Source organism: Lepidochelys kempii, chromosome 2 (genome assembly GCF_965140265.1).
Source record: "Lepidochelys kempii isolate rLepKem1 chromosome 2, rLepKem1.hap2, whole genome shotgun sequence".
Lineage (NCBI taxonomy): Eukaryota > Metazoa > Chordata > Testudines > Cheloniidae > Lepidochelys > Lepidochelys kempii.
The window spans coordinates 180164400-180236488 of record NC_133257.1 but is presented as its reverse complement, the minus strand read 5'-3'; the positions used below and the strand labels follow the sequence as shown (position 1 = coordinate 180236488).

The 72089-nt window shown below is 43.4% G+C and overlaps 2 protein-coding genes across 4 annotated transcripts; one reads left to right on the top strand and one right to left on the bottom strand.

The window, feature by feature from the left end:
- The first annotated feature begins 19275 nt into the window (after positions 1-19275).
- Positions 19276-60946, top strand: LOC140906003 (probable G-protein coupled receptor 141). Of its 3 annotated transcripts, XM_073329490.1 has the most exons (3): positions 19276-19366; positions 46944-47161; positions 57210-60946. In XM_073329490.1, exon 3 carries the CDS (start codon positions 57236-57238, stop codon positions 58166-58168), a length of 933 nt encoding a protein of 310 aa, XP_073185591.1. In that variant the 5' UTR covers positions 19276-19366; positions 46944-47161; positions 57210-57235; the 3' UTR covers positions 58169-60946. The 3 variants fall into 3 exon arrangements, 2 of the variants coding, with proteins under 2 accessions (XP_073185591.1, XP_073185590.1); XR_012157023.1 differs by lacking the exons at positions 19276-19366; positions 57210-60946 and adding an exon at positions 49658-49880 and having other exon boundaries at positions 46826-47161; XM_073329489.1 differs by lacking the exon at positions 19276-19366 and having other exon boundaries at positions 46826-47161.
- Positions 31468-37171, bottom strand: LOC140906002 (uncharacterized). The gene is made up of 2 exons (XM_073329488.1): positions 36769-37171; positions 31468-33852 (listed from the first exon to the last, which is right to left on the bottom strand). The coding sequence occupies exon 2, from the start codon at positions 33317-33319 to the stop codon at positions 31928-31930; it is 1392 nt and encodes a 463-aa protein (XP_073185589.1). The 5' UTR covers positions 33320-33852; positions 36769-37171; the 3' UTR covers positions 31468-31927.
- Positions 60947-72089: the final 11143 nt, after the last annotated feature.

Genomic DNA, 72089 nt, shown 5'->3' with positions numbered 1-72089 from the left:
GCCTAAAATCTTTTGAAACATATTTTTTAAAGGTGGTGAAATTTCATAAACTTGTCTATTGTTATGGAGATCACACAAAGTAAACTACTGTTCCCTTTTTCTAAAAGCTATGAACACATTAAACCTCTGTGACTGATTAATTTAAAATAATGTCTTTGTTTCAGTGAGTTAAATATATAGTAATCTGGAATGATTACTTTATGAAGGCTTAAGAGTACATTTAAAATATAAAATCAGCTTAGAAATACTGATTAAGAAAATGTAAAACCGAGAAGAGCTGTATCATGTATTCCATAATATTTAATGTTGTATTCAGCAGGACAGTTGACTTGCCCTTACTACAAAGTTTTTGGAAATAAATCTCTGACAAACTTCAGGGTATATCAAAAAACCCGTGACTGACATTTTTTATTCCAAAATTTAGTGCTTTTAATTAGGTACCTTCTGCATGTCCAGTCTTCACCTTCTGGCATGCAGTGGAAAACATGCTCCATTTTCTTTAGAAAGGAATTGCAGAAGAGCGGTTTTTTTCAAATGTCATTTGCTTCATTCGGGTTCAGGGATTTGGCTGGAAGGGGGTGATTAGGGAGTGGGAGGGAAGAGAGGAGGGAGATAGTGTGGAGAGGGTGGGACCTGGGCAGAGTCGGGGGAGGGCCTGGGGCACAGCAGGGGTGGAGTATGGGTGGGGCCACAGGCAGAAGAGGTGGGCTTGGGAGCTAGCCTCCCCAAGCGGCAGCTTCACCCACTGCCCATGACATCAGGTAAGAGCGGGTCGGCTCCTGCACACCCAATGCACGCTGCAGTCTCCTTGGGCAGGGGCCGTATTCACAGAGCCAAATGTGTCAGCACAGCGCATTCTGCGTGAGGGAGAGGGTACAGGGGTCTCCGCAGGGAACTGAGACTCTCTACCGGGCCAGATGGCTCAGTATCCTTTGCTGCCTCATCCCTAGTCCCCTCTGGGCTGCAAGCCCAGGCTGCCGTCGGGCATGGGAGCACCAGTTTAGTAATAGTGCATAGGGCCCCATAAGTCCTAAGGATGGCCCTGCCTGGGTTTATGTTTCATCTCAAACAAGTGCACCGCTAGAAGCAGAGTGTTCCTCGTCACCATGCTGGAGTTCTTATTCAGCACTGACTCAGAAGCCACCCAATGAATATCCAGCACTACTTTCTACGGTACCTTGGTGTTGGTCTGGAAGTCCGCATGCAAATACTGACCAGGCCTAATGTGGCTTAGGAGGTGAAATGCAATGTGATCCTATCCCACAGTGATATTGCTTCAGGCCCATCCATGTACTGCACTGATACATTAACAATATCGTGTATCGTGTATTATTTTCCCACTTGCCTTTAAGCGATTTATCCTCTCTGTACTTAGAAATCCTCCATGCTTATGAACCTTACATTCATGGAATTCAGAAATCTGCAATTTAAAACCAAATATTACCTTAAAGAACAAATAAGAAGAACCCTATTCTGGCCAGCAGAAACTTCCTGAGCCTCCAGGTCTGTGGCTCAAAATAAGAGAGGTTCCACATGAGGCCTGGAGATCTGAATCTGTGTACCATGGAAATGTAAAAATGCCTTCAAGACCTTTCTCTGTGGGGACACCCATTTTAATTATGCTCCTCAGCAAGGACATAATCTGATGGTGGAAAGCAGGACTGAAGGAATCAGTTTTGTCATTCTAGAGCACTGGAAAGTTGAGCATTTCCAGGTTGTTATGAGGTAAGTCTTAAAATAGCTAAAATTATTTTGGTCAGTTTGCTGGTTCGGTTTAATTGCTGTGAAGTTAACAGAAAATGCTATTAAAATATATTAAAAACTGGGATTTTTTTCCTGTTATCAGAGCACTCCAACTTTGCATCAACAAATTGTCAACATGGCAACTTCCTTTCTGATTATTCTTTATTCTTCATTACATTTTAGTTCTGTGTAATTAGCCGTAGTGATTAGAACTTCTTCTAGATTACATTGGAGTTCTCTTTAATTAAGCTGTCCAACACCTACAGAAATACTGCCGGTAAATATTAGTAATACCTTTTTTCCCATGGACAAACAATCAGAGAGTGAAATCCTGTCCCCATTAATGGGGAAAACTCCCACTGATTTCAATGCATCCAGGATTTAAAGAAGAGAATTTAAATTACTCTTCCCTAGTTACACAATGAATCAGTGGCAGAGACTGGAAAACAGCCCCTATTCCTTGACACCAGATACAGATATTGATGTCAGTGGAATTACACTAGAGTTAAAACAGTGTAAGTGAGGGAAGACTCAGGCTACACCCTCTGGACATAACTTTGCTTTTCCTTATGCTAACTTTTCTCACTGCAGCATTGAGGGAGTAGCTACACATCAGTGTTTCCCTTGCCCAATATAGTAACTCTATTCAGACTTCATTCTCCAACCTCTTCCACCTTCTGCCGCTCTAAATCTTGCAACTTCTTGACCTTGGTAAAGGTTGACTTCACCTCATCAATCTCTCCCACCACTCTTTTCCTAGGCACTGGAGAGCTCTGAAAACTGCAAGACACAATGACACAGCTAAGAGTACACGACCAGCTGCAGTTGGGAGATTGTGTCCTTGTTTCAGGAAAAATGTTAGGGCAAGAGAAAGAGGATTAAAAAAATGTTTGACTATGTAAGATCATATTTCACACTAGAGTTTCCTCTCCCCACTTCCAAAAGTCATTTATAAAGCTGGTTAGATAAAATTAATATAAATTAAAAACTGAAATAAGGACTTAACCTCCAAAAAGAAAATTTGAGAAACTGTGGTTAACTTTCGGAAATTTTTTTTTTCATAGTTGCCCATTTCTGCACTTTTCTATATTCTGACTTGGACCAAGAATTAGGCATAGCATAATACAACATGACTAGCCTTTCCCCACATTATTTCTAGGCCAGCCACAACCAGGAAGTATTTGTAATCTCAAGGTAGAAACTGCTGCATTATTTCCCAACTCAGGAGTCTGAAGTAGTATGAGAAGCATCTAAACTTTTTAAAAAAGAAAAGGAGTACTTGCGGCACCTTAGAGACTAACCAATTTATTTGAGCATAAGCTTTCGTGAGCTACAGCTCACTTCATCGGATGTGTAGCTCACGAAAGCTTATGCTCAAATAAATTGGTTAGTGTCTAAGGTGCCACAAGTACTCCTTTTCTTTTTGCGAATACAGACTAACCCGGCTGTTACTCTGAAACCTAAACTTTTTAGGTGCAGTTCATTAACACCACTCATTCCCCACCCCACAAAGTTGTTATACATGATATCTTTGAGAGTGTTTACACTTGTCAGATTAAAACCAAGCCAGTTCTCACAGGTAAATGCATGAAGTGGGAGCTACATTAGAAATAACAATGAGAAAACCTATCTACACTGCTTTTACCTTGTGATCTTTTCTCGGAAATGCCTGTTTTCACCCAAGAGCTTCTGGTTTTCTTCAACAAGTTTGGTAACCATTTTACTGAGGTACTTCTTCTCAGTTTTTAGCCTCTCAGTGGCTAGTATCAGGTCTGAAATCATTGTGCTCCTACAAAAACATTTGCATGTCACAATCTGCTGATCTAAACTAAACGCTAGGTCATGAGCTGTCTCCTAGAGAGTTGGAACGAGACATTTGGATGAAACATATAACTGCCATTTGAAAGCTCTTCATGCCCCACAGTCCTCACAATGGGCACTTTCTTTTGTGCCTAGGAGCAGCTCCTTCTTGACCTTGGGAAAACCACTCCACATATCAAGTTCTAGCAAAGATGTAGCACATTAAATGTCATGACAATGACAGAAACATGTTTGCACAAAGTCCTTTTGTTGTTTTCTTTTAAATTATCACAAATAATTTATTTTTACCTTTAGTACCATAATCTCTGAGGGACTAATACTAATGAAGTATTATTATCCTCATTTTCCAGATGGGGCACTAAGGCACAGAAAGGTCTGAGTGACTTGATACAGTCACACAGGAAGTCCATGACAGAGCCAGAAACAGAACCTAGAACTCCTGAGTCCCAGTCCTCTGCCTAACCCAAGAATATCCATCTTTTCAGTGGTTTATGGCTATCTAGAAGGAGCTGTGGTACTTAAGTTATCACCTACTGTTCATAGAGGACCTTGCTCAACTGAGCCTCACTAGTACTTCTTAGGGTCTTTCTTGATTCTTCCCTACTGCTCTGAACTTGGACAAGCTTTCCAGGACAAAAGAATCTGTATTCAGGGAGAACTTGGAGTGGTTTCCTAGGGGCATTTTTAAAACCCGTATGAGCTACAAAAATGTGTGGTCTCAACCTCCAATATTCATTGCAAGTACTGTCAGATATGAACTGATGAAAAGGATGAGTAAGGTGACCAATTGACCTTCTGAACTCCACTTCTGCCTGACCAAGCTAACTATACCTAAAGGGTGGATATCTTGGGCTGGGCTGGTGGTTGGTTGACACTAGGTTACACAATTCAAATAAACAAAGGGAAAACATACCCACTCCTCAATCCATAGAATTAATATTAAACTTACAGTTAATTATCAGGCTTTACTAATAATGAAATCTATTTTAAAAAGACATTAAGATCACTGCTTGTGACACAAATTTGAAATGGACAGTGATTTTCACTCAAAGTTACAAAATCAGATTTAAAAAATGTTACTCATTCCTTAAGCTCTTTTTTGTACCATACCTTACCATAGTGGGCTATAAAATTAAAAGCATGTGGACTCATGATATACTCAGAGTACAAAGAATGGCTGAGGGAAAAATCATATGAAGAAGCGAATTGTAAAGCTGCTCAGAGTCCGTGGTTATTGCTTGACATATGTATTAAGTGAAATAAAGCTGTGACTGCGTGTAACTTGAGGTCTCTGGTTATTCTGTAGCTCTGAGACAAAAACAGCTGTCAAATACAAGGCTAGCTGCATCTCTAGCCTCCCTCTGCATGTAGCTTGAGGGCTGCAGTTATTCTATAGTGCTGAGACAAAAACAGATGTCAAATAGCTGCATCTCTAGCCCCACTCTGCATGTATCTCTGAGTGCTCCCTCTCCAGGCCTGTAGCCTTCAGCCCCCCTAGGGTGCAACCTCATTATTTTCCCACTCTCAGACCAAGGTACTAGGCTACAGTCCCCTGCGTACCAACCATGACTGCTCAGTAGCCCCCACTGGATTGGTCTGCCCTGCAAGTCTTCCCTTTGGGAGCGGTGACCAGTCTGAACTGCAACATAAATTATCTTTTTCCAAACAAAATATCAACAGAAGGAACACAGCATAACAAGATCAAAGAGGTATTAATACAGTAAACATACATAAGGACATGCATAAGTGCCTCACCCAAAACTTAATAGGCCCAGCTTATGTAGACACCCCACTTCTGGGTCTGTGAGAGACAGTCTGTACCCCTATAGCCTGTGCTTCCCTCTCTCATCCCTCCTCTTCAAGGGTTGCTCTTTTTAACCTCTTTAAAGTTCCTATATCTGCCCTTGTGTCTCCTGAACTTAGCCAAACCAGTTTTGGTACCCCACCATGGGGAGTTGGGAAAAGACTTCACAACAGTTATTCTCAGAATTGTCTCTTATGTATTGGTACATGGGAGGCTATCAGATGTGTTTGTCTGCTTTCCTGTTTATGATCATATATCAATAAATAAATAATATGTGCATCCTCCACACCATCACACCTCTAAGGATCATTCACAGACATGTGCTCCAGCCTCACCCCGGCACCAAGCAAAAGGGAAAACAGTAAGATAATAAGGGAGGAATCAGTGTGGTAAGAGAAATTTACCAACAGCAGTGCACTTCCCCACACACAGAAGAGCAAAAGTCACGAGATCCTTTCTACACAAGGCTATAGTTAGGTTACATCTACCACAGATGCCATTTCCTTAGCTCCTGGTGCACTGGCCTTGTTTGTGAGGTGACATGAGATCATAATTTCTTAACTAAGATCAGTAAGCAGGGGATAGCTCATATTTTGCCTTAATCTTCCTACTTTAAGGCTCAGCCTTGCTCCCACTGAAGACAATGCTTTCCTGCTGACTTCAGTGGGAAAAGAGCAGCGAAGACAAGCTTTAGCTTTTTTTGGGCGATGCTCAAACAGTGCTCTCAACAGTAATCACAGAGAGATCCACCACCATTGCAGTCAGCAGCCCACTCTACAATCAATATATGGGGACAGAGCAATAACCAGATGCTGCTCTGTAGTGAGGGTGTAAGCCTGCTTCTCAGGGGAACAGAGGTCTGGGGTTCTTTTGGATCCAATGCTGCAGACGGACTCACTGGTATTTAAGTCAAGCAGTGTCTCACCCTGTTAGATATTACACACAGTTCACTAATCTTCCATACACAGGCTAGGATTCCTTCTTTCCTGCCTGGGACCACCTTCCCCAGTTCAGTCTTTGTTCTTAAGGTGTTTCCATGTGTTGTGTTGTAGGGGGAGTGAGGCCCAGTGGTGATGTCACTTCCCCCTTTTATAGCTTCTTCCATGTGGAGGGAACTTCTTTGTTCCAAGCAAAGTCCCCAGCACAGTTTGTAGAAAAGTACAGGCAAAAGATGGAGTCCAGTATCACATGATCTAGTCACATGCCCTTGCATGCTTCGATGAATCATAGCAGTCATTACTCATATACTGACTGAAGCATCCACAGAAAAGCCCATCAGGTGAGGATAAGCTTTTCCCATGGCCCATTGTGATCGCTGATGGGCCATTACCTTGAATAGTCCCTTCACAATGTACTGGCTAGACTGGATGTAAATTAACTTGTGGGAAGTTACCCAGAAGCAAGCACACATTTGAAATACAGATGCACAGTCAATATTCATAACTCCAGATACAAAAATGATACATGCATACAAATAGGATAATCATATTCAGCAAACAATAACTTTTCCATTGACACCTCACATGACATATTTTGTACAAGATGCATCATAATCATATCACTATGGTGAATATGAGGTGCGGAGTGTCACTTTGGGGCACAGAGTGTCACAATGATGTATGGAATTTATCTGTATTTCAGTTATTTTGTTAGAAAAGCATCTAAGTTTTGCAAAAGAAATTAATTTCATGAGATGGATAGGGGCTGTTGCACTTCCAGGTCCCAGGTCAGCAAAACATGTAAGCACGTGAATAATCACATTGACTTGTCTGGGATTTTTTGCTTAAATGCTTTCCTGGATTGGGGATTTATTTGAAAGCAAATCAGAAATCTACAAAATTACAAGCTCCAATAACGAATACATGCTACTATTTTATTTTATTGTGACTTTATTATTTGTGCTTATCTAAAAGATGAAGTTTAGAGCCCTGGAAAATCCATAAAAGTCCAAAGGCCAGTGCAGCAAAGAGCAAAATTGTGTTGGCTCACCATGTACTACCTCCTTGTTACGTGACCATCCCTTTTGCTAAATTAAGCCAACACTGAATGGATAAATAACACATTTAGCAAAACCCAAAATTCTACAAAGCAGAGAAGCTTTTACTGATGCAGGGACAGTTAAAAATGTGTAGCTTGGGAAAGAAGAACATTTTTTTTATCCCAAAGTAGTTTTAAGATGTCTATAATGCATCAAAATAGAACCAACCATCAGAACTACATCTGGGTGCCAAACAGTGGAAGTGGCGGCAAACCCTGTTGCTGTCTAAGCCTCCAGGGAGAGAGAGGGGTGGGAATAGGAAGGACATAGCACATACATATGGGTGTTGTCTCACTTCCCAGCCTAGACTGTTACCCAGGGGCATTAAAAAAAAATCAGGCTTGCTATTTAGCAGAAGGCATTTTACATTACAGCCATTTTACTGTGTATCTCTAGTTGGCAAAGATAAACACCCCTACCAAGTTGAACAAATAGACCCAAAGATCTAATAACCCAATTCTATGAGAAAGAACTGTGACTTGGGAACTGTAAAATGGTTAAACACAAAAAAGGCCTTTGTCGTGAAGCGTAGACTTACCTATTGCTGTGGCTGAGATGCCTATCTTGGCAAACCTCTCTATCATGACTTTTTTGCCACACTAACGGAGGTGCAGAGCAGTGGAGTTGTCTGGGGCAGTTTCTGAGGAGATGCAGATACTGCAGGTAGATGTGGTGTTGCACGTTGAGGTGTGGGGCAGGTTTGACTGAACCAGGTTGTTGCTGGAGTCTGTGACTGAACAGCTGGAGCTGACATTATTTCCACTGGTCCATGAATGCACTTATATATGTCTCGGGTTTATTTTAAACAGAAGAGTGTACACTTTTTTGAACGATCATGTAGTCTACCTTTGTGATTCGTTTCCTCTACATTTTTAGGGGTTCTGCTCCTTGCCAGACTCTGGTAACTCTGGCAGTAAGGTGCCATGGTTTCCTCTTGAAGACACAAAACCTGACAGTAACAAGAGAACTAGGCAACTTATGCCTAAAATAATTAGCACATCTTTTATATATGTAAAGAATAAGAATCTGTTCTTATAAAATCTAGGCTTTAATGACACTCCAAAACACTAGAGAATCTAAATGAAGACCCATTTAAAGAGTATATATCTCTATATAGAGATATATACTGATACTGAGGGGGAACATAATATCTACACAAGACTAAATGTTTCTGGCTCTGCAGTCACTTCCATGGAGCTCCAAAGGTAGAGGAGAGGCCATGACAGTCCTGATCCCACACAAAAGGGATATTAGACACAGAAGTCTCCTATCCTGTACTCTTCCAGGTGGAAGCCATGCCTGGAGTATAAAGGGGCAGGAGAAGCTACAGTGACATATGTGGCAATTTCCTGCAACATCCCTGTGTGACGCTCTGTACCTCGGGGGAACACCCCTACGTTTAGATTCATAGATTCATAGACACTAAGGTCAGAAGGGACCATTATGATCATCTAGTCCAACCTCCTGCACACCTCAAGCCACAGAATCTCACCCACCCACTCCTGCGATAAACCTCTCAACATGTTAATCTTTGTAAAATGATTGTGTGGTATCCAATGCAAAGTTTGTCATGTTGGGTGTCTTCGGAAGGCTCATGATGCACTGAGCATTATTGTTATAGTGATGTTATAGTAATTGTTGTTACAGTAATGTTATAGTAATGTTATAGGTTATAATTTCACGTATATAGCTATGAGACTAAAAATGTGTCTTCATGACTTAAAATAAGCCCAGACAAAAACTCTCCAAGAGCAGAGAGGCAGTTCACACCTCATCAGGGAGTGTATGGGACAAACCCAGCCCAGCCTCACAGGAACAAAGGACGCTGGCCTAGGCAGCAACAAAAGGATCTGTTGGACTCTCGAGTGAGTCACCCCGCTTCCTTTGGTCAGTTTGGGACTGCAATGAGGTAATGCTTACCTGACTCTGAAAGGTGGGGGGGGCAAAGCCAAGAGGGAAGAAAGAACATGATAAAAGGGAGAGACGTTTGCCATGCTCTTCCTCTCTCTTCCACCTACATCTACAGACACCACACCAAGTGACTGAAGCGCTGATTAAAGGGGAGAGCCTGGCTGAAGAGCAACCAGTTAGCCTGTGGTGAGACGCGTCTAAATTTGTAAGGACATTGAAAGCGTTAAGATCAGCTTGGAATGCGTTTTGCTTTTATTTCACTTGACCAAATCCAACTTGTTACGCTTTGACTTATAATAATTTAAAATCTATCTTTATAGTGAATAAATTTGTTTATTTTACCTGAAGCAGTGCATTTGGTTTGAAGAGTGTCAGAGACTCCCCTTGGGATAACAAGCCTGGTACATATCAATTGACAAACTCATAAAAGCTACTACTTAGCAAGTTAGAGAACTTCATTCAGGTGTCCAGCTTTGAAATGAACTTGAGGAGGCAGAATTAATGTTATATATTTAACCTAAACTTTCAATTTCCTGATTTTTTGAGTGCTTAACTCTGCTACCTCAGTGTTGCACTGCCATACACCCTATGCCTTTAAATTATGCTTAACTTGTCTAATTCTTGTTCAGCTTATCCCCTTCCTCTCCTTGCTACACACATAAACCTTTTTCTACCATCTTTCTTTGGGATATCAGATATAGTCTATAGCTCTCCACAATGTATTGGACTCCTTGCAATGAAAGAAAATTGACTGAGTGCATACATTTTTTTTTGCACACCTGCAGTATGCTTATAGAACAAAAAGAAAAGGAGTACTTGTGGCACTTTAGAGACTAACAAATTTATTTGAGCATAAGCTTTTGTGAACTACAGCTCACTTCATCGGATGCATGTAGTGGAAAATACAGTGGGGAGATTTATATACACAGAGAACATGAAACAATGGGTGTTACCATACACACTGTAACGAGAGTGATCAGATAAGGTGAGCTATTACCAGCAGAAGAGAAAAAAAACCTTTTGTAGTGATAATCAAGGTGGGCCATTTCCAGCAGTTGACAAGAACTTGTGAGGAACAGTGGGGAGGGGGGAATAAACATGGGGAATAGAACAGTTATTCCTTCTCACATTGCCCTCAACCTGCTGGTAGAGCTGGTGGAGTTGATATACTCCATGGCCTGGGTGGGTCATCTAAACAATGTATGCAGTAATGTTTGAGTGTTATATGGTACACCTGTCATCTGAACATAGCATTAGAATAGCTAAAATGTATGATCTCTTCAGGTTACCAAAAGAGTTTGTGCTGCTTATGAGAAGCAGCTCACCGATTTCAGCACTGCTCTGTGCCTTTCATTAATTTGGAGGAGATTTTGAACTTGCAGTTTGATTGTTTATCAGACTGGTTTATAGTTTATCAGACTATAACATTACTTAAGTTTTCTATTTCTGTTACTTGCTCATACAGCTAGCCAACGCCTGAATCTTGTTTTTAGTAGATATTGTTTATTTAAAAAGTTCTATTCTGTTGTCCTGCTCATTATTTGAATTAATTTATTATTCCTTGTTTTAAGCTAAACTCAGCAACCATGACAAGCACTTGCCTGAATCTGAGCAGTCTGAATAAGGATATTTTTATGTCAGCCTTGGATAAATCTTTTCATCTGAGCCCTAACACCTGAGGATATTGACTGTTTGCTTAGGGCTAACGGGTGCTGAGGGAGAAGTCACCTTCTGCTAACTGCCGAGCAACTTACAGGGGAATGAACCAACAAAGTTGGTTCAACTGTGGAAAACTTTTGAATCAAGCAAACTTGAATCAGTTATGTTTCCAGCTTACCTTACAAAAGTAAGCCACCCAAAGTTAGAGCTGAAGAGTTACTAAAATAGTCTAATCCTCTGATGCTCACAGTTGACTCTAAGCTGCCCCACCTTCCCACACTGACCAACAATATCAGCATGGTTCACCAATGAACAACGTCAGAAGAACCACTCAGGCAGAAAATAGAATGTAGGTGGTACAACATCTGCTCAAATCTAGCCTCCAGCATGAAGATTTCTTGTAGGACACTGCCAATGCGGCTACAAAACCACACCACAAAGTCAACTAGCTGCATTATTCAAACATTAGACCCAAGCATCAGCTGCTGCGAGGAACTCTCATTATATTCTGCAGAAAAGATCAAACAGCTGCACGAGAAACTCAGCGAGGCAGAATATTCAGAACCAGACTGGGTGCCTGTAACTGCTCTCTGCTCCACCATTGCAATGGTGTTTAGCACACTCATGCACCGTGGAGACTTGAGAAACATTTGTTCCTTCAGGTTTCAGAGTAGCAGCCGTGTTAGTCTGTATCCGCAAAAAGAAAAGGAGTACTTGTGGCACCTTAAAGACTAACAAATGTATTTGAGCATAAGCTTTCGTGAGCTACAGCTCATTTCCTCAGATGGATGCAGTAGAAAATTCAGTGTTCCTTCTGGCTGGTGTAGGCTACCAAAGAGCAACTGTGTCATCTGCTAATGGAAATTATCAACAACATCCTCAGAAAAGTAAACCTGCAGCCTTTTCAAAAAACAACACCACCACTTGCCCCCAATTATCTGGTTTGATGTATAAACATTTGATGCATAAACATTCTCTAAATTATCACCCTGTCTCTCATCTGCCATTCCTAGCAGAATTCCTGGAGTGGTCTGAAATCAATACAGTGAAATTCAATAAAGACAACTGCAAGTATTGTCCTTCAGAAGGAAAAATCACAGAAATCACACAGGTTTCAGAGTAGCAGCCGTGTTAGTCTATTCGCAAAAAGAAGAGGAGTGCTTGTGGCACCTTAGAGACTAATCAATTTTGTGAGCTTATGCTCAAATAAATTGGTTAGTCTCTAAGGTGCCACAAGTACTCCTTTTCTTTTTAGAAATCACACAAATACACAGTGGGGAATAATTGGCTAGGCAGCAGTACTGGAGAAAGGGATCTGGGGGTTATAGCAGATCACAAACTGAATATGAGTCAACAGTGTGATACTGCTAGGGAAAAGGCAAATGTCATTCTGATGTAGCAATGGGAGTGTCATATGTAAGACACAGGAGGTAGTTCTGCTCTACTCAGCAATGAGGGGGCCTCAGCTGGAGTCCTATATCCAGTTTTAGGCCCCGCACTTTAAGAAAGATGTGAACAAATTGGAGAGAGTCCAGAGGAGAACAACAAAAATGATATAACATTTAGAAAACGTGACCTATGAGGAAAGGCTGAAAGAACTGGGCATCTTTAGTCTAGAGAAAAGACTAAAGGGGTACATGATAACAGTTTTTAATTAGGTAAAAGGTTATAGGTTATAAAGAGGAGGGTGATCAATTGTTTGCCATATCCACTGAAAGCAGGATAAGAAGTCATGGGCTTAATCTGCAGCAAGGGAGACCTAGGCTAGATATTAGGAAAAACTTTCTCACTGTACAGATAGTTAAATACTGAAATAGGTTTCCAACAGAGGTTGTGGAATCTCCATCACTGGAGGTTTTTAAGAACAGGTTAGACAAACATCTGTCAGGGATGGTCTAGGCATGCTCAAAGCTGCCTTAGCACAGGGGGCTGGACTAGATAATCTCCCTTCTAGCCCTACATTTCTATGATTCTTTTAAAACAACTGGAAAATGTTTTTTAGTGAAAACTAAGCTCTAAGAACATGGGATATGTACCAACTTACTGAATGTCTCAGACCAGGAGACAGCACAGAGACACAAACCTACTAGCACTCACGAATGACCTCCCCATGGCAACAGAGGCCATATCTTAATACTTATACTACTCAACATCTCTGTTGCCTTTGAGGAGTTGGACCACAGAGTGCTGTTGACCCACCTGCACAGCATACCTGGAATGGTACAGTACTGCAGAGGCTCCAACTTCTCCTCTAACAGAACACAGTGACAGTGGACAATTTCTGCTCACCTCAGGGAGCCCCCAATAATGGAATCTCTTGAAGAATTATGACATTCCTCCTTTCTCTTCAATATACATCAAACTATTTTGAGTTTGTGGGGAGATGCCATGAACTCTGCTGCCAACAACATGCCAAGGACATTCATTTGTGTATCATTTTCAACAGATGCAGTCATGGCCACCACAAGGATGTCACAATGCCTACAGGAGAGCAGCACCTAGAGGAAAACCAGCTGGCTCAAACTGAACCCATGCAAGACCAAAGTGATGCTGGTTGGAAGGGCTGCTTTGAAAAACTAGCAAGACGCCAACCTCCCTTTCCATTGAAGAACTCTGCCCCATTTTAACAAAGAGTTGAGAAACCTCTAGGTTCTGTTCAACTTAGCACTAAGCACAGGTTATCAAGTAGTATGGATAGCAAAAAAGCCACCTTCTGCTGTCAGGTAGATAGGAAACTTCACTCTTTTTTTTCTTGGATGATCTACCCAAAGTGATTCATGCATTCACCTCCTCAACTGGATTACTGTAACTAGCTATTACTAAAGATGAAAGCAATGCAGAAGCTCTTACTTGTGCAGAATGAGGGTACCTGTAGCCTCAATAGGACAGACTACTATGAACACAATGCCACAGTTCTCAGATTCCTCCATTGATTCCTACCGCTGGTTAGAGGCCTCAGTAGTGAGCATCAAAGCCACCAACAATTCAGGACCTAGCTACATCTGCAATTGAATCTCCATCTGCAATCCACAAAGACTGCTGTGCTCCTACAGGACACTGCAACTAACAAACACCAAGATGAAACACATGAGAACAAGAGAGAAAGTGTTCTCAGTCAAAGTGGCTGAATTTTATTTTTAATAAGTATCTTTGTCAACTGAATCAATATACCTACAGAATGATAGGTGTGAGTTAAAAGCTACACTCAAATTTATAAACCGGAAAAACAGGATAGTGTTTAGGATAGAAACATAGGATAGAGTTTATCTCAAATGAGTGAGTTAAAAAATCTCTCTTACCCATATTTACTTAAGAGACTAGCGTGTGTTCCATACAGAGAGATCCACAAGTAAAAATCTGGATGGTGCACCGTATAGGAACAACAATCCCTTTCTAAGCAGTTGGTGTCTGGAAGAGATGCCACTAATGTTTCAGCGTCCTGTGATGGTATGTTTTTGGTTCTCCAAAGGTTGCCAGGGTTTTGGAGTCAAAAAAGAAAGCATCAGATTCTATTTCTAATTTTAAAAAAACAATAGAAGTGTAACCCTTTTGCCAGGTAGAGTCAGCAGCAACAAAGGCCGGGTTCAATATCTATTTTAGGGGTTCCTCTTAACAACAGAAAACAGAATCGTCTTGAGCCACCAACCAGTAATCTGAGAAAACTAAACACCACCCCTGGGAGCCTCTATGGGCTTGTCTCTCACTACCACGTTTTGTTGACAAAACTTACGTCGACACCCAAAAGTCGACAAAATAAACATTGCCAAGGGTTGTTCACACTTGCTCTCTCTGTCAAGAGATCATGTCCACATTGGGGACACCATCATCGACAGGGTGAGCAATGTACCGTGGGTATGTATCCCACAGTGCAGTGTTGTGGGAAGGAAGAGCTGATCGCTGTGCATCTTGGGATTCTCTCCGAGTTCTCCCACAGCCCCCTCAGCTGCTGAGAGCAGCATTATGAGTAACTCTGTGAGCTCTCCGTGCTGAGGAATGGCAAAACAGCGCAGCAGTTTGGCCCCCTCCCCCTGCAGCAGCTGCTGTGTTCCTAGTGCTGGGCAGAACAGGAGCATGCCAATGATTTGCTCTTTGTTTGTTCCCCAAATGGAGCAGCACACAGATACTTCCTGCTTTGAAAGGGGAGGGGCACATGCCTGCAGGGCAGCAGAGATCAAAACACTCAGCAGAGCAATCAGGGCAGGGCATTGTGGGATACTGGTGGAAGACAGGTTTCAGAGTAACAGCCATGTTAGTCTGTATTCGCAAAAAGAAAAGGAGTATTTGTGGCACCTTAGAGACTAACCAATTTATTTGAGCATGAGCTTTCGTGAGCTACAGCTCACTTCATCGACAAAACAATCAACAGTGTCTACATTGGCTCTTTGTCGACAATAAAGAGAGGGGAAAAGACAAAAGTCTCTCGTGGGGTGGAAGTTTTTTGTCGCCAAAACTGGGCGTTTTTCGCGACAAAAGTCCCATTGTAGGGTGTACGCTCTTGCTGGTTTGTCGCCAAAAGGCAGTTTTTGGTGACAAAACTTGGTAGTGTAGACAAGGCCTAAGAAGCAATACTTCCCCTCTCGCAAGTACTGAGTCTGTGTACAACAAAATAAGAGGAACAACGTGGGTGAGATAATCTCTTTTGTTGGGCCAACTTTTGTTGGGGAGAGAGACAAGCTTGCAAGCTACCCAGAGCTCTTCCTCAGGCCTGGGACAGGTCCTCAGTGTTTCACTGCTAACTACAAGACGGAACAGATAGTTCAGTCCAAGTAGTCAGCACATATTCTAAAGGGACATGTATTCAAGGCATGACCCGTAAACACTCCCATGGTCAAAAAGGGAGGTTAGTGGGTTAAAGATTGTTGTTGCCAACTAACCCTCTTTTTGTCTTCAGACTACAGGGGCGTTAACACCTTTCACTCATACAATAAGGATAACAACATTTCATTACCCCTGCATTGACATACTGGAGTGATTTGTAATTCAAACCAGCCAACATTGATCATTTTGGCAAAGCAGCTCCATCATGCTGATCACTCAGGCAAAGTAGACATATCTAAGGAAACATAATCTGCTTCTGTAGTCTTTTCCCCTCCATGCATTCCTAGATGTCAGGGGAGAGCTCATTCAGACCCTGCTTATAGTAGAAAAAAACTTTTCTTTTTAAAAAAAAATAAGGAAACTAAAACTTTTGCACACACACTTATCAGTTCATCTTCATTGTCCTGCTCTCCTGTAGTTTCACACAGACAGGACAGGAAATACAGAACAAGAACACGATAGCTGAAGGGTATACTGGTAAACAATTCTGTTTTAAAGATAGCTTTTGATACAAATGTTGTGGTTGGGGCTGTGCTCTTTAAATAGTTCTGTGGCTCTTAACTTTAACTGATGATACACAGGTTGCAATCTATTAGAACATGTGACGTTTTAACCAGTGTGCAGATACTTCTGCTTCTAGTGAGAGCAAACATTCAGAATTTGCCATAAAAGTAATGTAGAACATTGCTGACATCACAGTCAAGAATATTGCAAACAGTTCCAAGTCAGAGAAGTCTGATTCCAAGGCCCCTCTCTCTCAGCTCTCCTTCCTTTACTTCTCCAAGCAGCCAAAGTGTTTAATATTCAATATACATTCAGAGACAGTTTATGTATTTTCAACTTTAAGTAAATATTTAGTGAGGTCATTAGCTTTCACAAGTTCAGATGAGAAGTTTAATATTGTGACTGGTTATGGCAAAAGAATGGGAATCAGGCGACCAGAGTTCTAATCCTGGCTTTTTTTCCACATTTGCTGTGTAACGCTGAACAAATCCTCTAAATGCACTGTGTCTGAGTTTCCTTATCTGTAAAATGGGGATAATAGTACATCACAGAGTTAATAAGAGGAATTCATCTGTGCTTTCAAAGAACTTTAGCTCCTCAGATGGATATCAGGAGATGTAAGCAAAATAATAAAGTATTATTGTTATCGTTTGGAAAGTATGATTGTGCCATTTGAGGATTAAAGTGATTGTAAGTTTTAAATCCAGGATGATTACAATTTTATAGAAAAGGTTTTAGAACCAAAACCTACCAGTAATTGGAGGAATAATTTTCTTATTAAATTAAAAAAAAAACAAAACTGTCTAGCCATCATAGGAGCATTCATAATTTTTGTCATTATTGCTCTTTATCTTGTATGATCTTTACACTGGACTAGAACAAAGAATTAAGTGACCTTTCTGGTTTCTCTAGTTTTAAAAAATATATATCCTCATAATTTTGTGGAAAATGAATATTCTTGTTTTGCATATGCCTTTGAAAATATCATCACCTTTTATTATTCATATTACTTACTACTTTTGGGTATAGATAGCACTTATCTGCAGCTCTAAAAGTACTTTACAACAGATAGGTATTTTACCTATTCTACATATGTGTAAAATAAGGGAAAAGCTAAGTGATCGTCCCATAGTGATACAGTCTTTTGTGGTATAGTAGGGAACAGAACAAGTCATCTGAAATCATTCTATGGCATTCACTCTTAATGCTACTCCTTCTCTCTCTTCCTTGTAAACTGGTTAAAGAAATTGTGAAGGATTCAACTTCTTCAACCTGGTCTAATATTATAAAATAAACTGCCATAAGATACCATAGAAACAGGGATAATTCAAGTGTTGCTCTTTTGCTCTGTTTAGTAACTGGATAATGAGCTGTAATAAGAACATGTCTGTCTGTATATTAAATTAAACACTATACTAAAGAATATAATATGGATAATATAGTCCGAAGAGTTAAAATATTTAAGAATAATCACATGGTTGCATCTGCTGAACTGACCTATGGGGCAGTTAACATAAGTGAAATAATGATAGCCATAATGTAAAATTATATATTTCAAATGTTACCATGTGCAGTGCAGCAACATACTTTAAACAAGCAGAGGAAGTGGAGTAATATTTCTATATTTCTTGCCAGATTACAATAGCTAACCCTAAACTATACAAAAAGGCTGTTAGACTAACATGTGCTCACCATAAGAACTGGACAAACTTGACTGTGTTCATGCCCTTCCTGTGGGCACTTCCTGTGGCTATTCTAGCAAATGGGTTTACTGGCAGCAGGATTCACAGAAAAAGCACATTTTATACAAATATTGGAGAGTTCTTGGAGAATTATAACAACTCTCTAGCTCACCCCCAGAAGTCCCCATCATGACAGAGGCTCCTTTAGCACTCTGCAATACACAGGGATGTGAAGGCATTCTGTTGCGTCTCTATACAACAATAAGAATAAGAGGAAACTGCATGGACATAGATGGGTTCCAAATAACTGTGTTTATTAACTATGTCTAAACATTCAAGGCCTAGCTACATTTATATACTGGCACTCAGGGTTCTGGTGGATTCTCCAGTAGAAGAGAGGGAGGCACACATGAGGACTCAAAGAGAGAGAGGCACTCACCAGAGAAAAGGCACTGCAGGGTTTAAGTTTTGCAAAAGACCTTGCACAGGTCAGTTAGATCCCCGAGTGACTTGTATACACCATGCTTATTGGTAACCGCACAACCTCTGGGATGTGTGGACTCTAATTCTAATTACAAAAATGTTTTCTTTCTATATAATCTTATGTATATGAGACTATGTGTGGCAATTGAAAATATTTTACAAAAGGATTCCTTTGATAAGTTTTACTTGTACGAGCCTGAAGCAACAGAATGAGCCAAATCCCCAAATTCTCCTTACCATACTCATATGAGTAATAACACAGAATTTAAATTCCACTGACTTCAAATCCCCCTTAATTTACTTATGGCAGCAGTCCCATTCAAATCAGACACAGATGATAAAAAAAAGCAAATTCAACTTTACACCGCTTTACGCATATTGACTCTGACAAAAACCAAAGACCAACAGGAGTCCTGATGGGCTGTTTAACCAGGACCACAGAATGAAGAACAGCCACAAGAGATACACTAAGCTCAGATCTCACTCAAGCACTGAATCAAATTTTGAATGCTGGCTTGCACCCCAAGCTACAGATCAGAACTTGTTCACTCTCTCACATGCATACTTTCATACACAATTTTTTCCCCTTTCAATTACTTTGAATTCCTTTTTATGCAGGTGCAACTGTTTTCAAACAGTTGTCTTTTATAATAATTGGAAATATTTAATGTATGTTAAAATATAATAAGACACTTCGAAATTTTACATCAGATCGCTGGATCAGGCACAGAGTGAGTTTGTCAGACATCCGTTTGTGGTTTAGTGGTTGTTCGTGACGTTTCAGGAACCATAAACATTTGGTCTCAGTTCTTCAGTAGCAGCTGTTTGTACAGTGCTGAATTCCCAATAAACTCTGTGATTATCCTGATAAATATCTGCATTCTTCTTCATAATGAATGTGAGGTAAGCACTTTTAATTGTATTTAACAGTGATACTGAAGTTAGGATCTCGTTCTCAGGAACAAGAACACAGAGCAACTGAGCTGACCTCTTAGACTCAAAAGAGAACACTTCAGCTTTGAACTGAATTTACTAGATCCTGCCAGGAGATAAAACTGTAAAAAAAAAAAGCTATCAGGAAAATCTTTAGGATAAAGCTTAGAAAGAGTCACATTTTTACTTAGGCTGCAGTAACTGAGGTGAATATTGTGCTCTGTGAAGTTTACGTAAGATAAGTACAATAATGTTAAAAGTGTTTACTTAGTGGTCAGGGATGCATGTACAGGAACGCTGACCTGCTTGTATCATAGCGTCTACTGTGACCCAAAGGGTGCTGGAACAATGTGTATGGTGGGGGTGCTCAGAGCCATTGAACCAAACTGTAAACCCTGTATATGATGGAAACCGCTTCACGCCACAGGCTGCTGCTGTACTCCCAGCACCCCTGGTTCCAGCACCTGTGCTGTGACCACCAAAACCTCTTAATGCCAATTGGCAAGGCGGTTACAGGAATATCCTAATTCCGATGTATACATTCCGGTTCAACAAAGAATATCATGCAAGGTCTTAAATTAAAAGCTGGTGTCACACTAGTCATCCATACCAATGTGAAATGTATGTACAGACACTATGTAAGGAGCTATGTATATGTATGGAAAACATGTCCTTAGAGTCTGTATCAAGGTATTAGGCACCAGCAAAGGTAAAAAACAGGTTTTCTCTTAGACAAAAAATGTTTTTCTCTCTGTCAGGATGTAAATTAAGCATTGTAAGCTAACACAATGAATGTTTATTTACATATGAAGTCAAATGTTAATGAAGAGATGTGAAATCAACATGAAAAGAACACACAGGAAAAAGCAAGCCATGGGGGGTTATCCTGTTTATGAGTAAAGACAATGGGCGCTTTGGGGTTATTTCTAGAAGGCAAGGAAGACACCCAGGCGCCCTTCGCCAAGGAAGAAAACAAGGGCTTTTGCATTCATGAAGGTGGGGGTCTCATTCTGTCTTGGCTGAAAATGCTGAAGAGAACTTTAGGTGACAGAAAACTTCTTTAGACATGAGGTTAACATTAGTTTAGTCTCTAGAACGTGTGTTCTTATTTTGTTTTACATGTAGCCATTTGTTTCCAATATTCTTTCTCACGGTTCCTTGAATCTCTGATCATAAATATGTTCTTGTTTTCACCATAAATATATCTGACTGCTGTAGAGTTAAGCAAAGTGCTAGTCCTAAATTGAATCTTGCAATCTGGTGTGTGCTGTTCCCTTGGGAATAGCAGACCTGGTAATTCTGGGAGTGTTCAGTAGATAGGGGGCTGGATTTGCACGGAAGGCTCAGAGTATTCAGGGGTTGATGTGTGCCTCTCGCTACCTACATAGAATGCGTGAAGCCTGCAGAGGCCTGGGAGACAGTGCTTGTTTTGCCAGAGACTGTTGGTTTCAGGGAGCTGACCCACAGCAAGCACAGATAATACTCCTTCATGCTAAGGGCAGATAGTGGTGAGATGACTCACAACCCTAGGTACCCCGGGGGAGCGTCACATCTACACCTGAGAAATCCTTTCTAGTATTTAATACACATTTCTGGAAAGAGAATGCAAAACAGAAACATTAACATTATGAGTGGAGCTGGTAACTGGTCTCATCCTAACGATGGATGAAGAGCAAATATCCAACTACCCAAAACCCGAGTGCCACTGTCACCCCATATGCCGCATCATACTGTCACTTAGTTTAGGGGAACTCTCAAACAGGTGACCCGGGGCAAACTGCCTATATTGCCCCCACTATTTCCCCGCCACTGACTGTAGTCATGTCTTTGCTGATAAATTACTTATGTTTCTGCAACTAAGGAGTCTAGCTAGATTCTCAAATATTATTGTATGATTGTCTTTCAACAGTAGCCAAGCTGGCTTGTTTTCATTTCATTTCAAGGTAGAAGGTTGTAGCTTTCTTTCTGTTGTGAACCTCACCAGTATAATTCAGGCCTTTGTCACCTCAAAACTAGACTTTTGTATTTAGGACTACCCCTTAAAGCTAGTGAAGAATATGTCAGTCTCCTTGCTAAGAGACGATTCTTGCCACAAGCATATTTAAGCAGTGCTCAATGTTCTGTACTGGCTGCCAGTAGTTTGTGGATAGTTTAAAGGTGTTGGTTCTGAAATGTAAAGCCCCAAATGGCTCAACACCTTTCCACCTGAGAGACTGTCTCTTTCCCTGGGATATTTTGCCACAATTAAGATCTGCAGAGGCACTTGAGCCAGAGCGCCCTCATAAAAAGCCAGGGAACAAAGAGGATATTCTCAATGAGGGCTCCTTTCCTTTGAAATACACAGCTGCCCCTTGGTGCAAAATAGCCCGGATCTGCTGATGTTCAGGGCATGCTCCAAGGCACATCTTTTTAAGAGGACTGCTGAAGATGCACATGTTGTTCACGATTAACGTGTAGAGAAGTGGGAACGTGTAGGGAAGTGGCTGTTTATTTTGCTTTGTCTTGCTGCACAGTTATTTAGTATGATCATGTGCTGCAGGGGGGCTGTTTATTTTGCTATACTGACGTGATGCTTTCTTGGAGTACCTAGTACTGTGAGTCACCTTGTTACCCCCTGCCTACCAGCAAGAAGGGGACTTTCTTGTGGTTGCTGTGAGGCAGCATCCTACGACAATCAGCCTCACTGCGGCTCAAGCATTCTCCGCAGAACTCTGCCAGCCCTACCTTTGCCTGGAAGGGAGCACAAGGTATACCTCATCCCAAAGTCCCTCTGGCAGTGTCCCTTGCAGGGTCCAACCCCCGTCACTGGACACACAGAAATAACCAGCTTCACTGTCCCCAAAGGGAACAGTATACACATCAGCTTATTTGGTTCAACTGAGGATTCATACTTGGCTCAATACCATAGCATTGAGATGCATTTATAATAAAAACAAAGATAAGTTTATTAAGAAAGAACAGAGATTCAAAGATTCAGATAAGTATTGAGTAAACATATTGGAAACAGAATGGTTACACACAAAACAAAACCTAAACCACAATCCTAGGTCCACACTTATTAATGGCTACCTTTCCTATTTAATAAAGCAGATTTTCTCCCAAGGATTCAGTCTTTGCCAGAGATGCTGGTTTCCAGTCAGACCAGGATCCAAGTTTTCGTGAATACCCTATGCCCTTCAAGGGTGTTTCCTCAGTAAATGGATATCAAAATGGACTTTTGTTCCTCTTTATATTTCCCCAAACTCATTGCTTTGACCCCAGTGACAGCATGATGTCCTGTGTTTCCCTTCCTGGTGTGCTCTTCCAAGATGTCTTCATATCCACATGTTGACTTGAAATGAAAATGTAGCTCCAGTTGTGTCTGGCTTAAAATATTTAATCTACATATGAACCTAGGCAGATGTATGAATATACAATCCTTTGTCTGTCAAAACCAGATTTTCACCTCTGCTGGGGAATAACACCTTGATACAAACTATAAGGACATATTTTCAGCATATAGACATAACTTTTAAAATATAATCAGTACATACATTTCACAACAGTGTAAATGACCATCATAATCCTGGGTTTCATTTAAGATCTCACATGAAATTCTTTATACATAAATACTATCACAGCTATGTGTTACGTGTAGTGAATTTGTAAGGTCTGGTAGAAGTTGCTGTTACTGAACAGGCCTTTTGCCAGCTGGCATTGAGGCATTCTTAGGGTCACAACTGAATTACTATATTTTAAAATAAATTGTCAGAGACTCTCATAAAAGTGCCTCTTGTCAGAAAGAAAAATTTAAACAGATGAAATACTTGGAATTCTAAAGTGACATCGGTTACTCAGTCTGGGAAACTTCTTGTTCTTTCATTTGCCATCAATAAAGTCATATAGAATAAAAGAAAATATTAATTAAGAATGAGGACCTTGCTGGAAACAAGTCTTCCTTGGGGAAAACAAAACAAAAAAAAAATCAATCCATTGTTGGATTTTAGCTCAGCAGCTAAGACTATTTTGGGGCTGTAGGAGGGGTGTCAATGTTGCAATCGTCATTCTTCATAAGGAGTATCTGAGACAGGGAATTAACTGGGAGGGAATGAAGAGACTGACATTGTCAAGAGATGGTTTCTTGAGCATGGATCTGAAAAATCACTTCTTTAAGAAAAGCTGGCATTATGCCCTTCTGTAGGGAAGTATTGTATTCTCTCTGCTAGCCATCAACTGCCATGAACAGCAGGGATTTAACTCATGCGGCAGCATGAACATCTCATTCTGTCAGTGCTACTAGCTGAAGATGAAGCAGAGAAGATGTTCCAGTGCTCCACCCCTAGCCTCAGACCAGGGCCGGCTCTACCGTTTTTACTGCCCCAGGCAGACAGAAGCTGCTGCCGAATTGCCGCCGTGGCAGCCTGCAGAGTAAAGCTGCCGCTGAATTGCCACCGCGGCAGCCTGAGGAAAGAAGCTGCCACCGAATTGCCGCTGCCACGGAAAGACGAGACACCGCCCTGATGGCACACGGACTGCCGCCCCTTTCACAGTGCCGCCCCAAGCACCTGCTTGGAATGCTGGTGCCTGGAGCCGGCCCTGCCTCAGACACAACTTTGCAACGACAGATGCAGACAGCGAAGTCTGAATCAGAGCAATCTTACCTACAAAATAATGTGAAAGTTCCTGAAAGGGTGTAACAGTTGACACTGTCACCGGATGCAAATAACATGATTTCATCAAGTTGTTTAACACCCAGTAGAGCTCCCACAGTTCAAACATGAATTCAAGATGGAAATGATTTCCCATCATGTTAAGTGCTGGATAAGGAACGATGTAGGCAGGGCCGGTGCAAAGATATTTTACGCCCTAGACAAAACTTTTACCTTGCACCCCCCGCACATTGTTTTATTGTGGGGCAAATTTTAATGAGCCTTTACAGACTCCAGGGGTCAGCCCTTCCCAGAGCTGCTTCCCAGACCAGGTTTCCTCCTTCCCGCCCCCTGAGTTTAATATAGACAATGAAATCTCTCCCCCCCGCCGCACCGAAGCAAATTAAGAAAAAAAATCTGGGTTTGAGATAATCTCGCCGGCTCCCTCAGGGGCTGGGGCCACAGGACCAAGGAGCATGTGCTTCTGGGCTAGGCTGGGGCTAGTCCCAGCTTGGGGAGACTCACAGCATTAGTGCCTCCTCAGAGCTCACAGACACCTCAGAAGGGGAGGTGCAGGCAATGCCCCTACCTCCAGCTGAGCAGAGACCAGGGAACCTGCTCCCAGTGCCTTCCCTAGCGAGCCCCCACCCTGTGCCCAGCCTGGGGCTGCCACGCTCTCCCAATCCCACCAGAGTTACCTGCAGGGGAAGGGCTCTGTCCCCGGGCCAGTGCAAGGATATTTTACGACCTAGACTAAACTTTTACCTTGCGCCCCCCGCACATTGTTTTATTGTGGGGCAAATTTTAACGAGCCTTTATAGACTCCAGGGGTCAGCCATGCCCAGGGCTGCTTCCCAGACCAGGTTTCCACCTTCCCGCCCCCTGAGTTTTCCTGGAGGGTGCACAGCCCCCCTGCGAGCCCTTTCCACCCCACCCAACTCCGGTGGCCCCTCACCCTGAGTTTACTTACTGGCTTTGCCCGGCTTGGGCCGCTGCAACAGCTTTTGCACCACGCCGACGTTTTTTGCCTTTACCGCCAGCATTAGCTTTTGTTTTTTGCCCATGGCGAGCGGCCAGGTGCGGCGGAAGCGGGCTGCCCTTAGAGACCGAGCATTTCCCAGCCACGGCGCGAGGCCCCGAGCCTGCTTTGGAAGGGGCAGCAGCGGCGGCTTACAAGCCCAGGAGCCGCAGAGCCCGAGTGAGGCGAGGGAAGAGCCGGGGGGCGCACAGGGGCCGGGGCCCACGATGCATTTGCTGCAGGAGCCCCGCACTGGCTTTTTTATGGCTGGGGCTTGCCCCCGCCTCAAGCACAAGGCTTCGGTTTTTTGGTGCCTTTGGAAGCCAGCTTTTTCTTGCTGAGCCGGGTAGCGGGGCTGGCCGCCTGGGAAGCCCCGGTGCAGCAGGGGCCACTTGGCACCCCGGACAGGGGCAGAGAGGCCGGGACCAGCCCAGGGGGCAGGGCACCGCTTTTTGGTGCCCCCAAATTTTGGTGCCCTAGGCACCCGCCTAGTTTGCCTAGTGGTTGCACCGGCCCTGCTTTGTCCTCTCGCTGCACCACTCCACTGGCATATTCGGTCCCTCTCCCTGGCAGCCGGGCCCAGGAGGGGAGTGGGAGTGAGACACATCTCACCTCGGCTGAAGGTGGCTGCTCTGGGTCACTGTCTCTGTGCAGCGCAGCAGCTCCTTGAGAGAGAGCCCAGCCGGGGTGGCAGCAGTGGCCCACCCCTTCTGCTCTCCGCCCAGGCCTGGCTGCCAGGGACAGGGGCCAAGCAAGCCGGAAACGTCCTGGGGGTGAGAGGGAGCGCTGGCTCGCTCGGCCTCTGTCCCTGGCAGCCAGGCCTGAGTGGAGGGGGCGGGCTGCTGCCTCCTTCCCAGCCAGGTTCTCGCAGGCAGCTGCAGCACTGCACGGAGCGGCGACCTGGAGCGGCTGGCATGAGACGGGGCTGGTCCCACCCCGTCCACTCCCTGCCAGGGACAGGGGCCAAGCATGCTGGCGGGCAGGCGCAGCAGGCAAAGGACAGAGTCCCTCTCCCTCTCCCAGCAGGCCAAGCAGATATCTGGAGGTGTACTTGAGCCCGCATGCCCTCCCTAGCTGTCACCTATAAGCAACAACCCTTAGCAACTAGGTGCTCAGACAGGAACATAAAGCTTTATGCCCGATGATATCAAATCAGCAGTCTGCTGCTGGTCACCTGACCCTGCTGAGTTGCAGCGGGAGTGTCCGGTGGTGGGATGTTAGCTGCAGTACCCAGAACTGAGGTAGCACAGTGGTGCAGAGAGTGAGGCTCTCATTTAGCAACCCCCTAGGCTGGGTTTCATGATTGTAGTGCCTGGTCTTAAATGTAGTGCTTCTCATATCAGACACAGTATGCTGCCAATCCAGCTTCAGCGGGAGGAGGCTGGGGAATTAACACCCTCCTGGACTGGTCCACTTGTAAGATCCCCAGGGTGAAGGCTGAAAAAAAAGGAAGGACATGTAGAGAATCCAGGCTTCAGTTCCTAAAATGTTCCTGCTGCTGCAAAAATGCACAGGGATTTCTAAGAAAGGCTGGTAATGAGATTATTGTTAATGCAATTAGTTTCACAGTTTTGCAAATGCTCACATTAAGGTGCTTAATGTAACATGCACACACAGATACTTACCATTAGCCTGGAATAGAAATCTCAGAGTTTATCATTTTCCTGCAACACACACCGGGTCAGGCCAAACAATTTGTCTGTAATGGAGCAGTCAGATACTTACAGTGCCTTGTTTAATTATGCATTCTTTAGCTTCTCTAATTAGGAAAGGCTACTGCACACCACTGTACTTTTAAAATACAACACAGAGCTATTCCTGTGCTGTAACTCCCCTGAAAGAGGTACAGGGAGGAAACCTTTCATCCATGCCCCTGTTTATCCCAAATGCTTTCCCTACTGTAGTGATATAATAATGTATTTAATATTTATTAATGTTGAAGTAGGAAAGAATCTTCCGTATCTATTCTGTTTACCAATGGTATTTCACCAAGGGTATTCCCATGGTATTTTTAATACTGATATTTGAGTGTAATGGAGATAGATCGGGGGATTGATACAGCAGACTTTATTATATTATGCTTCATATATATTATGTTTTTGCAGCATGAAAGAGATGTTTACTACTAAAATTAAAATTTGCTGCCCATCTTATAGCCATTGTATTCACCTCTCTAAACAGACAGCAAAGGAAAAAAATGTGGGAATAAGCATGAGAGCAGTGGTTTCAATAACAGTTTTGATAGACAATAGTGTGAGACTTGCTATTTTGATAGAACTTTTTCTTCTTTTGAAAGAAACTTCTTCAAAATATGATACCTGCTGTGGCATGCAGGTAATGATGAACCCACATGTATTCGTAACAAATGTTAGGGTAGATACCATCTTTCTGAAAACACAAGTGCTTTATTTTCTTGAAATGGCTTGTAAGATAGAAGTGAATCTATTCTCTGCAATCTAATCTCACCTTTAAAATGGGAGCAAGTGTCCTTCCCTGTCAATCACTCTTCCCTCAAGGATTTTTATCATGCTGCTGTGAACAAGTTCTGATAACAAGTGAATGGCTATACTGGATTTTTGATGAACAGCACGTCTATTGAAAATCTAGTGGTATGTGACAGATGTGAACCAGCAAAAACCTGCAGGAAGAGATAAAATTAAGCAGGTGATATATTGCTGGAAGTGCACCATTATTAAAAATAAATAACAGCCTTTCTGAAAATATCAGCATCTAGATTGGTGTTTGAGTTGACATTTTGTGTAAATTGTTCTGGATGCTTCAAATGCTCTCAGTAATAAGTGACTGAGGGCAAAGCAGAATGTCAGTAGAGAATGTCAATAGAGACAGGAAACGTTAGGGTGGTTGTTAGAGTCAGAGCTGTTATTTTTATAGATTTGTGAATTTAAAAAATGTCATTGTTCATTGGAAAGGAGAAGCACAATGGATTGTGATGTGTTTTAGTGGGTAACCATCTACAGTATTGCCCTTATGAAAGTTCTGGTATAGGGAACAGCTACCATGAAACTTTATGTGGGTGTTTTTGGTACTTTATTCTTTAACAAAAAATTATGAGTGACTTTCGTGCTTGTGTAAGTGAGGCATTACCAACACTGGTTTGGCCCAGACGTATCGCTGCTGGCTACCATATAAACTTTCTCCAAATAATCCTGCCTATTCTCCTCACTCTTGATCTGCAGTACCCTAGGCATTTCTGTCTTGGGCCTCCTGAACAGAGACAGCCAATCATGATGAATTGTCTCATGGTTTTGTGAAGTAGGAAAAGGGAACTAGCATGAGACCACCAAATTTAGTTCATATGTGAGATCAGCCAGAATTTGAACACTTGCTATGATAAGATGTATGCTGGTGTAAAGCCATGGTAGAGGAGAGCAGAATCATGATCATGGGTTATTATTGTGGGTTTGTCTACATGGCGAATTACACTGCAGTAAACCTGGGTGCTACAACACACAATGAAAGTGCCATAAAAGCACTGTATCATTGCGGATGGTTGTGCAGTAGTTCACTGTGTAGACAAGCCCTGTGTCTAACATGAAATGAGAGGCCAGTCTGAAACGGTTTAGCCACTGGGCCGACAGGGCCCGTACCCTGGGCTCCAGCCAACTTGGGGGCTCTGGAAAAAATCCACAGCTGGAGCCCTGGCTGCTGAGTGGGGTGGGTCGCGGGAAGCCCCCGCATCCCAACTCCACTCTGCAGCAGCAGTGCAGGGCGGGCAGGGTGGGGGAACCCTTCCCTGGCACCCTCTGACCTGTCCCTGGCAGGAGCCACAGGATGGAGGAAGCCCCCTCCAGCGGTCCCCGACCCCTTCCCCATCACAAGCTCCTAGGCAGGGGTAGCCTCAGCACCACCTATGTGTCCCCGGAAGAAGCCGCAGGCAGTGGGGGAAGCCCCCGCGCCCGACCCCACTCTCTGGCAGAAGCGCTGGGCACACAGGGCAGGAGATGCCCCAGTGCCCTGACCCTGGTCTCCCGCAAAAGCGCGAGGGGTGGTGGGGGAAGCTCCAGCACCCGGACCCCTGCTGCGGCCGTTGGACTGGAGGAGCTCTCACTCCCCTGGGTGCTGTGGCACGGGGACAGAGATTCTCCTGTCTTGGGGCCACAGTGAGGAGGGGGGAGCAGAAAGGAGCAAAAGGGGTCATGGGGCTGAAGTGTGGGAATCTGATGGGGGGGACCCTAGGTGGTTTGGATTCTGTAGTTTCTGCATCAGAGTGTTGCTCTTTTAAGACTTCTGAAAGCGTGTTCCACACCTCATCCCTCTTCGATTTTGGAACACACTTCAGATTCTTAAAGCCTGGGTCAAATACTGTATCTATCTTTAAAAATCTCACATTTGTGTTTTGTCAAATCTACAGAGAAAGTGTTCTTAAAATGAATAACATGTCTGAGTCATCAGCTGAGATTGCTATAACATGAAATATATGGCAGAATGCGGGTAAAACAGAGCAGGAGACATATAATTCTCCCCCAGGGAGTTCAGTCACAAATGTAATTAATGTATTATTTTTTTAATGGGTGCCATCAGCACAGAAGCATGTTCTCTGGAATGGTGGCTGAAGCGTGAAGGGGCATACAAATGTTTAGCATAGCTGGCACGTAAATCCCTTTCAGTGCCAGCTACAAAAGTGCCATGCCGATGCCTGTTCTCACTTTCAGGTGGCAATGTAAATAAGAAGCGGACAACATTATGTCAACAAACTTGTTTGAACAATTGGCTGAACAAGAAATGGACTGAGTGGACTTGTAGGGAATAAAGTTTTACATTGTTTTGTTTTTGAGTGCAGTTATGTAACAAAAAATGTACATGGGTAATCTGCACTTTCATGATAGAGATTACACTACAGTATTTGTATGAGGTAAATTGAAAAATACAATTTCTTTCGTTTATCATTTTTACAGTGCAAATCTTTGTAATAAAAATAATATAAAGTGAGTGTTAGGGGGTTTATTCCTTCACCCACTTACTTCCCTGGTCCTTCTCGCATGAACAGAGAGCAACAATACCCAAAATCCAAAGGTGCAAACAATTCAATGGTTACTGGGGTGAACTTCCAGCAAGCATGATTCCAGTTTCCTTCCTTAGTGTTCCCTTCCCAGCTCTGACACTACAGAGGCTTACCTGTGTCCCTGTTCCCAGTTCCCCCTTTAGCTAAACATGATTCCAATTTCCCCACCCCCATTCCCTGTTCCCATTCCCCCCCCCACACACACACACACTTCCTGATTGACTGCAGACTATATAGTAAAACTTGAGTTCTGCTTTGCTATACCTTAACCAATCATTTTCCTGAAATTTAACTAACCAATCCTAACATATTGTAACATATTCTCTGTGTATATATAAAGCCTGCTGCAGTTTCCACAATATGCATCTGAGGAAGTGAGCTGTAGCTCACAAAAGCTTATGCTCTAATAAATTGGTTAGTCTCTAAGGTGCCACAAGTCCTCCTTTTCATATTGTAACATGATTATTTAACCAATTATATCCCACCACCTTAATTAGTTTACACCCAGCAAAATTAATTATACAGCAGACAGAAACAATCACAGAACCAGACAGAGATTATACAGACAAACAATGGGGAAATGGGGACTACAATGATAGAACAAACACAGAAATGGGGATTTCACATCCCAGCTATTGATAAGTGAGTTCTTGCCAGACAGGATGCTATCAAACTAAGTTTCCTTTTACATCCTCTAGGCACTTCCTTTTCTCTGGAGGCAATAGGCACTATCAGGACAGGATTGTATTCCTAACAGCCCAATAGCACCTTATTTCAATGTGACTAGTTTGGAATGTGAGGATGTGACCGGTCGCTTCCCAGCTTATGGCTGCCTCTGCTGTTTAGCTAAAGGCCTTAGCCTAAGAACAGGGCCTCAGACTGTCACAGTAAAAGAAGGACCTTACACCGGAAGACAGTGATTTTTATTCTTTCTTTTATACCTCTAACTAGCCAAGTGATAAGAATACACCTAAATTCTTAGAGTGTAGGCCTTTACAAACAGGCCTGAATATCTATATCCTAACAGTAAGCACTGTGCATTTTGTATTCTGTGTTGTAATTGAAATCGATATATTTGAAAATATAGAAAAACATCCAAAAATTTCAATTGGTATTCTATTGTTTGACAGAAACAATGAACATGCAATTGAAATGGCGATGAATCGCGATTAATTTTTGTGAGTTAATCACGTGAGTTATTTGTGATTAATTGACAGCCCTAATTAGAAGTGTTGCCGGCACCCAGTGCCAAGAGGCTAACCAACAGCTGGAGTTAGTTCGCTACCCGGTGTGCTACAGAGAAGCAGAAAAGTTTATTTGCAGCTGCAAAAAGGTACAGGGAGAATAAAATCTCAAATCCTGCACACAGAGCAGGAAGTTACACAGGCTTTTATACATCCTTTTTCCCAGCATACTTATGCAATAGCAAGCTGCCCTAAGTATCCATATAGCCAGCCAATCCAGTTTCCAGCTAGTGCCCTTGTTCTCTGTATCGTTTCTTAAACCATACATAAAGCTGCTTTATTCAGCATTGTTCTTCCATATCTGCCCTGTTTGGCCTTGCTTAGTTTCAGGCAGTTTGACTCTGCAGCATATTGTTGCAGATTCTCAGCATAACTGCTGTGTGTGCCTCCAGGCGGGGGGGCCAAGGACACTTGGGCCCAGTACGCAGAGCTGCTGCGTGTGCCTCCAGGCGGGAGGGGAGGCCAAGAACACTTGGGCCTAGTGCGAGGGGGCTTCCTCGACACTCGTGGTCTTCCATCCCCTTGAGTTACCCAGTGGCCATGCCCCAGTGTCCCCAACAACTCCCTCCTTTGAGAACACTCAACATCCTTGGCTCTGAGTTTTCTCACTTGGGCTACTTATTTCTTTCCAATAGGACTTTGCATAAGCACTTTGTGATAGCCCTGAAGAGAATGACTTATTAACTTCTGCAAAAGGGCCCTAACACATGATACTGCACAGCATAATACCAGTAATACAAGCAATACAGGAAAGAGAAGTTTCAATAGCAGGCTAAATAAACCACCAAGCCAAAACGACAAACCCCAGCCTGAAAACAAGGTTTGCAACCAATTGCTCTCTGGGGCAGTATAGGCAACCTCTGCTCCGGCTCGGGCATGGGCCTCAGCCTGTACCACCTTTTCATAGATTTCATAACTGCTATCATTTACATATACACAACATCGGGGCCCGACGAGGGCACAAACCCCTCCTTGGGATGCCAAGAGATAGTCCAAAGCCAGTCTGTTTTGGAGGGAAAACGTCCTGAGCTGCTGTACCTCTTTATTTAATGTTTTTACTGCTGATCCTAAATCACTAACCGAGTCCTCTAACTCTAAGGCAACTTTCTCAAGTACCATTTGCAGCCTTACAGTATAGCGGCCTATGCATGCCATGGCTGGCCCGGAAAACAGTGGCGCTATTCCCAGTACAGAGCACCCTACAAGCTTCTCGGTTGTGAGGGAATTCTTCATATTGCCCTCCAATGCTGTAGTCAGTCGCCACATGGTCTTTTCTCCTGACTCAACAGAAGAGTCTCGGGCATTTCTAATCTTTCCTTTGGGCAGTGTGGCAGTTATGGAAAGATGAGGAACTCCATGAGCTATATAACAGCTATCTATCCAGTTGGCTGGCAGCACCTTGTAAGCCTTTCGGCCACATACAAAATAGTGACCTTGTAGGGCCCAGTAAGGACTGTTTCTTAAGGGGATTCCTGGGATACTTAAGGCTGCTTTGGCTGCTTTTCCAAACAGTTCATATGCCCCTAAGGGGGCATCCCATCCTCCTGATTGGGTACAAGTGGGGGCGTTTCTAATTGTGCCTTTCAAATTACACTCGCCATAGGGACCACTACAAACCCACCATTGGCTTGCTAAATTGAAGATATTAACTGGATGGCAAGTTATATTTCCAAACCCCTCTTTTGTGGTAAGAGTATTTGTAAGAGTTTCCCTAAAAGGGGAGGAACCATTACACCCACACTGTTGGCCTCCCCTTTCGGTCTTTATCCAATGCCCATCAGCCCACTGTGTAATAACACAGGAGCTCTTTCCCACAGGAAGCCCATAGTGATCAGATTGGTTTCGGGTAAAACATAACGTTCCCTCAGTGAGTATTGCAATTGAATATTCCTGGTCCTGATAGGTGGCTTGCTGTAAAGAGGTCTTGTTCCAGAACGGCGAGTCCGTTCTTTCCTGCTCTTTGGTGGAGGCTAATTCTGCTAGGGTCAAGGGCAGCATGTCAAGGGGCATTCCCGTTTTGGGGGACAGTGGAGTTGGAGCACATACCTAGCAATCAGTCTGGTTTGTTAAAATAGCAACGTGGTGCGCAAGCGAAACAAAGGAGTTATGCTCCCGATATGCACAGTTTGGAAATACTAACACAGAGAATAACAATGTTACCCAATTAATTATCACCAGAGTCTTCCCAACCCAGGGTCTCCAGTACCTGGGTGGGCCCATTTTAGCATTAAGGTGCCCGCTATTTGTGTCTTTTAAACAGTCGCTTTAGCCCGAGATCGTCACTAGATGAGGAGTCAGCAGGTTGGACGGCCCACTGTTCTGCTGACGAGGGGGCGGGTACTGCCTTCAGACGAGAGTGATGGATGCAGTTCTTGTGTCCCTCGATCTTTGCCACTGTATGGGAGATCAGCAGGACGGTATAGGGTCCTTTCCACTTTTCCTGGAGAGGCTCCTCTTTCCAGGTGCGAACAAGCACAGAGTCACTGGGCTGTAAGGAGTGGACGGGAGAGTCCAAGGGGAGAGGCTGGGAATCCTTGGTATACCTGTGAAGAGACAAAAGAACAGCAGACAGGGGACACATATACTGTGACAAAAAAACATTACCCAACTCCCATTCCCCTGACAGAACCAGGGTGCCATTCATAGGCCATGCCCTTCCAAACATAATTTCAAAGGGACTAAGCCCTAATCTACCCTTAGGGAGAATGCGGATACAGAGTAGGATGAGGGGCAAAGCATCAGGCCATCACAGTGAGGCTTCTTGGCACACTTTTGAGAGATGCCGTTTAAGGGTCTGATTGGTACGCTCCACTACACCACTGGCTTGCGGTCTCCAGGGCGTATGGAGTTTCCAGGGGATCTGTGAGGCATGTGAGATGCTTTGAATGATTTTTGACGTGAAGTGTGTCCCGTTGTCAGATTCCATCCACAGGGGGAGTCCAAAGCGAGGAATGATCTCCTTAACAAACTTGAGGGCCACTGTTCTGGCAGTGCAATTACGGCATGGGAAGGCTCTGGCCATCCGCTGAACCGATCCACTATGACAAGGAGATATTTGAACCCTTGGGTTCGGGGAAACTCAGTAAAGTCTATTTGCCACACTTGTCCGGGGCCCAGAGTGGGTTCTAGGGCAGCTGGTGGCACAGGATGTCCCGGTCGGGGGTTATTCTTTTGGCAGACTAAGCAGTTCGCTTGTACCTGGGCAGCCAGGAGTCGGAGTCCCGAAGTGATAAAGTATTTTCCCATTAGCTGGATAAGTGCTTCCCTGCCAGCATGAGTGGTTTGATGTAGTTTCTGCAGCACTGGCCGGATCAGGCCCTTTGGTAAGAGGACCTTCCCTTCTGGGGAATGGAGCCATCCCTCCTTTTCCCGGAGACTGAGTTTGTCAGTTAGCTGTCTCTCCTCCCCAGAGTACTGAGGGGTTGGAAGCTCCCCTACTGATGGGATAAGGGCATGCATATGGGCGTTCTCAGCCTGAGGGGATGGCAGGGTGGCAGCATGCTTAGCCTCTCGATCTGCCTGGGCGTTACCTCTGGCCACATCTTGATCCTCCCTTTGATGGGCTTTACAGTGTACCACCGCCACTTCTGAGGGAAGTTGTACGGCTTCTAGGAGCCGGAGGATTTGGGTCCCGTACTTGACTGGGGAGCCTTGGGCTGTCAGCATTCCCCTTTGCTTCCATAGGCCAGCATGAGCATGCAGCACACCAAAAGCATACTTTGAATCAGTAAAAATGTTGACCCGCTTTCCTTTTGACAGTTCAAGTGCACGGGCCAGGGCTATTAGTTTGGCAAGCTGGGCAGAGGTCCCAGCAGGCAAACCTTCAGCTTCCACAATGTCATGGAGGGTCACAACAGCATAACCCGCCCTCCTTTGCCCATCTGTTACAGTACTGCTACCATCAGTGCACCACTCATAATCTGCATTTGGGAGGGGTACATCCTTTAAATCCGGACGGCTGGAGTACTGGACATCTATGATCTCTAAACAGTCATGTTTTTGTTCCTCTGTTTCTGGCAAGAGGGTGGCTGGGTTAAGGGAGGGGCAAGGCTGTAAGCTGACTTCAGAGTTCTCTAACAGTTTAGCCTGGTACCGAGCAATCCGAGCCTGGGTGAGCCAAAGCCCTCCCTTTGCTTCCAATAAGGCTCGGACCATATGGGGAGTATAGGTTTGCATAACCCCTCCCACTGTTAGCTTCTCAGCTTCCTCAAGCACTAGGGCAGTAGCTGTGACCGCCCGTAAGCATGCCAACCAACCCTTTGCAACCTGATCCAGTTGCTTAGAAAAATAAGCCATGGGACGTCTCCATGCTCCTTACAGCTGTGTGAGCACTCCTAGGGCCACCCCCCTTCGTTCATGTACATACAACTGAAACGGCTTAGAGAGATCCGGCAGGCCCAGTGCCGGGGCTTCCATCAATTTTCTTTTAAGGATTTTAAATGCCCTGTCAGCCTCTGGGGTCCAATAAAAGGGGTCATGATCTGCTCCTTTTACACAGTCGTACAGGGGTTTAGCCCACAGTCCAAATTCTGGGATCCATATCCTGCAAAAGCCTGCCATACCCAGAAATGCCCTGAGCTGCTTACGATTGCTTGGGGTAGGAACTTGACAGATAGCTTCCTTTCCTTTTTTTTTTTTTCGCTTGAACGCTGACGCTCTCCTTGCCTTAGCTGTAACCTGATTCCTTTACCTCAGACAACAGAGTTATTAGGACGATATTACAGTCGTCTCAATCCGGCTTGTGACTACTGAGGCACCCCTCAAAGACTGATATAAACCTGCTTGGGTTCGTTGAGAATTCCCCAGCCTGTGTTTTAAAAGTTGCTAAGACTATTGGATTGAATGGCACATGGGTGTAAACTTGCATAGTGGTAGCCTGATGTCCCTCTGCCCCTGGGCAAGCCACAACAGTCTCGGTAAGCAAAGGATAGAGTCCCACCGAGGGGGCAATCTCTGTAACCTGAGGCATCCTACCCTTATAAGGTGCGGGTGTGGGGGCCAAAGGGGACACCGGCTCTGCCATTACAGTGCGGGTGGGGGTCTGGGGACTAACATTAGCTACTACCGAACCGTCGGAGTCAGATTACAGTGCTGTAAAATATCTGGTCGAGTACATAAAGTCAGAAACAAATGCGCATACATATGTTCATTCCATTTCCTTGTTCTCTGACAGAACAGCAGTAACTGAAGGATCGTGTTGTAATTAATTGACCCTCCTGGTGGCCACCACTCCTGGCCCTCTAGTTGATATTGAGGCCAGTCAACTGTACAGAATCGTTTTAATTGTCTCTTAGTCATTGGATCCGCACCAAATACCTTCCAGTTTGCTAGAATGCATTCTAGGGGCGTACACCGTGCCCTAACCCCCGAGCTCTGTCCCTGTCCCATACCTACAGGGTAACTCTGGGCGTCCCCAGGTTCCAACAGACCATACAATCTGGATTTCAAAAGGTTCCTACCTTATCCAAGGGACCGGTTCTTCACCGTCGTCCACAACTGCTCCTCCCCTATGTCCAAGGGACCGGTTCTTCACCGTCGTCCACCACAACTGCTTCTCCACTATATGAGTGCGTTGCACCATTGTGCCCTCCGGGGTCGATCAAATCGCATCTCCTCCGAGGCCCCGGTGAACTCACCGGTGCGCACTGGGTGTCGGTTCTCGCCACAATCCTCGACCTCCAGGAGGGGTCCGGGAAAGGCTCAATTGCAGCCTCGTCAGCCCACCCAGTGCCGAGAGGCTAACCAACAGCTGGAGTTGGTTCACTACCCGGTGTGCTACACCCAATAATCACAATGGGGTGGAGAAGCAGAAAAGTTTATTTGCAGCTGCAAAAAGGTACAGGGAGAATAAAATCTCAAATCCTGCACACAGAGCAGGAAGTTACACAGGCTTTTATACATCCTTTTTCCCAGCATACTTATGCAATAGCAAGCTGCCCCAAGTATCCATATAGCCAACCAATCCAGTTCCCAGCTAGTGCCCTTGTTCTCTGTATCGTTTCTTAAACCATACATAAAGCTGCTTTATTCAGCATTGTTCTTCCATATCTGCCCTGTTTGGCCTTGCTTAGTTTCAGGCAGTCTGACTCTGCAGCATATTGTTGCAGATTCTCAGCATAACTGCTGTGTGTGCCTCCAGGCGGGGGGGCCAAGGACACTTGGGCCCAGTACGCAGAGCTGCTGCGAGTGCCTCCAGGCGGGAGGGGAGGCCAAGGACACTTGGGCCTAGTGCAAGGGGGCTTCCTCGACACTCGTGGTCTTCCATCCCCTCAAGTTACCCAGTGGCCATGCCCCAGTGTCCCCAACAGAAGTAATCACTAACAATACAGCATGTATTATGCTTGAACATAAAGGGCCTGCTTCTCATTTTACACCATTCAAACAGTGGAAAGGGGCCTTACTGCAACAGAGAAGTCAGGCCATGAAGATTTAGTAATCTGGGTCAGATCCTCAACTGGTGTAAATTAGTGTAGTCTATTGGAGTCAATGAAGTAATACTGATTTATACCAACTGAGTATCTGACCCAGATGCCCAAAGAGTGATTCTGTAACCTACTACCTATTTGCATTTGTTTTATTTGGCATTTTATTAAGGCACTTCCCTGTTAGTTACAAGTTTAAAATAATGTAACTTTCTAACCCCTGCATTATAACACAGCTGGAGTTGTGTAGTATAGCTTTGCTAAAATAATCACATTCTGTTTGCTGCTCCGTATGTTGCTGATGGAAATGTAAACTTTCCCTCCAATAAACTAGGTGGTATGTAACACTTGGGGTTTTTTTTAATGTCCAAAGAAAAATATAGATATATACTGTAGCAAAATCTTGGCCATTAGTTGAGTGAGCATGACTGAATTTCAGCGAGGTGTACCCAAATCTTCCGTACCTATCTAGGGCTTGAAACTAGACACCAGTTAGGGCTCGTAAAAATCAGATTTTCTGCACCAAATTCCAGGGTATCAACATATGTTTTAATCCAAAATCCGAATAAAAAGTTAAATATCAAAATTTTTAGCAGAATGGAAATTTCAGAAGAATTTCAGTGTAGAAATTTTGAAACATGGTAATGTAATCCAGCCAAGGAGCGCAGCCCATAAGGAATGATGGGGGCATGATGCAACCAGTTCCCATGAGGCACCTTAGCCAGATGCTGTTCAGTGTCTAACTGGTTTGAAACAAAATGTTTCGTTACAGTTCAACAAACCAAAATGTTTTAATTCAGATTGCTTGAGTCCAACAGCAAACATTTTGTTTTTATTTTCGTACATGGAAAATCTATTTTTTTAGCAAAATTTCAACATTCCCATGGAAAATTTTGATTGTGCAGAAGTTGCATTTTCTATTGAAAATCAGAGAAAATTTCCACCAGCTCTAATACCAACCAAAGCAATATTACATAGGCTTGTTAAGGGCTGGGCTGAGTGTGGCTCTGCATCTCTGTTCTCACAGAATCCTAGAGATAAGTGACCAGTAGCTCATCTAGTCTGTCCTCCTGTATATCACAGACCATCAACTGCAACCTCCAACAACAAAAATTAAACTATTTCTCCTATGCCCTCACCATTTTCTGTAGAATTTATGCACTCGCTTAAAACAAAGTTTACTCCCCATAACCTTGTGGATATAGCATTATCTGAGTCTGCAGATATTCAAAGGTATGGACTGCTCCCATTAAGCATAGTGGCACATTAACCCTGAAGCCTAATGAAAACAATTGAAAATGTCAACGTTGTTGCACAATTTTCATAAAAAACAGTCAGCTATGTGGGTTTATGTGCTGATCTTGAGAATACCATGACTATTTCCCCCATCCGTACTCTGATCCCTGGATACACAAACATTCTAGAACCACCCAATGCAGAAGACAAGGCAGAGTGGCCTAACCGCATAGAGCACTCAACTGGGACTGAAGAGACTTGGGTTCTATTTGCATCTCTACGATTGGCCTGCTGGGTGACCTCGGGCAAATCACTTCTCATCCCTGTGCCTCAGTTTCTCCATCTCTAAAATGGAGATAATGATACTAACCTCCTATGTAAAGTGCTTTGAGATCTACTGCTGAAAAAGAGCTAGGGATTTTTTTTTATTACTATTATCTGATCCCTGAACATCTCTATAGTCATTACCCATTACCGAAATTACTAGGACTATGTAATCCAAAAAACCTTTAATGTCACTGCTTAGTGTCTCATTGTATAATACCACAGAACTACATTACATCCTGTGTGCTAACTTACTGTGAAACAACGGATGTAATAATGTAAGATGGTATCTAAATGGTGAAAGCTTTGCATGCTTGCTTTCAAATCCAGTATTCTATATTCTAACAAACAACAACTGCATTAGAAACCTGCAAAAGGCTCCTTACGGGCAAAACCCACTCGTAACAAACCCATATAAGTAAGGAAATCCAAAGCTGAGCCACACCTCTTAACACACATGCATTATTACACTTTCTATTGTCACTGACAGACTCTGAATCTCCACCCTCCAGCGAGAGGGTGCACATAACACACTGACATAGCCCAGGCTCTATTGCAAAACCTCATATTTCTGTACACACACTGGATATGACACATTTACTATGCTCCACGTAATAGTGGCATGGGGCAGGGGAGGATGCCTTGCTTTTCTGTTGGCCTCCCTTGCTTTTTGATAGTATTGTTGTCATTCCTTCCCCGTGGCCTGACATTGCTGCTTGTTGCTGCCCCAGCTTTGGCAGCTCCTTTGAAACATCTGCAAAAATGTTTTTATTTCTGTGGAATTCCACGCTGGGCTGCTCCTTCTCACCAAGCCAAGGAAAGCCAGGACTAGGCAGCAGCACAAGGCTTCCTTGCAGCTTTATAGGATGCCATATCCTGTGACCTCACAAAGGGGGTGTAGCAGGAGGAGAGGCATGTCCAGAACATCCTGGGCATTTTAAAGGAGGTGGGGGGTAGGTTTACGGTCAATGTGACCTCTATGCAGCAGAGTTCAACATTGTGACCAGAGCAGTCCCTGTCATGGGGCATTGGGGAACTGTTGCTGGTGCACAGTTTTACTGGTACAGGTGATAGACAGGTACTGTACCTGTGGAATGGTGCTGCTAGAGGGATTAAATCATTCAGGAGGTGGTTTAACTTGACTGACAGAAAGTCAGGTTTTACTGACAGGACTCAAAACTGAGTATGGACTCACACAAGGACGTGCAGAAATAAGGCAAGTTTTACTGGTAAAACTTTTTAGCATAGACCAGGCCTGAGGCACTGCACATATAACTGCACACAACATGGGCTAATCACAGTGAGGTCATGTTACAGGTCTTTGTGTGGTAGTGTGAGCTACCTTCACTCTTTTCAGCTGATCAAGCAGCAGAGACAGAACAGGAAGAAGGGAAGAGTGTCAACTCCCACAGAGCAGAACTGAGAGCTTCACCCCTGAGGTGGCCTCTGTTTGACAAAAACCTTCATCGTTGCCAGAAAGGCAGAGGGGGTGGAGAAGCTACATACACGGGACATACATGTGGGAGTGAGACACCCAACGCAAGAGAAATTGGAGGGATGACTTTAATAATGATGGAGGTGGAGGTAGAGGAGAAGGATGTGTGGGGGGATAAATGCGGGTCCATGCCGCGAGGCAGCACAAAAGACGGAGCTCATGAAAACCTTCTCAAAGCCCTTCCTACAAATGCCCTCCCAGATCCCAAGAAATAATCTCTCAGGCAGTCTCAGTTTGGAAAGCCAGGTGTGGCTCTTCAGAGTGTCAGCCCGTGATCCATCGAGAGGGCACCAACTATAAGTGTTTGGGCAGCAGTAGATCTTAGAGCTCTGATCTCCTCTCTCTAACCCCAGCAAAGTCCTTTGTCTGGAGGAGGATGAAGAGTGGGCAGCTGCTAATTAAGAAGCTAAGAGGACTGTAGCTCCAAGGTCCACTACTGTCCAAGCAGCCTCAACCAGCCACATATCCGTGGATTGCTGGTTGAGATTCTCACTTCTCACTGTAGCTTCCCCAGCCAGTGAAGCATGGTTAAGGCTAAGATTTTGTCACAGGTATTTTTAGTAAAAGTCATGGACAAGTCGCAGGCAATAAACAAAAATTCACAGCCCGTGACCTGTCCATGAATTTTACTATATAAATACCCCTGACTAAAACTTAGCAGCACCTGGGGCCACTGGCACTGCTGTTAGGACACCAGGCAGTGGGGGCCAGAGGGCCAACAGCTAGCCCCTGCACTGGCCACAGGGGCTGACTGCCCCCAGCCATCCCTGCTCCGAGGCACTGGGGACCGCTGCTCAAGTGCTCCCTGGGGCTGCCCCGGGACTGCTGCTCAGGTACTCAGGCAGCTGGCCCCAAGGCAGCCCCTGGGACGGCTGCTCGGCACTCCTCAGGGCTGCCCCTGGAACCGCTGTCCTGGGGCCAGCTGCTCTGGGACTGCTGCTTGGGTGTTTCCCTGGGCCAGCTGCCCAAGCAGCGACCAAGTGGCTGGCCCTGGGCCAGCCCCTGGGACCACTGCTCAGGTGCTCCCTGGAGCCAGTCACCCTGGGACTACCTAAGCAGCGGCCGGTGCGGCTGGCCCCGGGGCCACTCCAGCAGCGCTTGGTGCGGCTGGCTGCAGGGTGCCCGAGAAGCTGGCCCTAGGGATCGGACGCACTGGCCGTTGCAGCTGCGAAAGTCACGGAGGTCGCGGAAAGTCATGGAATCTGTGACATCCGCAACTTCTGTGACAGAATCACAGCCTTAATTGTGGTTTGCTGGCTTCTCTCACTGCTCTATCTCTCTCACACACACACGCCTCAATCGCTTCAGCATTGGGGAATGTATAATTTACGGAATTTTCTGTAACAATGTATAAATGATACTTTTATATTTTTGATGATTGTAACTATATCAAAATTATATGGATTGAGGGCTTCAACATGCAAACTGCTACTCACATGGGTAGACCTCATTCACATGAGAAACCCTGTTGACTTCAGAGTAAATATGTCCTTTTGGCATAATGTGCATAATGGCTTTAAAGCAAAACATTATTTTGTACAGCATTTTTTCCCCTGAAACAGCACAAAGGATTCTGAGATATAGAACACAAAGGATTCTGGGATATGGATCACAAAGGATTCTGGGACATAAAGATCACAGAATAAAAGACCAGGTGTCTTGGGAGCCACAGAAGGAAAAAGAGTATTGTTCAGATTTTAAATCTGATAATCCATTGTGGCATACAAAGGGCATATGATAGAAAACATTACGCTGACTGAATACCAGTTGCTACGGAAACCCATAGCATGCCGATTTTAAAAGTTCTCCAGAGGAAAAAGAAAAGCCAGTTGGGTAGTAAGGTTGGATCCTTTGCTTCGAGTGGAAATGAAATCCAAGGGTCATCTGAGGAATGGACAGAAGGGGTTAGTACTGTAGTTAGCTTAGAGGCTCCCTGGGAGTGAAGACTAATAGGTCAAGCTTCAGAAGTCTGACTGATGAATGGGGTAGGAGAAGCATCTCTAAAATTTCTAGACTGAGAATGAGTGACAAAGAATCTTATTATAAGATTTTATTATGGTTCTTCTTGCAATTTTTTCTTGCTGTTTTCAAGCCTCGTTTGATTTCTCCTTCAGTTTTCTAGCATAATTTAAAGGAACTTGCGGTTTACTCTAAATGGTGCTGAATGCCGTTACACCAAAGGGCAGGGCCGGATTAACTTTTTGTGGGTCCGGCACCAAACATATTTGTGGGCCCCCCTGGGGAATGAAGGGGTCGGGGCAAGAGCACAGCGGGCAGGGTGGATTTGATTTAAATCATGAGTTAAATCACGAGTCAGGAAGACTCGATTTAATCATGGTTTTCTACATAAAAGTGAGTTCTTGTTGGTTGTTATAACCTTAATACATATTCTTCAAAACTCAGAGATAGATGTAGGTTTCATTTTTAGAAGGTACACACTATACTTTTTTAAACAGTGATTTATTTTGAAAACTTTTCAGATGAGTTTTACAGCTATATCAGAAAATTAATGATTGTTTGGTTATTTCATTTACCAAAGATAATTGAAGCAGATATTTATGAAGTCATTGGGAGGTGAACTATCTCCAATTGAACAGGTTAATCATTAATATTTGGAGGATTTTTTTGCCATGCTGTATTAGGAGAACATCACCAGACAGACATTTAAATTGTTTTATTTAACTAATACAACAACGTTAAGTATTCTGGATTTTTTTCTTCAACAGCAAACATAATATTTTAACAAAAAAGCACATGTCCCTCGCTTCTCACATTTATCTCCAGACTTCTTTTCCTTGTCCAGATCTGCCCCCAACAATCTTCTATTCATTGAACTTTTTGAAACTTTTCACTTTTAGAGAGAGATAAAGGATTGACTCTGTGAACACAAATTTGCAGAGGGACAATAGAGTTGAGGTCTGTTATTTCTCACCTCTATATATTATTTATTTATTTATTTAAAAACAGTTTTGCTGTTAACAAGCATGTTACCGCTAGAGACACAAACCCACAGTCTGAGAACTGCAAAATTAAGCATCCCTGATGGTGTCTTCTAGACTGAGCACTGCGTCCCATTGGGTAGATAGAAAGATTAACCTAAATAATCTATACAGAAGCCCGTGGAACCCCATAAAATTGGGTCTCTAATCCATGAACTATTAGAACTCATTTACAAAACTTTTCTTAAACATTACATCAATATATTGTCTCATACTATAGAATTAGAATTTATAATCCCTATTCCATGATAAGATATAATGTATCTTAATTAAAACTATCTTTAGATAGGTTTTTCCCCCTCACAAATCCAATTTAAGTTAAAAAAATCCGATTTTTTTATTTTTTAAAAAAAATCATTGATTTTTATCCACCCTGACAGCAGGGTATGGGGGGATGTGACGAAGCGGGACTGTTCTTCATGTTTCCTCTGAATAGTGTGGGGGTGCCTCAGTTTCCCCTAGGCAGTTCTTAAGTATGTAGGGGGTGGGATAAGGGTGTATGATTGTTGCAGAGCCCTAGAGGGCAGGTGTGTGCAGGGGTCTGGACACAGAGAATGGCCAACACCCTGTTTCCTGGCAACTGATGGCCTGGCCCTTCCCCCCTGCAAGGTGAGAGCTAAAGGGTTGGAGAACAAAGGAATCAGGTGACCTCCTGGCCTGGGAAAGGGACAAAGCCCAGAGGAGGAGGGGCTGGAGGGAGTTTCAGTTTGGGGCTGGCTGGGATATGGAGTGAAGTGCAGACGTGGTTGTCTGGCTCCCTGCCCCCCAAAATGGACCCAGCTGAGGGGTCTCGTTCTCTGCACCTGCAAGCTCTGTTTTAGACCATGTTCCTGTCGTCTAATAAACCTCTGTTTTACTGGCTGGCTGAGAGTCACGTCTGACTGCGAAGTTGGGGTGCAGGACCCTCTGGCTTCCCCAGGAGCCCCACCTGAGCGGACTTGCTGTGGGAAGTGCACGGAGGGGCAGAAGATGCTGAATGCTCCAAGGTCAGACCCAGGAAGGTGGAAGCTGTGTGAGCTTTGTGTCCTGAAGACAGGCTGCTCACAGAAAGGAGACTTCCCCAGAGTCCTGACTGGCTTCATAGGGAGCAGTTCCAGAGCATCGCCCAGGGACTCCGTGACAGAGGGGGCGAAGGATTGGTCCCCAGCTGGAGCGAGGCAGGGGCCAGGGGCAAGATAAGCACATTAGGGAATGGGGGGAGGATTAGTCCCTGTTGACTGGAGCAAGGCAGGGGCCTGGGGCAAAAGCACAGTGGGGCGGGAGCTAGGGTTGGTCCCTGGAGCAAGGGAGGGGCTGGGGGTAAACTTCAAGCGCAGCAGGGCTGGGGAGGGGGTAAACAGGATCCCCCCCCTGTCCCTGCCCACATAGAGCAGGTACCTACCTTCTCCCTGGTTTTAGCCCATTCTCTTCATCTCTCTCTGCACTGAGCTGAGGGTGGGAGTGCACTGGGCACAGGGCTGGGGGTGCAGGGTCTGGGAGGGAGTTAGGGTGCAGGAGCAGGTTGGGGTGCAGGGTCTGGCCAGGAGTTAGGGTGAGGGAGGGGGCTCAGGGTTGGGGCAGGAGGTTGGGGTGTGGAGCACTTACCTAGGGCAGCTCCCATTTGGTGCGAGAGGTGCAGGTGGGAATTGTGGGGGGGGGGGGTGCAGGAGCTCCCGTTTGGTGGTGGGGGTGGAGATGTTGGGGGTGCAGGAGTAAGGGCATCGGGTGTGGGGGGACTGGGTATGTGTGGGGGATGCAGGAGTCAGGGCTGGGTTCATGGGAGGGCTGGGTATGTGTGGCGGGTGCAGGAGTAAGGGCTGGCATTGTGGAGGTGTAGGCTGGGGTTGTGGGCTGGGGTCGTGGGGGTGCTCCCAGCCTCCTGCCCTGAGCCGCTCACGGCAGGGGGCTGGAGGGGGCATGCCCCGATTCCACCCCCTTCCCCAAGGCCCTGCCCCTGCCTCATTTCCGCCTCCTCCCCTGAGTGGCGAGCACACTGCGGCTCCACTCCTCCCCCTCCCTTGCGCTGGCAAACAGCTATTTGCCGGCTGGGAGAGGGAGGGGTGGGAACGTGGCACACTGGGAGAAGAGGCGTGAGAAGAGCTTGGCTGCTGGTGGAGCCTGCCCTGCTGCAGCAGGAGCCCCAGGAGCTGGGACACCAAGCTTCTGCCCCTGCAGGAGAGAACAGGGGATGGAGAAGAGCAGGCCAGGCTGGGGCCCCTTTGGACCGTGGGCCTGGCGCCAGTCGTGCCATGGTAAATCCAGTACTGCCAAAGGGTCATTGGGGTAGAGATTACTAAGGTATCAGGGCATGCCAGTGTCCTTTCCCCTGCCCATATCCTCTGAACTGACTCCAGGGAGGCAGAAAAGATATAAAAGCTGTTACTGAGGCTCTAAACCACTTCAGCATCCCCTTATGCAAGGGAAACCCAGGGACTAGGTAAAAAAGCTTTAGGCACAAAGCTGCCCTAATGCAGTTGAGGATCAGGGTCACCGCTTTCGACAGGGTCCAAAGGAGAAAGTAACATAATGACATTTTTTTTAATTGAAAACCATTTATTTAGGCTCAGATCCCCAAAGGTATTCAGGTACTTAATTTTCATTGATTTCAGTGAGAGCTAAGCACTTAAATACCTTTGGGAATCTGGATCTTTATTATTTTAGATTGCACAAAATGAAGATACAAATCAATGAGCTTCAAAGTGTGGAGGACAAACCCTGATTAGGAACAAGGTGTATGTGTCTGGAAAAGCAGAATCTGTTCTGTGATTCAATTTGTAACTGGTTTGAAAGCAAAGTTTGTAATAAAAAAATGCATCCAACTGGCTTTTTCTTTCTTATTTTAAATAAATCTAAGAGCTTTTCTGTACAGCCATTTTTCATAACTGTTACTTATTTATGCTGTTCTGGTATGGGAAGAAACATTTCTTCATTGCTTTTTTGTGGTATTATTTTCCTAACACATACTCTTTTGGGTTTCCGGTATACGGAGGTCACTTTTCCTCCCCTTCCTCCTCCCTCTTTTGTGCATAAATTTTGGGTTTGTTCTCTCTTTTTTCTCTGATGCTGCATCTGGTAAGTCAGATGACATGCCCATGGCACCTAGGAGGGTAAAGAAGATTGTAAGGAAAGTTCTATTGTGTAACCCCCCCATTTTTATTTATTTATTTTCAAAAAACCAGAACTAAGAATACAGCATTTTTGGAAGTCTCCTTTGTTTTCCATCATTCCAGTGACAAGTTATATGTCCTTTGTCTACATCTACATCAATAGACTGGATTTCTACTGCAAAGTTTCAGTCAGATGGCGGCACACACAGAGGGACCACCGGCTCACATCCAGTAAATGAACTACAGAAAAAGTGACAGAGATCTCTAAAAATTGTTTGGAAAAATCATAGGTATGTATAGTAAATGTGTACTCTCCTATCTGATATATTTAATTACTTCAGTTTTCTCTAAGCAGAAATTTATTTTACAAGTTTCATAGGGGTCTGTTTGTTTGTTGGAGTGTGGATATTGCAGTCACTGCAATCTACACCATGAAGAATCATAGAAACAGGGCTAGATTTCCTAATATCTAAACTAAACCTCCCTTGCTGTAGGTTAAGCCCATTACTTCTTGTCCTATGATCAGTTGACATGGAGGACCATCGATCACCATCCTCTTTATAACAGCCCTTAACATGGTTGAAGACTGTTATCAGGTCCCCCTCAGTCTTCTTTTCTCAAGATTATTTTTACCTTTCCTCAGCAGTCAGGTTTTCTAAACTTTTTATCATTTTTGTAGGTTCTTCCCTCCTCTTTTCCACAACTGTCTTAATGTGTGGTGCCCAGAATTAGACACAGTCCTCTAGCTGAGGCCTCACCAGTGTTAAGTAGAGCAGGACAATTACCTCCTGTGTCTTACATATGACACTGCTGTTAGTACACTCCAGAAAGATATTAGTCTTTCTCACCGCTGCATCACATTGTTGACTTGTATTCAATTTGTGATCTGCTATAACCTTCGGATCCTTTTCAGCAGTACCATCACCTAGCCAGTTATTTCCCCATTTAAGAGTTGTGCATTCAATTTTTCCTCCCTAGGTGAAGCACTTTGCACTTGTCTTTATTTAATTTCATTTTTGTTAATTTCAGACCAATTCTCCAATTTGTCAAGGTCGTTTTGAATTCTAATCCTGTCTCCCATGTTTTTGCAACCCCTCGCAGCGTGGTGTCATCTGCAAATTTTATAAGCATACTCAATTAGAATTAGTCAAAAATAATTAGAGTGAGTCAAAAACTGTCATACTTTTTTAACATAAAATAGCTTTTTGACTAAATGAAAATCTTTGTGAAAAAAATTATTTTTAAAATTTTCCAGGTTTTTGTAAAAAAAATGAAAATTTTTGGTTTTTGGTTGTCGATAATTTGTAAAATTTTGGTTTAGGGTTTTCAGCTGTTATGAAAACCAAAACAATTTCCACTAAAAACTTCAACACAAAAGGAAAATTTTCGTTCTCATTGAAATTTTGAGAGGGGAAAACAGGTCCCAGTCAGCTGTACAAAGAATATAAATGCCTCTTCCACGGAGTCCAACCTTTGGATTACATGAAAATCTACATGATTACGGAGGGCAATTCTGACAGTCCTGATACAGATTTTTATCACAGGATAAATTTTGCAAAGACACTTGCAAGAGAGAGAGAGAGAGAAAGAGAGAGACCGCTTAATTCATTCGTCAGCACAGATTATAATACGTTTTAGAGATTTTGTCAAACTTGATTTTTAAAAATGAGATTACAAATTTGCTTGATAAAGGTAATAGTATTGATGTAATAAATTTAGACTTCTGTAAGACACTTGGCTTGGTACCACATGACATTTTTATTACGAAACTAGAACAATACATAATCAGCATGGCATATCTTACATGGATTAAAAACTGGCTGATACTTCTCAAAATGTAATTGTACACGGGGAATCATCATTAATCATCACGTGTTTCTAGAGGGGTCCCACTGGGATTTGTTCTTGGTCCTAAGCTATTTAATATTTTTATCAATGAGCTGGGAGAACATATAAAATTATTAATAATAAAGTTTACAGATAGCACAAAGATATGGAAAAGGACTAGTCACTGATACAGAGTGTTCTGGATCTGGGCACAAGCACACAATGTGTGTATTACTATGTGTATGGTATGATATAAAGCCATACATCTAGCGAAAAAGAATCCAAAAAATACATACGGGATGGGGGACTCTATTCTGAGAAGCAGTGACTCTGAAACGGACTTAGGAGTCATGGTAAATAATAGCTGAACATAAACGCCCATTGCAGTCATATGACCAAAAGGGTTAATGTGCTCCTTGGATGTATAAACAAAGGAATAGCAAGTTGGAACAGGGAAGTTATATTTAGGGCTGTCAAGCAATTAAAAAAATTAATCGCGATTATTCAAGCTGTTAAACAATAATACAATACCATTTATTTAAATATTTGGGATATTTTCTACATTGTCAAATATGCTGATTTCAATTATAACACAGAATACAAAGTGTACAGTGCTCTGTACAAAAGAAATAGTATTTTTCAGTTCACCTAATACAAGTACTGTAGTGCAATCGCTTTATCACAAAAGTTGAACTTACAAATGTAGAATTATGTACGAAGAAACCTGCATTCAAAAAGAAAACAATGTAAAACTTTAGAGCCTACAAGTCCCCTCAGTCCTACTTCTTGTTCAGCCAGTCGCTCAGACAAACAAGTTTGTTTACATTTGCAGGAGATAATGCACTTCTTTTTTACAATGTCACCTGAAAGTGAGAGCAGGTGTTCTCATGGCACTGTTGTAGCTGGCGTTGCAAGATATTTACATGCCAGATGCACTAAAGATTCATATGTCCCTTCAGGCTTCAAACACCATTCCAGAGGACACGCTTCCATGCTGATGACAGGTTCTGCTCCATAACTGTCTAAAGCAGAGTGGACTGACGCATGTTCATTTTCATCATCTGAGTCACATGTTCCAGCAGAAGGTTCATTTTCTTTTTTGGGGTTCGGGTTCTGTAGTTTCTGCATCAGAGTGTTGCTCTTTTAAGACTTCTGAAAGCATGCTCCACACCTCATCCCTCTCAGATTTTGGAAGGCACTTCAGATTTTTAAACCTTGGGTCAAGTGCTGTAGCTATTGTGACAAAGTTTCCCTTCTACCTTGGTGGGTGTTGCGCTTATTGGTGGATTTGCTCGCCTCGGAGATTCACGGCAGCCCTCAGTTTGGCCATTTTCGTGAATCCACAGTCCACTGTGAATCCACAGTCTGGTATCAAGTAGGGAGTTGGGGGGGATGGAGGGATAGGGGGAACGTGGGCCCGCCCTCTACTCCAGGTTCCAGCCCAGGGCCCTGTGGATTGCAGCTGTCTACAGTGGCTCCTGTAACAGCTGTGTGACAGCTACAACTCCCTGGGCTACTTCCCCATGGTCTCCTCCCAACACCTCACCACAAAACCTTCCTCCTGATGACTAATAATGCTTGTACTTCTCAGTCTTCCAATAGTATGCCTTTTCACTCTCAGGTTTTGTGCCTCTTGCTCCCAGCTCCTCGCACACACACCACAAACTGAAGTGAGCTCCTTTTCAAACCCAGGTGCCCTGATTAGCCTGCCTGTCTTAATTGATTCTGGCAGTTTCTTGATTGGCTGCAGGTGTTCTAATCAGCCCATCTGCCTTAATTGTTTCCAGAAAGTTCCTGATTGTTCTGGAACCTTCCCTGTTACCTTACCCAGGGAAAAGGGACTTACTTAACCTGGGGCTAATATATCTGCCTTCTATCACTCTCCTGTAGCCATCTGGCCTGACCCTGTCACATTATATTTAGAAATCTCACATTGGTACCTTCTTTGTGTTTTGTCAGATTTGCAGTGAAAGTGTTCTTAAATCGAACAACATGTGCTAGGTCATCATCCGAGACTGCTGTAACATGAAATGTATTGCAGAATGCTGGTAAAACACAGAGCAGGAGACCTACAATTCTCCTACAGGGAGTTCAATCTCAAATTTAATTAATGCATTTCTCTTTAAATGAGCGTCATCAGCATGGAAGCATGTCCTCTGGAATGGTGGCCGAAGCATGAAAGGGCATACGAATGTTTACCATATCTGGCATGTAAATACCTTGCAATGCCAGCTAGAACAGTGCCATGTGAACGCCTGTTCTCACTTTCAGGTGACATTGTCCACAAGAAGTGGGCAGCATTATCTCCTGTAAATGTAAACAATGTGAGCAATTGCCTGAACAAGAAGTTGGACTGAGTGGCCTTGTAGGCTCTAAAGTTTTACACTGTTTTGTTTTTGAGTGCAGTTATGTAATTAAAAAAAATCTATATTTGTAAATTGCAATTTCACGATAAAGAGATTGCACTACAGTACTTGTATGAGGTGAATTGAAAAATACTGTTTCTTTTATCATTTTTACAGTGCAAATATTTGTAATAAAAATAATAATATAAAGTGAACACTGTGCACTTTGTATTTGTTGTAACTGAAATCAATATATTTGAAAATGTAGAAAAACATCCAAATATTTAATAAATTTCAATTGATATCCTATTGTTTAATTGTGCAATTAAAACTGTGATTAATCATGATTTTTTTTTTTTTAGTTAATCATGTGAGTTAACTGCATTTAATCAACAGCCCTAGTTATATTGCTTCTGTATTTGGCGCTGGTGCAACCAGTTCTAAAATATTATGTCCAGTTCTGATGGTCATATTTCAGGAAGGATGTTGATAAATTGGAGAATGTTCAGAGAGCCACGAGAATGATTAAAGGGTTGGAAAACATGCCGTATAGTGATATGCTAAATAGATTGAGCTCCTTGAGTATAACAAGGAGAAGGTTAAGGGGTAACTTGATTGCAGTCTCTACATGAGGAACAGAAATTTGATAATAATGGGCTCTTCAGTCTAGTAGACAAAGGTATAATAAGATCCTGTGGCTGGAAATTGAAGTTAGACAAACTCAGACTCGAAATAAGGTGCTAATTTTTTAACAGTGAGGGTAATTAACCATTGGAACCGTTTACCAAGGGTAAACTTAACTTTGCTTAACTTTGTAGTTATGTTCCTGAAAAATGCGACTTTAAGCAAAATGATGTTAAATGAATCCAATTTCCCCATAAGAATTAATGTAAATAGGAGGGGTTAGGTTCCAGGGAATTTTTTTTCACCATATATATTATAGTCTTTTGTCTGTTGAAAAATATATATATATACACACACACACAGAGTATAAATTTTAAACAAACAATTTAATGCTGTACACAGCAATGATGATTGTGAAGCTTGGTTGAGGTGGTGGAATCAGAGGGTGGGATATTTCCCAGGGAATGACTTACTGCTAAATGATGAACTAGCTATCAGCTGAGCTGTCAAAGGTTAACCCATTGTTGTTAATGTAGCCTCACATTCTACAAGGCAGCACGGAGGGAGGGGAGACAGCATGGCAGATAGAGACAGAGACATACACCGTGTGTGTGTGTGAGAGAGAGATGCTCATTGCCCCTTTAAGTGTGAGGACCGCACTCTAAGTACACAGCTTTTTTAAGTAGATCAGCAAGTTGAGACAGAAGCTGCTGCCAGGAAGCTCCCTCTGTCCTGAGCCCTGTCATGTCCCCACCCTGCTCTAAGGAGAAGGGGTAAGCGAGGTGCAGGAGCAGGGGGACACCCTGACATTAGCCTTCCCCTCCCCCTGCACAGCAAGCAGGAGGCTCCCGGGAGCAGCTCCAAGGTAGAGGGCAGGAGCAGCACACGGCAGTGGGGAGAGGGACAGCTGAACTGCCGGGCAATTGATAGCCTGCTGGGCGGCTGGCGCACAGGGAACTTAGGGGAACGGAGAGCTGATGGTGGGCTGCCAGTCCACCCTGGTTCCAAGCCCCCATCAGCTGGCTCCACCGGGCTGCTCTTCCTGCAAGCAGTGAACAGAGCAGGCGGCTGCCAAACAATGTTATAAGGGAGCATTGTGCAACTTTAAACAAGCATGTTCTCTAATTGATCAGCAATGTAACAATGAAACAACGTTAACCAGGACGACTTTAAGTGAGGAGTTACTGCTTTGGATTCTCCGTCATTGGAAATTCTAAATCAAGATTGGATGTTTTTTCTAAAACATATGTTGTAGTTCAAACAGGAATGACTTCAGGGAAGTCCTATGGCCTGTGCCATATTAATAATACATAATAATAATTAATAATGTAATCTATGAATTTATGGAACATCAATACTCAAATTTATCACAAAAATCTTTTTGTCAATCACTATTATGAAAGACTCTAGTTTCTGGACTCCTGCCCAGCACAATCTGCTACCTCCTCTGCTGAAACAAAATACTGATGTTTTGATGATTTCCTGAAGGTCCCCAACATTAATAGATGCTTCTTTGGCTTCTATATGATCCAAATGAGGTGGCTATGTGCCCTTGTGCTACTGTTCTTCAAAACCCCTGTCTCCCAAAAGTTTAGCCAAATGACAAGACATTTAGTGTAGAGAAGGATTTGAGATTTGCTTCTGATCTCACATAATACCACTGACCATGATGTAGCCTGGGTGGGAGGGAATCAGGAAAGGAAGGAAACGCAAGCCCCTCCCTGAAGAGCCCTGAACATATATATTACAGAGTCAATCCAATCCCCTTCCAACTTCATGGGCGTAGCAAGCTAATTCTGCAACACAGAGGTGAAGGCCAGAATGAGGGAACCCTGTGCAGCAACAAAACACAATCCTGTAGCGAATCCATAGCGTGGAGGAGTCTTTTGGAGGTGGGACTTAGCCAGCAGATCTGCAACTACATAATCTGAGTGGGGAAACTACATGGGAGTCATCTCTCTCAGAAGCTAATGCAACCCTGAGGCAGCACTAGTGGCCACAGAGTGGTTTCCTCTGTGGTTCTCAGCCTGTGGCAGTTATTTGTCTGCCCTTTGACCCTCATATAGAGTCTATTTCTTGGGCTGCACGCAGGTTCCAAGATCATGGTCTAATGTAATAAAGCATTTACCTTTCAATACGAAAGACTTTACGTTCTCATTCCATGTGTCTCCTGCTAAAAGTTATGTCTGTAAGACCTGGCACTTGCCATTCTGGTCAATGTTTTCTGGCTCTTCAGGTGTCTGCACAGTAGGAAACTGCATCTTATGAGAAGGTAGCAATTTTCTATGTGAAGCATATTACGCTGTGTCATGCTATGTTATGTATTCTCAAGATAAATAGGTTTCAACTGGATGGCTGTAACAGTGGTGGCCAGATAAGCTGATTTTCTGTGCTTTAACATCACTGTTGGTGAATGCTTTGTACACACAATGAAGATGAGCCTTCCTGCAGAATTATTGCAAGGATGGTGTGTAGATTCTCCATAATGCTGTAGAAACTTGCATTACAATGCATTGGCATGCACTGAGGGACATAGGTAAGTTTTTCACTGTCTCAATAGCAGAGGTGTGTGAAAAATTCCAAATGTGGTGTTTCTACTTGGTTTCTTCTATGTGAATTCTGAAAAGGTTTCATTGTTTGAACTTGAGAAGCAACCACCAGGGGTCATCTAACTCCAACCACAGAACTACTGTTAATGATGCAGATAATCATATGTCTGTCATAGCAATCCAGATTTGCAGCAGTTGCCTTTAGTATAGTAGTACTTTAAAACTGTAAATACACATTCTAATTTGAGACTGTCTGATAATGCAATATTATAGTGACGTTTTCTAATTACAGTTTGACAACTTAAAAAATTGACATACAAACAGCTATTGCTAATCCCTTCTGGTATGAACATTTTAAAGCTAAAATGCAATGTTATAGAAGAGGCAACAGCTAGAATAGGAAGGAACTTGTACTCTTTCCTTTCCAGTAGCATAGTCGAAATATACTGTAAATTGTAGTTCCTTACAGAAAAAAATCTCTTTTGCAACACATTTTGCTTGCTATAGTTTACTGGAAAAATAATGAGAGAACTTCATTTTGAGCTACAAATATAATTTTAACCTCTAAAATACAGAGTCAACCATTAGGGAGTCAATATTTACCAGTAATTCCTATACAATATCTAAGGTCCCCTGGTTATTGCTGATACTAGATATAGTGAAATAATTGATATTTTGGATATGTTGAGGTAACAGTTTAAGTAAGTGTTGACTTTTCAAATAGTGGCCAGCCTATAAAGAGAGCTCAGATACTAGAATGATAGGCATACTAAAAACATATGTTAATATGTTAAACATATGTTAATAGCTAAAATCTTTATAAAAAAATGAAGTCACTGAGAAATATCACATTGTTAATGTCCCATTGCAACTGAAACCTGCTGTTAGAAATATCAAAGGCATTTCCTCTTTTCCACAAATGAGGAAACTGTTAAATAGTCTTTTGACTGTCAAAATGTGTATTATTTAAAATGGAAATCACCTAAAAGATCAGTGATACAATAGATAGAGGAACTACTTATCATACTGCAAAGCTAACACTGCTTTGGTGTTAAAAGAAAACCAGGTCAGGTTTTACATTGTAAAATCCATGAGTCAAATTCAAATAAAAGTGCTTCGCCCACAAGGACCCAGGAGGAAGCTGGCAGGGATGAACCCAGGTCGATACACAATTCAGGGCACACATACATATCCAGCTACTGTCGGGTATATGAAGGAACACTGGATTCAATCTACCTGCTTGCTCCAACAGTATGTGGTCATGCAGTCCTGTGGTCTGCCCATCCCACATCACCTTCCAACATGTCAAGATCTCATCTTTCCAGTGAGCTGCAGAGACCTGCCATGGCTCTCTCTTCTGCTGCATGTCTTAATAGTCCTCCAGGACTGCAAAGATGTCCCCATCTACACAGTAGAACTACAATTTTCACTTTGCTTTTGGTCCTTTCAAGGGCACATAAATACTTCTGAATTTGGCCCAATGTGAAAATACAACATAACATATATGCGGTAAATGTGAGCCTTTTAGAGCATCAGAATGATACTTACCCTCTCTTTTAGCACCTGGGAAGAAATATTATTTATATTAAATATTTAATATCTATAACACACATTTTATATAATTCATTATGTACAGATCCCTGAGCAAAACTCTGCTCTCAGTCACATTTCATATTTGTGACTTCGATGGAGCAGCATGTGATTAACTGTAGAATCTGGTTCTTAAATAGAATATTTATATCAGAAATAAATTAAAAATCCTTAACTCTAATGAATAAATAGCAGGATTCTAATGATTTGTGTCTTCTTTTTGATCACCAAGTAGATCCTCTATAATAAAGATCTGAGCTGTTAACACAAAGGACTGATAAAAATCAAAGAATCATAGAACTAGAAGGGACCTCGAGAGGTCATCTAGTCCAGTCCCCTGCACTCAAGGCAGGACTAAGTATTATCTAGACCATCTCTGACAGATGTTTGTCTAACCTGCTCTTAAAAATCTCCAGTGATGGAGATTCCACAACCTCCCTAGGCAATTTATTCCAGTGCTTAACCACCCTGACAGGAAGTTTTTCTGAATGTCCAATTTAAACCTCCCTTGCTGCAATTTAAGCCCATTGCTTCTTGTCCTATCCTCAGAGGTTAAGAAGAACAATTTTTCTCCCTCCTCCTTATAACCACCTTTTATATACTTGAAAACTGTTATCATGTCCCCTCTCAGTCTTCTCTTTTCCAGACTAAACAAACCTAGTTTTTTCAATTTTCCCTCACAGGTCATGTTTTCTAGACCTTTAATAATTTTTATTGCTCTTCTTTGGACTTTCTCCAATTTCTCCACATCTTTCCTGAAATGTGGCACCCAGAACTGGACACAATACTCCAGTTGAGGCCTAATCAGCGTGCAGTAGAGCGGAAGAATTACTTTTCGTGTCTTGCTTACAATACTTCTGCTAATACATCCCAGAATGATGTTTGCTCTTTTTGCAACAGTGTGACACTGTTGATTCATATATGACCCCCCTCCCCCCAATCTCTTTCTGCAGTACTCTTTCCTCGGCAGTCATTCCCCATAAGGATCATACTCAATTTGGCCAGGCAGCAGATCTTTTTTGCCTATCTTTGTTTTGAAATATTTATTAATAACTGTTTAAGTACATGACTGGTAACATTTTCATAACTTCATCAGCTTCTCCCTCTAACCTATGTATCTGCTTGGGTTTTTTCCATCTTTAAATTCAACTTTTGCAGCCATTCTTTCCTAACTAGTAGGAACTCTGAACTGCCTTTCCTAACAGAGGACATTTCAGTAGTGGGGAAAATCATTTACAGTAACTGATATCAGAAATGAAGTAATCCAAGCATTTCTAGGATTATATATATATATACGCCCTGGAGCCAGAACCGGGCTGAAGACTCAGTTTACTTTTCAGATGGTAGCTCTCAGTTTTAAATCTCACTTTAATCTTTAATGACATTAATGTCTTCTTTTACAGAGTCCAAAAGAGAGATTTACAGGACCATGCCTGGAGAGACTACAACCTTGCTGAATGCATCTGTCGGTACACCTCAGGCCGGTACCATTCATTCTGACATTGCACGTTACATATTGATTACTATATATACAGTAGCATTTATTGGAGGTACAATTGGAGCCATCGCAATGTCATTTTTACTGGTTAAAATGAACACTCTGTCAGTGACCACGGCGGTGATCGTCAACCTCGTGGTGTTGCACTGCCTGGTTCTCCTGACTGTGCCGTTTCGGCTTTATTATTATATCAGTCAGAAGTGGATTTTTGGGCTGGCCTTTTGTAAAGCAGTGAGTGCTATGATGCACATCCACATGTACCTCACTCTTCTATTCTACATAATCACGCTCGTTATCCGGTGGCTCATTTTCTTTCAATGGAAGGACAAGGTGGAGTTCTACAGGAAGCTGCACGCTGTGGCTGCTAGTGCTACAGTGTGGATAGTGGCCCTTGTGATTGTGCTGCCGTTGTTCAGTGCTCGGTATGGGATGTCTGGGGATTATGGAAATAACACATGTTTTACGTTCCAACAAGAACTCAAGATGGAGAGTGTGAAAGCACTGAACTATGTCATAATTGCCACTGTAGCTGCCATCACGTGTGTCCTCTTGGGCTTGCAAGTCTTCATCATTCTAAAGGTGGTGAAAAAGCTTCCAGGCTCTGTTTGGTCACATCAAGAATTCTGGGCCCAGATTAAAAGTCTGATGTTCATATCTGTGATAATAATTTGTTTCCTTCCGTATCACCTCTTTAGGCTCTATTACATACAGCACATGAAAGAAAAACAATTAGAACTTTACAATGATATCTGTCTGAGTATAACTGCCATCAGCACTCTTGATTTGCTGTCATTTGTTATAAGCGGAAGCCGTTTCTTTAAGCAAAAGATTATTATTCTTCGAGACAAACTTGCATGCTGTTAGGTTTGTTCATTTTTAGAGACCATCTTCCACACTAAAGTGTTTAAGTGGGAGGAAAACATATGGCTTTGTCTGTATTTTTTTAAAATAATAATTTATGGAGACAAGTCAAAAAGCATTATAAATTATGTGTATCTATTTATTTTATATGCCTTAAACACAGTACCAGCAAAATAACATAGGTTCTTTGAGTGGGTGAAATACTTACCAGTGTTCACAGGGCCAACTTAGCAGACTAGTGGAAACTGTGCTATGTCACAATGGAGACAAAGGTTCCAATCCCATGCCTCAGAGGGAAAAGAAGCAATAGCCCAAGATGATTTGTAAAGAATATGGAGAGAAAAAAATAAAACACAAAGTCAATGGATAGTGGCTTATATAATAAAATATATAGACTTTTGAAGTTCCTAGATCTGTATATGTTATGTATACTGTTTATATGTTATTTATTAACAACAATCTGTGATAGAATGTGGTGGTTCTGCAGGTCTTCACTGAGGAATTTTGGGCCTACGCTGCAATGTGGCTTTCTAGTTCAATGCTCAACTGACACAACTCCTAAAAAGCAAGCAGTAAATGTATTTCTTAAATTTTTTCCCCTGAACTCACTCTTTTGAAAATAGCTTTATTGTGGGAGGGAAAGGTCTGATTTATCTCTTTCCTGTGCTGTAAAAATGTCTCCATAAATAATTACATACCACTGGGCACTATATTCAGCATTGGCAGTTCAAATCAAAAGCCAGTGTTTTTTCTCTTTCTTCACAGAATTGTCCAATTTTTTCAAGAGCTCATTTAGTTAACGCTACAGATAATTTAACTTAGAATATTATTCAGACAGCAGTTGTGTTGTTTCTCCAGGTCATTTATTTTAGTCTCCAAGGTAACAATAATGTCCTTTTCTATGATACTTTTGCCCAGTTTTGAAGGCCATAGTCTGGCCTCTCAGAATGTCCCTGGGATAAAATTAGTCCAACAGAATTTTGTTATCTGAGCAAGTGAAAAAGATAGAAACTCTGGCTGGGATGGGATGAGGTTAGCATATGTGGTGTGATTGAGCAGCCAGCTATATTTCACAGTTATAGATGCATGGTGAGCAGTGGGGATTTTTTAAAACCTAGAATTACCCATTATCAAGCACATAAAAAAATCACTTTGTGGAAGATACTTCAGATTACACAGATCTACTGTCTTGTACATGTCCCAATATATAACACATATCATTGATATCTGTAGCTCAAAACAGTGGATGGTTAATTCCTATTTCCATTTCTTTTTGCCTTCTGCATCAAGTTCGACTTTCCATCTAGAGTCAGTTGAATAATAAGTGAATCATTTGGCAAATTGGTAGTATTAGCTGGATAAATTATCTGATTAATTCTTTTTCATGGCTCTGCCCACATTTTCACCTCAAGACTGCACAACCTCACCCTTTCATATATCTCACCTTTCATTTCCTTTTGCTTCACTGTCTATTGTCTATACACAAAGTGTACTGCTGCTCTCCTTAATATCCCTTGTGTTGATGTCTACCATTCGCCTCTCTGAGCCTTCTTCCCTCATGCTTAGAACTCCCTCCTTATTGCTCAGTAGGTCTGACCAGGTTATAGTATCCTGAACTGAGAAATTCTCATGTGCAACAACAAGAGTTTGGAGCTGTCAACAAAGGCTATAACACCAGGGAGAGAAGGTGAAAATAAATTTGTGTTTGTATTTTTTTCCTATGTCATCTGTGGTGTGCAGAATATACTTTGTATAGGGTCTATAGAGCAACTTTTACCTTTACAACACTATATAAATGTTTTAGAATAACAGTAATAAATTTGTTGGTTTGGCTCACAAGCACATATTTTCATTCAAGTCCTTCCTACAAATACACATTAAATAAAAATTGCTTTATATTAAAATTTTGTAAAATTTTATTCTCAGAACAGATAGAGTTACATACAGTAAACACATTAAATAAAATGTTGACACGAAGTAAATATACTGTTCATACACTGTGAAAAATCATATGTAGTTTAAGTAATTCTTCTGAGAATACACCCACACCATACACCGTGTAGTTACTGGTTTCTCTCCTTTTGTTGCAGTTCCTTAGCTTCACCCAAAGGGGTGCAGTTGAGTCAAAATCTCTTCATTTCCAGGGTATGTTATTTGTTGGCATTCAGTATCACAAAATAAAAAACAGTTATGACTATTATTGGAAATAACTTGAAAAGGAATTCTGACTTGTTAGAAGAAATGTACCTGTGTTGTAAGCAAGCCTTGTTACCAGGCCAAATTTGAACAGTATGTTTTGTATTTTTTTAGATCATTTGGCCTGGCAGCCAAGCCCAAATTTCAAAACAGGTGTGTTTTTAAAGAGTTTATGTATAAAAAACTTAAGTAATTAATCAAGAAGATAATTATGAAAATTTAGTCTATGGAGAACAACTGACCCTAATTTAGTGAAAAACAACAATATTTTAATTATTTAGCAGAGGGGAGGTATTCCTGCTTTAAATGGAAATTGGAACACAACCTCAGCTAAAGTCACGACCAGAGCTGCCATCATAATAATTATATTCTAAAGTATAATATATAATGATATTGTTCATATTATCCTGAAATAACCAGGAGATCTGAACAAGAAATAATTTGCTTTTGTATATCTGATTTTTTACTCCAACTAATACATTTCAATAGAGTGGGATTAATTAATGTAACCCAAATGTTTGTAATAGTCTGTATAACTCCACGATGTATGTTCATAATATTCAATCTTTTACTAAATAAAAATTGCATAAATGCTGTAGCACCATTTTGACATCCAGCAATAGTTCTGTTCAGGGTGGCTGACCGGATATTACACCACGTCATGCATTTTAATTTGACTGAACAATAAGTGATGTGGAAACTCACACAGTCACAAAAAGAGGTAAGGAAAAATGATGGTACATTGCTACCTGAGAGTGGAATTCTCAGCCTGTTCACTGCTGTCACAGGATTGCTAAACATTACGCTCCCCAACACAACACCTCTTTTGGTGAAGGGCACTAATGTTCAGTCAGTTAAGCCATCTGAATGGCTGAAGATTTGTATTTGCTTTCTGGGAGGGCACTGTTTGTAACACAACAGCAGTGGTGGGGAGGGAGAATTACACACGATGAGGCTAGAAAGTTACATGAGCAAAATTTTAATTCTATGGAATTGATATATGTGAGGCAGCAGCAATTATAACAGCAAATGAAAAATCTGAGAGGGGGAGGGATAGCTCAGTGGTTTGAGCATTGGCCCGCTAAACCCAGGGTTGTGAGTTCAATCCTTCAGGGGGCCATTTAGGGATCTGGGGCAAAAATTGGGGATTGGTCCTGCTTTGAGCAGGGGGTTGGACTAGATGACCTCCTGAGGGGTCCCTTCCAACCCAGATATTCTATGATTCTTATTTCCCTAGAGGTGAAATTCGGAAGTGAACTCTGTAAGAGAGATCACAAGCAAAACCAAGCTGTGAAGTACACATCTTTGTGTGTGAAAAAGTAAATGTGTGAGAAAATGTGTAATCACCACATTCCAAATCTAATCAGGATAGCAGTGGTCACATTTAAATACATGATGGGTGTGTTGATAAAAGTGGCAACTGGGAGGTGAATGGAAATACAATGTATGCAAAATGCATCACCATAACCACCACTTATAAAGATATGTAGGAGCAAAGAAGTATGTGAAACCAATGCAGTTAGTGATTAAGTGCAACTCAAACAAAAATCTTTATCAGGACAATAAGTTTCATTTCTTTTAATGTCAAAGGGTAGTTTTGCTATTCCTGGAAAACCCCTGAGCTGACAAAAGTAGCAAGCACCACAGGTTTGTGTAGCAGATTTCAAAGTATGTCAAGAACAGGGAATTTTGTCAATTAATACTTGCGTAACTAAATGTTCCAGATACTATATTTGCAAGTAACTATATATATACGCACCAAGCTAGATGCAATGAAGTAAAGACCTAGCCATTGTAGGAGAGATTTATATCAGTGGAGGGCTGGCACTGTTACCATTGCTTTTTTCCCCCCCGCAAGTGTTCTGCTGGAAGGAAGGAGATTTTCAATTCCACTGGAAAACTGTAGGCAGATCCTTCCTCACAGAGGCAGAGAATCTCCCACAGTCCAAGCATGTTAATTTTCAGACAGCATCACCCACTTTGGTGGGTCACAGTGAACCCCTCTCCCCCCACTCCCATAAACATACAACCGTCTGAAAATGGACTACAGCCACTTTGCATTGCCATAACTCACTCCCCCTGCGAAGAAGTTTTACCACCAGAGACCTTACGATGGTGTAAACCACTACTGAAATTGATCCTATGTTTCTCCAAAGATTTTAAGTGGTTCCAATAAAGTGAAGAAGATAAAAGATCGAACAGCAAGTGGGAAGGAGTGAAAACTAAAAAAAAAAATTATGGACCATACAAAAAGCCATTCCAGCAACAAGTGATGAGAAATTCACCTTTAGTCATGGAGCAACAAACTCTGTACAATGAAGCATTACATCCTCAGGAGACCCCTTGGGACTTTTCTAAACAAGAAGTGGAAGAATTTGGAGAAATATTAAATATTAGTCTAACAACCAGAAGCAGGGCCATATTGTCCCAAGATGAGAGCTGTACTGCAAAGCAGATTACTTTATTACTTGTTGTGGCGGGTTTTGTACTTCATCCACCCCTTTGATCTGCCGGGGGGGGGAGAGGAGGGGTAACCCCACCCTTCTGCACCTACATCTGTTCTACTACCCCTCCGGTAGTCCATACGGTGTGTCTCAATGGTCAGAGTCCCCCTAAACTCTTTCCCCCTAGTGGGATAGCGCAGCCCAGCAGCCGGAGTCCATATAGTGTGCTCCTAGAGCAGTATGACCCAATGGCCAGAGTCTCTCTAAATCCTCTGAGGCAAGCAAGGGGTCAGAGAATTATGTCATCTCAAGAAAAAAAGGGGAGGGGTAGTGATCCCCAGTAGGGGAGCCCAGGCCCACCCGCCTTCACCAGGCTCTGATCCAGGGCCCTGTCAGGGGCGGAGAGATCCACTACTGGGTCAGCGGGGAATCCGACCGAAACACGCTGACCTCATAGTGGTGGGAGGTACCACTCCCTTCCTTACCTTCCCTGGGTCTCTTCCTACCAGTCGCCATAGTCCCTGTGGCATCAGGGTCTCCAGGGCTCTCAGCACCAGATCCTTCCTGGGGTTCCGATAGTTGTGGGCCTCTGGTCCAGGTTCCTGGCTCTTCAGCTCTCCCCGGTAAGGGCTGTAACGGCTCCTGGTCTGGAGCCTCTGCTGAGCATCCTTCCTCCTCAGCTGCCAGCCCTGACTGAACAGCTCTACAGGTTTTTATACCTGACTTCCAGGCGGAGCATGCCCAGCAGAGCCTCAGGGGCATGGCTTCCTCTGCTAGGAGGGAAGGATTAACCCTCTCAGTCCCAGTGCGGGGCTGGTCCACCCCATCACACTGGTAATAATGGTCCTGCAGGGCTAAATTAAGTTATGCCTTCAACAATTACATCCACACAACACTGTCTTCAGATTATGTCCCCAGTCACCTATGTAACATGAGTGTCTTCAACTAGCTTTGGAATTTTACAAACAATACGGCATCTGATGCAAAAAGAAGAACAGAATTCAGTTCTGTCACTCTTAGGTGTGTTGACTCTGCAGGGATAGCAGGACTAAAAATCCAATTCTTAAACTTAAGTCCACAGTGAAGTGTCTAAATACACTATTGAGAAAGAAGTTGCTATTTTTAAACATAGTCACCTTATTACAGTGTCTGACGGTGGGCTAGGTGGTTTACAGAAACATAAAACACAAGAACCATACATCATAGTTAAGGCTGCGATTCTTTCACTGAGGTCGAGGAAGTCACAGATTCCATGACTTTCCGTGACTTTCCATGACTTCTGCAGCAGCTGGTGCAGCTGATTTCAGGGCTGCCTGAGCAGCTGCTTGGGCACCCCACGGCCAGCTGCAGCGGCCACTGCTGAAGCAACCCTGGGAAGCAGGCTCCAGGGACTGCCCAAGCAGTGGCTGGTGTGGCTGGTCCCGCGGACTGCCCGAACAGCAGTCCTGGGGGCGGCCCCGGGAAGTGCCAGAGCAGCAATCCTGGGGACCGCCCCAGAGCCAGCCATACCAGCTGCTAATCAGGTGGCTCTTGGAAGTTACCTTGGAGACCGTGTGAGCAGCAGCCATTGCAGCTAGTCCTGGGGGCTGCCCAAGCAGTGGTCCTGGGAGCAGCTCTGGGGAGCGTCTGAGCAGCGGTCCTGGGGGTGCCCTGGGGACCGTCCAAGCAGCAGCGGTCCCAGGGCGACTGGAGCAGTGGCCCCAGGGGCTCCCAGAGGCCGTCCAGAGAGCGGTCCCTGGGAGCAGCGGCTGGGGGGGAGGGACAGTCAACCCCCAGCACTGGAGCAGCTCCCCCCCATCAGGGGCCTCCCCAGAGGAGTGGGTTCCCAGAAGTAGAGATTTAGTCATGGGTATTTTTGATAAAAGTCATGGACAGGTCACGGGCCATGAATTTTTATTTATTGCCTGTGACCTATTCCATGACTTTTACCAAAAATACCCATGACTAAATCTTAGCCTTAATCATGGTGACTGGACAGATGGCAAGTAGGGATTATACCTTTTGATTTAATTAATTATATTTTATACATTTTAAAAAAAATTACTGACTCCATATCGTTTAACTGTATGTATAGTTGGTGGTCAATCTAGCCACGTGTTTAGATCAAAGTTACCCTCACCCTCCCTTCCCCTATTCCTTCCAATTCTTCATTACACCACTTGTTGTGCTACCTTAAATTAGACGGTAAATTCTTCAGGAAAAAGACTGTCTCTTACTCAAATATCCGCAGAGCACCTAGCACACTAGCACCCTGATCCTGACTGGAGCCTCCAGGCACTACTCTAACACAAATAATAAGTAATCCAAAGATCTTACAACGTAATTTGAAACATGGTGAAATGTGAGGGTGACCAACAACGATGGGGAGGGAGGACAACAGCATAATAGGAAATATGAACTGTGGTTTTTCTTCTAAATTGTCATTCCATGAGCTGTCAGGAAACAACAGCATTTGGGTATTTCAGATTACATCATGAGGATGCTCAATTAAATAAAACAAAGTAAGGAGAGTCCACTCTGATCCCATTTGCCTCAGCCCTGGTCTACACTAGGACTTTAGGTTGAATTTAGCAGTGTTAAATCGATGTAAACCTGCACCCGTCCACACGATGAAGCCCTTTATTTTGACTTAAAGGGCTCTTAAAATCGATTTCCTTACTCCACCCCTGACAAGTGGATTAGCGCTTAAATCGGCCTTGCCGGATCGAATTTGGGGTACTGTGGACACAATTCGACGGTATTGGCCTCCGGGAGCTAACCCAGAGTGCTCCATTGTGACTGCTCTGAACAGCACTCTCAACTCAGATGCACGATTGTTTGCCGTTGCTCTGACGCAGGGAGGGGCGACTGACGACACAGCTTACAGGGTTGGCTTCAGGGAGCTAAAATCAACAAAGGGGGTGGCTTTACATCAAGGAGTATTTCAGGCAGGACTTCACGGAGGGTTCCAATAAGAAATGGTGCACCTAAGTTATTGTTCTTATTGGAACAAGGAGGTTAGTCTGGCCTCTGATTGATACATGGCTAGATTTACCTTGCTGCACCTTCCCTGTGAGTGACTACAGTGTGACCTAGAGGAATGAGTCCCCTAGACAGGGGAAGGGGGGAAGCAAATGAGTACAAAACAAATCTGGTCTATTTCTTGTTTTGATCCACTCCATCTATCTTTTACATCTTTGGCTGGCAGCAGACAGTGCAGAAGGACTGCATGCCATCCACATCTCATGGCTGCCTGGGAGAAGATGATGCAATACGACTGCTCGCCATCCTCATCTCTTGCCTGCCCGGCAGAAGATAGTACAGTATGACTGCTAGCAATCCGTATCGCCTGCCTACTCACCATAAGACGGTTCAATAGGACTGACTGCAGGACTAAAGAGAATGACCTGGTCAAGTCACTCCAAATTTAGTGCCTGCGCCCATGTCTGTCCAGGAGCTCCCGGCCGACGTGGCCAGGAGCACCTCGGACATGACAATGACGGCTACCAGTCGTATTGCACCGTCTGCTGCCATAAGGCAATGGGTTGCTGCTACTGTGTAGCAATGCAGTACCGCGTCTGCCAGCACCCAGCAGACATACGGTGACAGTTACCTGAGCGGGCTCCATGCTTGCCGTGGTATGGCATCTGCACAGATAACTCAGGAAAAAAGGCATGAAACGATTGTCTGCCCTTGCTTTCACGGAGGGAGGGAGGGAACAGGGGCCTGACGATATGTACCCAGAACCACCCGCGGCAATGTTTTAGCCCCATCAGGCATTGGGATCTCAACCCAGAATTCCAATGGGCAGTGGAGATGCAGGAACTGTAGGATAGCTACCCACAGTGCAACACTCCGGAAGTCGACTCTAGCCTCGGTACTGTGGAAGCACTCCGCCGAGTTAATGCACTTAATTCACTTAGAGCAGTTTCTGTGGGGACACACACACTCGAATATATAAAACCGATTTCTAAAAAAACGACTTCTATAAATTCGACCTAATTCTGTAGTGTAGACATACCCTCAATGAATTTCTAAATGTTCATAGGCGAAAAACTTTTTCAATGTTTACCAAAGGTTTGAATTTCACATTTAAAATCCTGTCTAGTAAAACAGGAGGAAAACCAGAAGAGGATTACCTTTCTACACCCTCTTTTAAAACTAATATGTGAAGGATGGAAGCCCTGAATTTAATTTCCAGTGTTTACAACCTCTGATCAGTAGCATAGCCAGGGGGGGAGCGGAGGGAGTGGCTGCTCCCCCTCTGAGCACAAGTGGTGCCGTTTTAATTTATAGGTGCCTTTTTAAATTTTTACTAACCCGGTGGCACTCCGGGTCTTCGGTGGCAGGGGCCTTCACACACTCCGGCTCCTCGGCGGCACTTTGGGGGTGGGGGCCTTCAGTGCCGCCAAGGACCCGGAGCGCCGCCTGGTGAGTACAAGTGGGTGGCACCTTTTTCTGTGTCCACTGCCCCTGTTCGCCCCACCTATCTACGCCACTGCCCCTGATGCATAGCCTGATTATTTTGAATTGCTGTATTGAATAGGGTCCTAGAGCTTGGTAGATCAATTTTAATACGTACAATCCTAGTCTCTAAAGGGACTTGTTCCCTGTAAATCTGATTCTTTCAATTTGTTTTACTGATTCTTGTACTTTTTCAATTTGTGGTAAAATGGCATCAAGTATTTGACTTATAATTTAGTGCAAGTTAGCCATTATATTTAAAATTACTCCTTTCCCATAGGTACTAAATAAATTAAGTCTCACGGAAAGCCTAGATTTGTATGCAGGTAAGAAAAAGACCTTGGAAAGAAAATCTGCTTCTCCAGACCTCTCCATAAACTCTGCATATTGGAGTAAAAAATTGGTCTAAGAAATTTATTTAAAATGGCACCTGAGCAACTTCAAGCCCTTTCAAATATTTCAGTATTTTTGGAGCAAAACTAGAACTTTCCCATCAGGAAAACTCATATTCAGAAATAAAATAATGCAGTAAAAAATGTTCTTGTATTTGTAAAGTGGCATGTACCCCGCTACTGAGGCGCATGGGGCTTGGAACAAACAGCTAAACTGTAACACCACAAAACAGACTACATAAAAACAAATAAAGATCTTAACAAGGGAGGTGACAAACTAGCTTTACTAAAAACTTGAACTAATTGAATCTTTCTGCATGTTATGTAACACTTTTCCAGACCCCCACCTCATTATCACCAGAAGATGTTATTTCGTTTTCTTCTTCTCAGTTTCTGTGGCTCGGTAGACAAAGGTGACACATACATTTTTCAATTGACATGAATTTTTTCCCCCCTAGTGTTTCAATATGAAAGTTTACAGCTAATTGAACATGGAACTATAGACAGGTCAATACTACAGTTTAAACAATGTGGGCCTCATTCTCTTGTCTTGCATTTGGTGCAGTCATTTACATCTATGCAAGAGTGTAAAGCTGAAAAGCTCTACCAAATCAGGATGAAATCCACTTTGTACTCAATTTACTCAGGTACCTCTGATAAAACAAGGGGTAAGGCAGTGGAGAATCCGATTCTTCTATCTCCTAGAAAGATACAGGATGCTTTTGGGCCCCACATTACAAGAAGGATGTGGAAAAAGTAGAAAGAGTCCAGTGGAGGGCAACAAAAATGATTAGGGGGCTGGAGCACATGACTTATGAGGAGAGGCTGAGGGAACTGGGATTATTTTGTCTGCAGAAGAGAAGAATGAGGGGGGATTGGATAGCTGCTTTCAACTACCTGAAAGGGGGTTCCAAAGAGGTTGGATCTAAACTGTTCTCAGTGGTAGTAGATGACAGAACAAGGAGTAATGATCTCAAGTTGCAGTGGGGGAGGTTTAGGTTGGATGTTAGGAAAAACTGTTTCACTAGGAGGGTAGTGAAGCACTGGAATGCGTTACCTAGGGAGATGGTGGAATCTCCTTCCTTTGAGGTTTTTAAGGTCAGTCTTGACAAAGCCCTGGCTGGGATGATTTAGTTGGGGATTGGACCTGCTTTGAGCAGGGGGTTGGACTAGATGACCTCCTGAGGTCCCTTCCAACCCTGATATTCTATAATTGTATGATTTTTTCCCATGTTGCCTCCTCACACTTCGGAAGAGCTCACAATAAACACCCACAGAGCTACCTCATTATCCTCCTTCAAAGCCCACTTTAAAATTCCTGTTTGCCGTGATGTCTACAAAAACTTGACAACAGTTAGGCTGCTGGTGCGCTGAGACCATTGCCTGTTATGCTGACCAACATTAGCTCATTGTTTCCTTGCACTCCCCCATCTGTCTCTTTGTCTGTATCCTTTCTGTTGTCTCTTATCTTATATTTAGTTTGTAAGCTCTTCGGGGCAGGGACTTTTTGTTCTGTGTTTGTACAGTGCCCTGTACAATGGGGTGCTAGTCCATGATTCAGGCCCCCAGGTGCTACAATAATACAAATAATGATAATAATACTTCCCTATAGTAATTACTAATTAAAAGTATTTTGTACTCGTTTGAATGTTTAGTAGTTTAAAAAGTGACTTGCAATTTAGTACAAGATTTTAAAGTAACATGTTGTCACTTCTTTGCTTCTATGGCATTGTGACAGGGTGTACAACCCTGCACTGGTAAGGCAAAGGTTAAAGAGCTGCTTTGGGCCCAAGAGGCCACACCCCCTCACTCCTGCTGGGCATGGTCCCAGTGGAGGAATCATTTAAAAGGGAATTGTGACGTTGCACCTGTGAAAGTAGAATGAATTATATTGAAATTATAATTCATTAAAGAAATGCTGCTTGAAGGGTTTGTTGAAATATAGTTGTCAGGAAGAGAAACATTAAGGAGTGTGAGACAATGGGTCCTCAAACTAATTAACTTAGAGCTCCTACTGAGCTAGGAGATTGGTAAACGTTAGTATGCAAATAAGATATGTATGTATATTTGTCAGTTTCTGCATCCTTTTGTCTCTCATGTTAAATTGGCTTTCCCTTATCTGTTTAAATAAGTTAGCTTGAGCTTTTGCAGGAGGCTCACATATCTGGGTGCATTGGCAAAGCGCTTTGCTAATAAACAGAGTGGTCTGACAAATTCAGTGAGTCTTGAATCTGACTTTGACAATTTGGAGGTTCCACCGAGATGGCAACCGTCTTCACTGGGGCCGTGTGACTCCTGACCATTCTTAGGACGGCCGTGGCAAGCCGGCACCTGGGCATTTGGCCCGAGCGGTCCTCCACCAGAACGGAAGGGTGCATGACCACAGTGAAGTCTACGCCATCAAGCCTATTGGTTTCCACTCTGTTCTGGTAGGGATCCCGGGATCTGACATCAGGAATCTGGTCAGGTAATTATTTCTGTGTTTTGTCCGGACTGAGGACTGTCTTGTCTCTGTGTCTATCCGTCCTCCCTGTGGTGTGTTTGAGTCTGGGCGCCATCTCCGTCCGGGGATCAGCTGACCAAAGGGTTCCTGTCCCCACGGTCTGAGTGAGTGAAATCTGCACAATCGCAACCGCACCGCGCCTTGGGTAAAACCCTTGGTGTGAAAGCAAGGGCGATTGAGGCAGTATTCTGTGGGCTCCTTTTGTGTGTTGCACCGGGCATCGCTCTGATGAACCCGACTTTCCTTCTTGTGTGATTGGTGTGTAAAGTCCTCCTGTATGGGTAACCAGATGTCTAAGTCGGGACAGTTCCCTAAAGGAACACCGGCTTATTTTATGTATTTTAGGAAGGGTCCGGACTCCTGTAAATTTCTGGAAAAATGGTCTAGGCTAACTCAGGAGAATCCCAAAATTCAGTGGCCACTGTTAGGATCTTGGGACAAAGACTGAGTAGATGTCTTAAAAGACAAACTCAGCCAACCTAAAACTAAATTGGCAAAAGGAGAGGTTGATTGTTTCATGCAGTGGTGGGAAGAGGCAAATCATAGGTGGACAGAATCAAAACTTGCCTCTCTCAAAGATTCAAATGATAAGTTAAAAGCTTTATTAGAAGCCTCCTCTCCCACTGCTAGACCGAGCGCTCCCCTTTATCCCGTTCTCCGAGAAAACCAGGATCGATCCCATCCCCCTTCATACTCCCATCTCATAGGACGAAAAAAAACCCTTGTTAAATTCTGGGGATGATGATGAGGAAGATGCATTAATTGGCCTGGCATCCTTGCATCGGATCAATAGGCGGTCACAACAACTCCCAGGGGTCTCCAGTTCAGACCAGTCCGGATCGTCCAATACCGCCCAGGCCCATTCCACCAGTACCACTCAGACCCATAAAGAAAAACCCCCCATTCCCCCGAAACCCTCCAGTCTGCCTGACTCCTCTGTTTTTCCCCATACATACGAAGATAGCCTGGACACTGATTGGGCCCAACACTTACACTCTGGCTCTAAACCTATCCAGGCTCCCCTCCGAATCCTGCATACTGGGGGCCAACAAGAGGGTCCCACTTAGAGCTATAAACCCTGGACTTGTACAGAGCTCCTTTCAATTGTAAAAGGCTTTCCAAAGCCCCTGGAAAATCCTACCACATTTGCAGAGGAATTTTTGTTAGTGTGCAACACCGATGAACCCTCTGAGGCAGACCTCCTGCAGCTGTGCAAGCTACTTGTAACCCCTAGCGAGCATGAAAAATGGTTCACAGCAGTCAGTTGGCCCATCAGTGAGCGCCATTCAACTTTACCAGACACCAGTCCTGATGCTGAATACCAGAAAAAGTGTAAAGACCGAGCTAAAAGCCTACATGAGGCCATTCCTCGAGTATGGACTCCAAAAACAAACTGGACAGCCATACATTGCTGTAAACAGCGACAGGGAGAAAGTCCGGGTGACTATCGCATCCGACTGACTGATGTTTTTCTGCAACATTCTGGTATACAGCAACCGGGTGAAAATGGGAAGGGCGCCCTGGCTCATGCGTTTATTAATGGCCTCCTACCTGCTATTGGCAGTATGCTAAAGCGAATAAGTATTGGGTGGGAAACTGAAACCATGGATAAATTGCAATCAGTGGCAGAATACTGCCATCACACTCTAAAGGGAAAGGAGGAACAATCTTCCCAAAAGTTAATGGCCCTGCAAATACAGCATTATTCAGGGCAAGGTAAACAGTACCGGGGAGGGGGACGTGATCACGGGAGGGACTGTGGAACTGGATTTTCGGTTTTGGGGGTGTTTGTAATTACTGTAAACAACCCGGACATTGGAAAAACGAGTGTCCACGCCGGCCTAATAGCTCTGTAAACAACCAGCTAGACCCCCTGTCTGCACAGCCCGACAGTCCCCAGACTTACTTTGTCCCACAGCAATGACAGAACACCAGGGAACCTCAGG

Coding starts and splice junctions, on each gene's coding strand:
- LOC140906002 (XM_073329488.1), bottom strand. CDS start 33,319: ATGCCCCTTGACATGCTGCCCTTGACCCTAGCAGAATTAGCCTCCACC.
- LOC140906003 (XM_073329490.1), top strand. CDS start 57,236: ATGCCTGGAGAGACTACAACCTTGCTGAATGCATCTGTCGGTACACCT.